The following is a 72089-nucleotide window of genomic DNA, read 5'->3' on the forward strand; positions in this document are numbered from 1 at the left end:
GAAATCCACCGCGTTCCAAATAATTTTGTTTCCCGATTACTAAGTTGAAATTAATGGTAGGCACTTTGAACACTTGTGTAAGGGGTATTATGCAGCTCTTACAAGGTTAGTAAGGGCAAGGGCTAGCTAGTAACAATAAAATATTGCGAATAATAAGTTAAGCTATATTTCACCTTCCATTCAGTACAGTGTCTAAAATCTGACATTGAACTTTAATCGTGCCCATGATGAGCTAATATTCATGTAGACTATATTGAGTACCTGCTAGGTAACCAGACTGAGCTCCTGTATAGCCTAGGTGTCTCCGATGTCGAAGTGATGCAAGGAGACACCTGTTTGAACGTATTCGTCACCGACCTTTTTGAGGATTTCTTCAGGCAGACGTGTATTCCAGTTTCCAGGAGTCAATCTGTGCCAATGGTGAAAAGGAACTTAAATAATTGTTCTAGTTGATTCAACTCTTCCTGACATAGTTACATTATTAATAAAACTAAGTATAAATAACTTTAACGTGTTGGTACAGAATGTACGAATTAACCCTAATGTAAAACATGTTGTGCTAAAATCCACCAAGCTATCATTATACTAAAATTGTCATTTTGGACCATACAACGGAGTTTATCCCAATCGCAATCTGGAAAATTTAAGTTGCACGTGATTATACTTCATAAAGTTTATTTTCCACAATAGCTCAACATTTCGAGATGAGTCTGAGACATTAGCACAAACTGAAGGAGAGCATGCATTGACAGATTCTTTCCTTCTAGTAAACGTGCCTTATTCAAATCTTTTTAAGTTTTAAATTTTTGAATAGGTCTCACGAATGACATTAATTTTTAGTACCCATCAAAGATAAAAATACCCCGTCGGATGTGGTTCACAAACAGTAGATATTCAAGTATTAAGTATCCCTAAAACTGTTTACTCTCGTTCGTAACTTAATCCATGACTTAAAACTTCCTATTTGGGAGTGCCGATGGCCGAGCGGTCTAAGACGTCGGACTTTGAGTCTGAGTTAGAGATAGCGCAGGTTCGAATCCTGTCTGTGACCCTTGCACTTTTTATCAGTACCATTGACCTTGTACTGTATCGACTCTCCCCCTTATTCTGTTTGATAAGATCCTCGCACAGGCCAGTGGCCCATGAGGACGGGCAGAATAAGGCTTAAAAGAGGATCGGCTTCTCCTTTAAAAAAAAAAAAAGAAAAAAAAAAAAAAAAAGAAAAAAAATTATTTATCGAGAAAATTTGCGAAGGAACACATTAAAAGACAACTTGATCGAATTTCTGGGCTATTAAAACTTTGAAAATCAAGATTTAGCTTTCAAATTTGTTAGCACAATATGTGAAATATACTTGTCACATTAGATATAATTATTAATAACAACAATAAAAATAGGGTTTATTTAACATTAAAAGTTAGGTATAAGCTAAAAGAATACAACAAACTCGGTATTCAGAGCTAATTTACATTGTCGTTATCTCGGCACCAGTAAATAATTTCTGCACTTACTAATTAGTCCTAGTTCGAGTTCATCGCCATGTTAAAGAGTTAAACTAATTATGTCTCTGTCATGGCCTTAAGGGGAGCACTTCGTAAAAAATCTCAAAAATTACAAATTTTTTTTTTTTTTTATTAAAGTTTGGAATTTCCCGATAACAATGGTGGTATTAAAATTTTTTTTATGATGACTAGAAGTGTCCGAAATATTTTTTTTTAAATAGGCCTGCAGGCAGTTTCGGGCCTGTAGCAGTCACACTTTGAATGGTGCTGTTATAGTACTACTTCGTTGCAGTCATGTTCATGATTTGGTTGGCAGTGACAGTTTGTTATGTCAACAACTTACACTAACCAACAAAACATCTGTTTTATAACCATTGCTTATAACCTAGGTAGCATACATGTTTTGGTTACTGACATTTCTGTTTTAGAGAGTGAAAATTACGTAAATGATTATGGTTTTTTGTGAGTTTAGTGGAGAGTTCTGAGTATTTTTTGTTATTAGTGTAGTGAATTTTATAATGCCACGTTCAAAGCCTGCTTTCAAGAAACGCGTTTTCAAAGGAAATCAACATAACCCTCCAACTAGTCCTAGGCCTAGTTTCTCAGGATCAAGTAACAATCGAAGGTACCAATACTCCAAATGTGGATAGGCCAAGACCTCAAAGTGCATCTTCTAAGAAGGTCAGTCCTTTTTTGAAACAGTACCAATTGAATGAAAATGATGAGTCTGAAAACTGTATAGTTAATATAGGATTGTTGAATGAGGCTCTTAGTAACGTTTCAGTGTGTAAAAATTGCCATGGCCCAACTTGTTTTACAAAGTAAAACACATTGTAGGCCTAGCATCAAAAAATTATAGTCAGCTGTTCTGATTGTGAAAACACTATTACTGTGACAAACTCTGAATTAGTCAGGCCTAACACTAATCAGAATGAAGCAAAGTCTGATAGGCCTAACACATTTTATAACCTAAATCTTCGTTTGGTTTATGCTATGCGTAAACATAGGCAAAGGTAGAGTGGCTGCGGAGAAAATTTGCGCTTTTATGAATCTTACACCTCCGCCTTTGAGATATCATGAACATGAGCATTACTTGGGTTCAATTGCTGAGTTTAGTGTGTAAGAAGTCAATGCAAAGTGCTGTGCAAGAAGCTGTATCGGATAATGATGGTTGCAGAGACCTCGCTATAGCTGCTGATTGGCTCATGGCAGAAGCGGGGTCACCTTTCACTAAATGGAGTGGTATCAGTGACATCTTTATCAACCGGTAAGGTCTAGGACATCGAGATTTTATCTAAATATTGCAGATGCACTAATAGACTAAACAAACACGCATGGTGATGGCTGTATCGCAAACTTTGAAGGTTCTAGTGGAGCCATGGAAGTTGCTGGAGCAGTCGCAATTTTTCAGCGCTCGCAGGCATTGTATGAGGCTCGTTACCTTGAATACCTTGGTGATGGAGACAGCAAGGCCGTACTCCAGTGTATGCGAAGCCAAGCCCTATGGTGATACTGCCATAACAAAGATAGAATGCATTAGGCCATGTCCAGCAGAAAACGGAATGGGGATCGAGATTAAAAAATCTAAAAAGCTAAGACTAAAACACTCCCTGACGGCTCACGACTTGGCGGCAAGAACAAGCTAACAGATTCTGCCATTATTCAGCTCCAAAAATACTACGGATTGGCAATTAGACGCAACACAAACTCTGTTGAAGACATGAAAAAAAGCCATTTGGGCAGAGTTTTTCCATGTGATGTCTTCTAATGAAAGGCCTCAACATGGACTATGTCCAGATGATGAAGAAACCTGGTGTAAGTACCGCAAAGCCGTAAAAAATCCAATGAAAACTATGATCATGGCAGCCATTTTCACTTGCCTGAAAACCTAATGACATTTATTAAACCTATTTTTCAAGATCTAGCCAATCCAACTCTACTGGGCAAATGTACTAAGGGAAAAACTCAAAATCCCAATGAGTCCCTCAACAATGTCATTTGGACCTACATACCTAAAAGAACATTTGTGGAGATTAAAACTTTGAAATTTGGCATATATGAAGCTGTTACAGCTTTTAATGATGGCTACATTGGCAAATGCAAAGTATTTCAAGAAATAGGAGTGTCACCAGGGCAGCATTTTATTACAGCAATGAAAAAGCTTGACCGGCGGCGAATTTGGAAGGCAGAGAAAGCTCAAGAAGATATAGAGAAAAAAATTAGACAGAAGAAAAACTTACTAAAAAGAAGTCTGGAGGATGAATATGAGGAGCAGGAAGGAGATCAGCCAGCCTATGCACCTGGAATGTACTGAAAAAAGGTAATAAAGCAGTATTTTTTCCGTTTTTTGTGTTTTTTTTCCGAAAGTTGCGGTTTTCAATACAAAAGTACATGTTTCTCAAAAACTACAAATTGGTAGGAATATGAAATTTTTTTTTGTATGTTTGTAGCACTGTTTTACATATGTGGAACCACTAAAAACATCACATTTCACTGAGTTCAATATTTATTATACATACATATACACATATTTATATAGGTTTTTGACAAGCGTTAAAACAAAAATATATAACTTTTAGGGTATATGCCAAAAAAAATTTTTTTTTTTGGTTCCACGTGTTCCCCTAGAAGCCCTCTTTAAATGAAAAAAAGAATTATGAAGATACCTCAAGTAGTTCTTGAGATAAGTGTACCTATGTTAACATTACGAAGATAGGGCGAAGTGCTCCCCTTAATTATATCTCAATTTAACACTTAACACTCAAAATGTTTTACCTTGCCAGCTTTCCATTAGTGCCTATTTCGTATAAGTTAGAACATGTATGCACTATTATTAACAGGTAAGCTACTACCTTTTACAGAATAAGAATAACTCTAAGAAATAACAGTTTATAATGTGTTTGTTTTTGAATAAACGCATATATAGATACTAATGTATAAAAATATAACGGTACTGTCTGCGTGTTCGTGTGTGTTACTCAATCATATAAAAACTACTGGACCCATTGGACTGAAATTTAACATGGAGATTATTAGGGTCCTTTGCTAACATACAGAATTATTCCTATTACGAAACTCCCTCTGGACTACGCCCCATTGGTCTCTACATTTGCTTTACAGCAAACAAACCTTATGAATTTAAAGAGCCTGTTAAATGTAATAAACCGTTCTGTGTAAAAATCTTTTATGACAGCACAACATATATTTAATTAATGTAAACACTATTTTTAATTTGTTTAAATTTATAGTCTTGAAATTATAGAATAAGCTTTAATAGTAACACCACTTTTTATTTCAACCTTTTCTACAACCGCAGTTGAAGACAGAAATAAAATATTCGTATTTACAAGTTAAATGATTTAGTAAACGAAGTGTGTACACTTTAGCAAACATTAAGTATGCAGTACTTGGTCAGTATTTTAATGCAGATATAAAAGATTAGGTTACAACTCAGATTTAAAAATACCAGTCAGCAAAGATTGTATCTTTGTCTCTTTTGATGTACTTGTATTATAAAAATAAATCTTAAACATTGTTTGCCGAAACAGGAAGAGAAAAAAGAACATTTACACCACACAATAGATCGTCAATCTTAAATAAATTTAAAAAAAACGCAAAACAAAACATTGTTTAATTTCTTTGATAATTGCGTGATCCGGTCTCATGGCCTAGTACTACCATTAACATGACTTGGTACGATAATAGCGAGCTCCATTCACTTATCCTAATTAATAGCTCAGTGAGACGTCTAGGTATGGCTTGTCTCTGACCGTCACTGTTAAATACAAACAGGCTCTTATGCCTAACGAAATTGAGGTATATTTTAATGAACTATTTTAACGTATATTTAGTATTATACGTAATGTAAGCATTCCCACATAAAAATATATTTTTAAATTTTGAAGAGAAATTTGAGAAATCTTACAAATATACACAACTGCAACACATTTACTTACCATACACATTCAGAATTGTATAACAATGTATCAGTATTCGTTCCTGCCGCGCTTAATAAGAGTGACTGGACTGATTGCCAACGAAGGAACGTTAGTAAAGTTTTATTATCACTAGATAAGTGTTGTTATATTAAACATTCGATACCATAGATACATGAATAATATAACGGTGTTAATAAGAGTGACTACCGTTCAATTAGCAATGAATGAATGTGGGTATTATAACATTGTTAATTAGAGTGATTTCACTGATTGCCAACGAAAGAACTATAGTTAAACTTTAGTATCATTAGCAAAGTGTTGTCATATTAAAAATTCACTATCATACATACAGGGATATAGTAACAGTGGTAATAAGAGTGACTGCACTTATTGCCAACTAAGATACGATAGTTAAAGTGTTGTATCACTAGTAAAGTGTCGTCATATTACACATTCACTACCATACAAACAGGGATATTGTAACAGTGGTAATAAGAGTGACTGCACTGATTGCCAACTAAGGAACGATATGTTATAGTGTAGTATCAGTATAAATGTGTCGTCATATTACACATTCCACTACCATACAAACAGGATATTGTAACAGTGGGCAATAAGAGTGACAGCACTGATTGCCAACTTCGATCGGATAGTTTATTTAGTGTAGTATCAGTAGTAAAGTGTCGTCATATTACACATTCACCTACCATACAAACAGGGATATTGAGCAGTGGTAAATAATGAGTGACTAGCACTGAAATGCCAAACTACGGAACATAGCAATAGTGTAACGTATCACTAGTAAAGTGTCGTCATATTACTCATATCACTACCATACAATATCAGGGATATTGGTACCAGTGGTAATTAGAGTATTTTCACTGATTGGCCTAACTACGGAACGATACTTATAGTGTAGTAACAGCTAGTAAAGTGTCGCATATAACATATTCACTTACCATACAAACAGGGATAAATTGTAACATGGATAATAAAGTGACTGCACTGATTGCCAAACTCGGAACGATAGTTTATAATAATACACTTGTAGATACGACACTTTATATTGTAGTATCACTAGTAAAGTGTCGTCAATTACACATTCACTACCATACAAAACAGGATAATGTTAAACAATGGCAATAAGAGTGACTGCCCTGATTGCCAACTTAGATCGATAGTTTTATAGTGTAGAATCAGTAAGTAAAGTGTCGTCATATACACATTTCACTACCATACAAACAGGGATATTGTAGCAGTGGTAATAAGAGTGACTGCACTGATTGCCAACTACGGAACGGATAGCAATATGTAGTATCACTAGTAAAGTGTCGTCATATACTCATTCACTACCATACAAACGGGATATTGTAACATGTGCAATAAGAAAGTGACCTGCACTGATTTGCCAACTTCCGGATCGATAGTTTATAGTGTAGAATCAGTATAATAGTGTCGTCTATTACACACTCACATACCATTACAAACAGGGATACCTGAGTAGCAGTGGTGACTAAGAGTGACTTGCACTGATTGCCAACTACGAACGATAGCAATAGTGTAGTTATCACTAGTAAAGTGTCGTCATATTACTCCATGTCAATAACATACAAACAGGATATTGTAAAAGTGGTAATTAAGTAATTTCAACTGATTGCCAACTACGGAAACGATACTTATAGTGTAGTATCACTATAAAGTAGTCGTCATAGTACATATTCACTACCATACAAACAGGGAATAATGTAACAGTGGTAATTAAGAGTGACTGCACTTGATTGTCCAACTTCGGAACAGATAGTTATAATACGACACTTGTGATACGACACTGTTAATAGTGTAGTATCACTAGTAAAGTGTCTCATATTACACATTACACTACCATACAAACAGGGATATTGTAAACAATGGCAATAAGAGTGACTGCCACTGAATGCCAACTTCGGATCGATAGTTATAAGTGTAGTACAGTAGTAAAGTGTCCGCCATATTACACATTCACATACCTTAACAAACGGGATATTGTAGCCAGTGGTAATAAAGTGTGACTGAACTGATTGCCTAACAACGGATCGATAGCAATAGTGTAGTATCACTAGTAAAGTGTCGTCATATTACTCATTCACTACCATACAAACAGGGATATTGTAACAGTGGTTAATTAGAGTGACCAGCACTGAATTGCCCAACTAGGAACGAAATCTTATAGTGTAGTATCACTAGTAAAGTGTCGTCATATTACTACAATTCCTACCATACAAACAGGATATGTGTAACAGATGGCAATAAGAGTGACCGCACTGATTGCCAACTTCGAATCGATAGTTATAGTGTAGTGTCACTAGTAAAAAGTGTCGTCATATTACACATTCAACTACCATGCAAACAGGGATATTGTAACAATGTAATAAGGATTGACGCAGCTGATTGCCAACTTCGGAATCGAATAGTTCATAGCGTAGTATTCAGTAGTAAAGTGTCGTCATATTAACACATTCACTACCATACAAAACAGGGATATGTAACAGTGGCAATAAAGTGACTGCACTGATTGCCAACATCGATCGATAGTTATAGTGTAAGTATCAGTAGTAAAAGGAGTCGTCATATAAACACATTCACTACCCATACAAACATGGGATATTGTAGCCAGTGGTAATAAGTATGACTGCACTGATTGCCAACATACGGAACGAAAGCAATATTGTAGTATCACTATAAATGTGGGGGGGGGGTCCACCCCCCCCCCGGTCATATTACTCATACACTACCATACAAACAGGGATATTGTAACAGTGGATAATTAGAAGCTAATTTCACTGATTGCCAACTACGGAACGATACTTATAGTGTAGTATCCACTATAAAAGATGTCGTCATATTAACATATTCACTACCATACCAAACAGGGATAGAGAAGATGTAACATGGGTAATTAAGAGTGACTGCACTGAATGCCAACTTTCGGACGATAGTTATAATACGACCACTTGTGATACGACACTTTAAGTGTAGTATCACTAGTAAAGTGTCCGTCATATTACACATACACTAACCATACAAACAGGGAATATTGTAACAATGGCAATAAGATTGACTGCACTGAATGCCAACTTCGGATCGATAGTTATAGTGTAAGTATCAGTAGTAAACGTGTCGTTATATTACACATTCACTAACCATACAAACAGGGATATTGTAGCAGTGTAATAAGAGTGACTGCACCTGATAGCCAACACGGAACGATAAGCAATAGTGTAGAATCACTAGTAAAGTGTCGTCATATACATCATTCACTACCATACAAACAGGGGAAGTTTGTAACAGTGGTAATTTAGAGTGGACTGCACTGATTTCCACAACGGAACGATAACTTATAGTGTAGTATCACTAGTAAAGTGTCGTCATATTACACCTTCACTACCATACAAACAGGGAGATATTGTAACAGTGGCAATAAGAGTGACTGCACTGAGTTGCCACTTCGATCGATAGTTATAGTGTAGTATCACTAGTAAGTGTCGTCATATTACACTTTCACTACCATGCAAACAGTGATACTTGTAACAATGGTAAATAAGGAGTACTGCACTGAATGCCACAACGGATCGATAGTTATAATACGACACGCCTTTGTGATACGACACATTATAGTGAAGTATCACTAGTAAAAGTGTCGTCCATATACACATTCACTACTATACAAACTGGGAATATTGTAACAGTGGTAATAAGAGTGACTGCACTGATTGCCAACTAAGGAACGATAGTTAAAGTGTTGTATCACTAGTAAAGTGTCGTCATATTACACATTCACTACCATACAAACAGGGATATTGTAACAGAGGTAATAAGAGTGACTGCACTGATTGCCAACTACGGAACGATAGTGTTATAGTGTAGTATCACTAGTAAATTGTCGTCATATTACTCATTCATTATCATACATACAAATCAATTATTAAAGTGTTAGTAAGAGTAACTGCACTTTTGACAATGAAGGAACGTTATTAAAATATTAGTGGTACTAGAAATGTGTCGTCATAGTACACGTTCACTACTATTACTACATGGGTATTATAACAGTTTTAGTAAGAGTGACTATTTCTGTGAGGAAATTTTAGTTTCTTTAATCACATAGCTAACTTGTTTATTGTATGCTGTAAAAAGCCAATATATAACAAGTATATTTGTAGGTAAAAGCATTATATTTAAAAGCAGCTTCCTTCCAGCACAAAAAAAAACAGATGGCCATATCTAGCGTTGGTTTTTTCTTAGTAGGCAAAACTTGAGTTTAAAATATATCAATGTTTTGTATGGAAAGGAACAAGACTCATGCGTATGCATTTTACGTTAGAATTAATGATTATTATGTTTTTAGTATTTATTGGGCTGGTAACTCCGACTGTAACAGTGGGTCATACAGGCAAACTATCTTATCTCTTGAATTCAGCGCTTCCTCCGACAAAAAGTCTTCAGTATGTATATGCGGTAAGAAAATCTTTATTTCTCCACACATAACTTAATACATGTTTACGGTTATAATTGATCAGTTAATTAAGTTCACACATTAAAGTTAATTAGTACATTAACTTCACTCAACTATGATTTATAGCGGTTCTAATGGTTAACATACTTACCTAGCAATCGAGTGTGCGATCTAGGCTTAAACCATAATAGATCCAATTAAGTTATTTTTGGTAAATAATTAAAAGTGTATATATATATATCTCAAAGTAAATAAGTATTAGCTGTAGAGTTTTTAGTCAGGGGTTGTAATACGAGTATGTATGTAAAGTTCTTGTGTCGTTCATGTATAATGCCACTTTCTTCTACTTAGTACCAATACTTTAATAAATCAGTAATATTAACAGGAGATTGGAATTATCTCTATAATACATTATTGCTGTAAATATGATGCAGTTATGTTTTCATGACTGATAATAGAAAAGAATAGTGTCAATGTTATTTACTGTTTCATAACAGTTACTTCTATTTCTCTGGCATTTACACATTTGTATTGATGTAGTTTTGGCCAAAAGACTCTAAGTAATGGTTGAATCATATGTATGTTCGGTTAAGCCTACATGGACCCTATAACTAAAGTGTTCAAACGTCGCTTCACTGTGACATATGCGGGGAAATATGAAATATATACAATGAAACGCAATTAAATACGAATTATAAATATATATTATGTATACAATCTATAAAAAATTTCATTAGTTATAATTCCAGTGCATTTATGTACTGCAAAGGTAGTAAACAAAATATTCCTAAAAAAACCTAAAACTAAGGCCTTCCAAATACGTGTCATTATTATTGTCCTAATTTTTTAAGCAGCTAAATAATAGTATATTACTATGAGAGTAATAAAGAATTTTAATTTTACACACGTTTGCACTCATTATGCGCGATACCGTTCACCCACATAAGAAATAACCACGAAAGTTATAGGACGTAAACTTAAAAATTACTACTGTACCAACGAGTCGGATTATGTGGGCTTGGGTATGGTAACGTAAAATATTGAATTAATTATATATATATATATATATATATATATATATATATATATATATATGTTTATAAATTAACAATTATTTGTAGTAAAATTGTGTCATTCAATACCTATGTATTAAATTGTTGACTCAAAAAGACATGCACTATACTGTGAACCCCACTTTGATATGATACGAGTTGATAATAATAATATAAGGGGTTTCTAGCTCACTTTCGGAGACAACAGACAATCAATATGATCAATATCTGCCTATAGTACCATAAATGAATCTATTCAAATAAACAGAAATTCTCATACTTCTCATAAGTTTGAACTTATAATGAAAAAATATTTAAAAGGTTAAATCAACATCATGAAAAAAAATACAAAAATCTGTATCAAATTAATAAACAGTACGTGTGGAATACCGAAAATCTGTCGAAAATTAATAAAATTATATTTAAATATAAATGTTATCTATAAAATTGAAACAAAGTCAAAATGAAATCTATATTTTTATATTTTCAATCATCTATAATCTTAGCTCATTTTTACTTCAAATTCCACTATATTCAATCGATTTGTGATTTATACGAAGTTTCTTACAATTCACTGATAAATTTTCTACTAATAATATTGTTACATACAAGTTTTTTTTAATAAGTGGCAAACGAAAAACAATCATTTTCCATTTGGTAATAAAGAAATATTAATGAAAAATTGCAAAAGACATTAAAACTTTAAAAAACTGTAGGGAAAAAGATAGTAATAGATAACTTTAAACAATGCGCAAATAAAAATCAAATTTATAATTATTAAAATGTATGCCTTAATAATTGAAATAACTGATGAAATGTTAAAAAAAATGATTTGATCTATTTAATATAGAAAAACATACATACATAAAAGGTCAATCTAAATTCCAAAGCCATTTGAAAGGTTTTGAGTGAAGTGACTGGTTAAGGTAATATATTAAAGTCTTTTAGACAGTATTTATATTAAATGGCTTCGAACATGAGCTAAAAACCCCATAGTATTATGTAATGATACACAACTATAACATTTGTTTTGAGGTACACTATTGAGTTATAATCTCATGTTTTTAACAAAAAATGCATTCGATTGTTCACAGCTTTTACTTAAATAAATAGTAATTATAAACTGTTACATAAAAATCTTGTTTTCTTATGCCTTAGCCATTCCTCAGATATATAAATAGATTGCCTCTGCTGTGCTTCACCGTTAATGTGGCAGTATCAAAGATGAAGAAAGGCGCGAGGACAGTAAACTAACTTTGGTTGACACGAGAAGTAGGCAGGTGTGTCGCTTACTTTTAGAATTTAGAAGGCTAATTGCTAAACTTATTTTTTACTCTAAATAGGTATGGGATACTAATGATATTCTTTTTATTCCAGATTTTTAGGCATGGGATACGATCTCCTTTGCGTCCGCCATATCCAAATGACCCCAACAAGCCAAAGTATCCAATAGTTTTCCCTGGAACCCCTGGAAAACTTACAGTGGTATGAAGATACTTATTTTATCCCGGATTCAAGAAGATCATTTAAAACGTTATTTCATTCTATTACTATGATACATTACTATTAGAATAATGTAGCTAACAATGATTTATGTGTAATATATACAAAGTGTATAAGTAGGGAATGTTTTCATGACATTGCAACATGCAATGAGTGATATCTTTGTATACGTTCTTATAATAATGTGTCCTAGAATACTAGGGTTTCCATTAGTCCGGAACTGTAACAGCTTTTTACTTAAAATCCATAACTCATAAGAAATATGGAGTTAGAGCATTGTTACCTCGTATATTTGCCTTGATATGACCTAACTTAGTAAAAGCTTAAAAAAGTAATACGTTCGTACAAATTTGAAAATTTTAGCGTTTTAAAAATTTTTATACAAAACCGGACACAAAAAGTAGTAGAAAGAAACTTGTGGTAGAACAAAAAAAGTGGCATTTAAAACAAAAAAAGGTTTGGTATCTTGTTTAACAGCTGAGTAATACTCAATAATACATAACATTCAATTCAAGGATATAAAAGGTCAGCCGTATGGTCTTAAGGATGTAGATGCCAATGTCCTGCTAGATATATCTGGTAAGTAAGATTGTCCATAATAAACAATGCGATAGCATGCAATTACATTAAAACAGAGAATACATCTTTGGGCACATAAAAATCGTTAGTATCTGTCGCTTTATAATACAGCTTTATTTATTTACATCGCTTTGCAGACGCAAGTGTATTCGCTTTGTAGATACAGAAATGTGTACAGAAGATGAACAAAGGAAATGTTATTGTAAAATTATGAAATATAAAATCTAGGGTTGTGTCCTTATAAATTCATTCGTATTATATTTAAAATTACCACGAGATGTAATTGCTGAGAGTTTGTTTCAATCTCGTTTACCAGTTAATTACGTAAAGAGATACCTGAGTTTGTGTATGCACATATGTAAAAAGAGAACTGTTGATAATTTTCGAATGGTTAAAGGGCTGAAATTAGGTTTGAGCTCCACCTCTACTACCTATCGAAATCAGAAATGGAAAACATCGGTGTATTGAGAGACGGTCCTGGGTGGGATGTTGACCACTGTGTGGCGAAAGCGAAGCCGCCCACGCTAACGTTGTTCCGGAGTCAGATTGCAATTAATCTTGTATAAAATACATTATGTATATATAATGTATAATGTATGTATATGTAATGTATAGATACATTTTGTTGTTTCGGTGCTGAATTAGGAGACGTATCAAAAGATTAAATAACAATCAAAACAACCAACGTTTACTAAAAAATTCAAAAACATTGCCAACATAAAAAATTAAAACAATTATGGGTTTAAACATATATTTGCTTTAAACCTCCTTTTTGTTTTGATAAGTAATATTCTGTTTGAATTATTAACTCAACAGGTCGGACAGCAACAAATGTTTAAAGTCGGACAAAACTTAAAGAAAAGATATGGAGACTTTGTTGGAGGTTACACTCAGGAGAAGGTGCACGTGTCTGCAACTAATATTAGCACCAGAACAACAGTGTCATCTCTGTGTGTTATGGCCGGCCAGTTTCCTCCTTACAAGCCAATATTCAAGGATTTACCGAACTGGCAGCCCATTCCTGTCTGGCAAAATACATCAGATTTTGACAAGGCTTATGTGAGTTGCTATCAATGATTTAGATTTTATTATATTAGTACATAAATAATAAATAATTCAAGATCTCATGATCTATTTTTTTTTTTTTTTTTTTTTTTTTTTTTTTTTTTTTTAATTTTGCAGATGTTTTTCTATGCTTAGTAATAATTATAACGTACAAAGTACATTTTCTTTGTTCGAAATTTGTTTTTGACGTTGGAAGGATTGTGAAGGAAACAGGATTGTACCGGACATTTAATATCGTTCAGTGATAGAATAAAATCAGTAATACTACGTTTCAAGATCTGCAATCTGATCTCTTTTTCAGGTAAATAACTAACCTAACACATAATTACAAACCATAGCGTTGTGACACGCGTAATTCAGGAATCACAACCACAAATTTGATTTGTAATAAACTAATGCGGAGTCACAGTATGGTTTTAAGAAGTTCATGTAGCATGAACCAATGATAAGAAAGGCCCACTCCTGTTCCCTCCTTTTTTGCCACCATCTTGTTTCTGGCGTGACGGTTGCCATTGACTATTGGCCTCTGGTCAGTTGTAGGTGGTTGGTCGGTGAATGCAGGCCTATTGTGACCTGTATTCTGTAGTTCAGTTTTAATAATTAGTTTTTTGTTTTGTTTTTTATTAGGTGCATGTTTTAGAGTTAGTGAATTGGCACGCAACATGGTGGTTGTGATTCCTGACACGCGTGTTTCCCACAGAGCTGTGGTATGATTTGTTCATTTTAACCTAGTTTGTAATTATGAGTTGGTTAATTATTTACCTGAAGATGAAATCAGATTACAGATTTCGAAACGTAGTGCTACTGATTTTTTGTATCACTGAAGTATATTTTATTCTCCAACTATCCTACTTTATGGGGTGCCCCCTTTTATAACATTTGTCCGCTTTTCACAAAACTTTTCCTAAAACATAGGATAAATGTATATTTTCCAAAAAACCAAACAAGCAATGTTTGGTTATAATCCGAAAAACAAAATGACAAGGGGTGTAGGCATTAAAGTACGTCTTGTACTAGTTTTACAAAAATAAAACCGTACAAATAAGTAAACACGGAAGAAGTCATTAAAAATCCTATTTGACTATTTCAAAAAAGGCTTTGGAGAGTACCACGGCCTTACCCTTCTATAGTCAACTCTTCTATAAAAGAGTTGACAATTTTTTTTATAAAACATGTATTTCAATGTATATTTTTTGGAAATTTACTATTGGACACACTTACATTTAAAAAAACTGGATGGTAGGAAATCCAGACACGTACTCTGGATCAATATATATATATATATATATATATATATATATATATATATATATATATATATATATATATATATATACAGGGTGTCCAAAAAGTCCCGGGTCAGTTAAATATTTTTCAAAATATTTAAAATAGAGCTACAAAACCTTACACAAAGTTACTGGACGTAAACATCTATTTTATCACATATTCAGTGATCCGCTACTTCTTCAGGGGGGCGGCCCGCCAGGAGTCAGGAGAAAATCTTAAATGTAAGTATAGGTTGATATGCGGATTTAACTCTACTAAGTGAGCTCTTTAAAATGAGGTATCACTCGACCCATGCTTTAATTTAAGATTTCCATGTTTTCCTCTGTTTGCCGTCCCCCCATGGTTGGCATGTCATGGTAACAGCAAGGAAAAATAGTTTACAAGGCCATATGACACTGTGCAAAGTTTATAGACGTTATCTGCTATGGTTTGCAAAATATTATGCCGTACCCAGACTTTTCAAACACCTTGTATATAATATATAATATATATATAAATTAGTGTGTATATATACGTGTGTGTGTGTGTGTGTGTGTGTGTGCGTGCGTGCGTGTGCGTGTGTGCGTGCGTGTGTGTGTGTGTGTGTGTGTGTGTGTGTGTGTGTGTGTGTGTGTGTGTGTGTGTGTGTGTGTGTGTGTGTGTGTGTGTGTGTGTTGTGTTTTAGTAAGAACTATAGAAATAAAAATAGATTATTGTTCTTTAGTTTTTAAGGAACAGTTAAACAATCCATTGAAAAGATAACGAAAAAACATACTACCGTATGACTAACCCGCCTTGTTAAAATTCTGTCCACACTTCGCATAATATCGAAAGAAATAGGCTACTTGAGCTGGAACTGTCAATTTATTAGTTTTTTTTTTAATATTAAATGTTAAACTATTTTTTTTTAAGAGTCCCCTTTAACCCTTATTTTGCCCGTCCTCTAGGGCTACTGACCTGTGCGAGGATCTTATCAGACAGAATAAGAAGCACCTGAGCTGGAACTTGAATTCATTAGGTTATTTATATTTTTCCTTTTTTAAACCAGCAAAAAGAAACCAAACTTATAGTGCCTCACACCACGTGTCGCGTAACAGGCTTCATTGAGGTTGCATTACAAATTTCAGTATTGTCAGACATACAGTTGGATAATAATATAAAAAAAATTACGACCCCCAAAAGAGCAGACAAAAGAGCAAATGTGTACTAAAGTGTCAGGTTTCAATAAAACGCATAATCAAATCCCATGGCTGGACATGCACCAAAATAGAACTTTCTTGTCTGCGGAAAAGTGAACTTTGATGCAATATTTAAAGTCTTCAGAACAAATATATTTTTAGATATGCTAATGATACAGTTGGGTTTCATGTGTTTGGAGTAGATAGGCTACATCAGTCCCAGTTAACTTACATACGGTAACCGCGCCGTGGTATATTAATATAAAGGAGATTCACTCAATAATATATAGCCAGAAGTATTTAAAAATAATTTTACAAAGCAGTATACCAAACCGTGTTGAAGAACATTCTCTGTAGCAATATGTATCATCATCGAATTCGATGTTATCTATGTAGAAAAAAAGTTTCGTGGACAATTTCAACTTTAATTAGTTATCAGGATATCCTACCGGGGATATAAGATAGACAGAAAAAAATAAAAAGAGTTTTCCAGCAAGTTAAGCGATAGCAAAATATGTAGCTCAAGTCGTTCTCGGGATGTGGATCTGTTGATTGATAGACAGGCGGATAAAGGAGAAATTTGGGTAGACAACTAGTCAGGCTGATTATCAAATATACATTAGATTATATAAATGGAAATGTATTAAGTTGGGTGTCAAAGTAAAACTAATACTATAAAAGTATGTAATGATATGATGCAGTTGCAATAGTAATAAAACCAACAATCTATGTACATATGCATAACACAGGTTAAGAAAATATATACAACAATTTTGTTGTACTTACACCTTCCTATTAATAGATTAAGACGTTTTTCCATTACTTGAATAAATGACTTCCCTTGGCATCTTTTCAAAATATGTTTTGTTTCATTGAATAATGAGAAATAATTTAACTGTTCCTTGTAGTCGTTCCAAAGGCTTTGAAATCATCTACAATTAATTAATTATCTATGGTTGTTGACGAACATAGGCCTTCAAATAGAAGCGCTACTGCTGTTATACATATATTATTATCACTGTGATGAGTATTTTCACTTGGTGGAGTTCATACCTCCCACTTTTATTATAACACACTAAGGAGATGTTAACTCAAATAAATGAAAAGTATATTTAATGTTACTTATTAATAAGGAATTAAGGAGGTGGGTTGTAATTTTAGACAATCCTAACAAAAACGATACCATTCACAATTTTTCAAAGTTCGAATGGTCTAAGCCAATTTAGACTAATTTTATTATGATGCTGTATAAAACTATCAACAATTTGTCTTATTGTCTACAGTTTTCACACTCATTTGCACACAAATGATTGTAAAAAGTTTACAGTAGTAAGTGCTAAACTGAACATAATTGTTATTTTAAAATTTTAGCTTATTTCAAATGCTGCAACGTGTCCAAGATATGCAACAATATTAAGAAAATCATTTGAGAGGATAAATAAACCTGATCCAACAAGAGAACGTCAAGTGATCTATAAAGTTCTTCAAAACTTTACTGGAGATCCAAATGTAGACAATGTAGGATCTGTCGCTGGGATTTTTGATAACATACGATTTGAAGTAAGTTATAGAAAAGAGGTATTTATTTTAACTGGATATATCAATAGAAGAATAAGGCAATGCTTATAACCGTGATATATGTAAACTCAAACATGCGCATTAACATAAATGTATAACTACCAATGTATTCTGGATATAGAAAAACATCTTCGCTTTTTTGTTACAAAATTGTTACAAAATATGTTGAATTAAACACAAGATATTTTTTACTTATGACCAAATTAAAAACAGTTTACCAATTTTACTATGTTAAGTAGCTTAAAATAACAACATTTAAAAATGAAATTGCTATTTTATTGAAATTATAACAGTTTTTGTGCTTGATCTCTTGTTATAATTATTTTAATTGCAATTATGTTTAATGCAACCAATATTTTATGAAACACAAGCAACATTTAAACCACATACATTTTATTTAGAGAAACCCCCAAAATTGTTCTCAGAGTTTATTAGAACTATAATAAACATTGACTAAATCCTACATTATAACACATAAATAAAATTAAAACTAAAATTTCAAGCACATATGATTCTGAAGGAAACATTGAAAAATTAAAATTTGTAATTACAGTTTATTTTTTGATTGAAGTGATTAAACAAAACTCATATTATTATGAAATTTCGTGTATACTAATTTTTATGATAAGTTAAATAATTAATAATTCTTCTACATTTATAATTAAATTTACTATACAGATTTTCATGACAGCATTTTCTTGTAGAGCCTTTCTAAAATGCTTACTTTGTATCTTTACTATACAATGTTTTCTTGAAACCTAGACATATCCTGAATTATTTAAATATATAGTGTAAGTCTGAAAAGTATTTTTAAACATAAATAAAAGTTTAAGTTTAAACATGACACATGGCATATTGTTTTAACGGTCTAACCTTTTAGTCAAATGTTTTAAAAATATTTTCAGGCGTCCTGGAATGGAGGCACAACATTTAGCAAAATTGGAGTTAATATTAATATTTTGTATTTTCTACGATTTTGCAAAATTCTGCAACAAATTTCCGGTAAAATGTCATGGCACATAAGAATACTTACAAAAATGTCCTTATACTTGAATTAAAGATGTTGAAAAAGTTATAAAAGTCGGAACACAAATAGTAATTATAAAGTGGTACTTTCTGTGGCACTTTACTGTAAACATTACTAAACAGTTAGAGCGATTGCTTCAAGCACGAACAGGCATAAATATAAGTACACAACATAATACACAACACTGCACATGAATGATGAATAGAAACATTATTAGCTTAAAGTTATATTCCTTTTTGTAAACTTGTATTCCAATTTTGTAGTCAGAGAGTCATTCTTTTTGGTTTGATTCTTACTTGAGTGATCGTTATCAGTGTGTAAAAACAACAAACGGTTCCTTATCTGAATGGGATATTAACCCAATAGGTGTGCCTCAAGGCTCGATTCTCTTTACATTATTGTTCTCACTTTAGCCTATATAAATAGGATTAGTGATGATATTATATTTTGTGACACAATGATCTAAGCAGACAACTTGCAAGTGTACATAAAATGTGATGTTGGGAGTATAAACAATGCAATAAATTCTTTGAATGCAGACCTCTCAAATATTTTCGACTGATGTAAAGACTATAAAGTAGCCTAAACACCTCAAAATGTAAAACTATTATTTTTGGAACACCACGTATACTGAACAAACTAGATTATAATGCAGTTTTACCTATCATAATAAATGGTGCAATAGTAGAATATGTAAACAAAGTAACAAATCTTGGCCTTAGAATGATTTCCTCCCGCACTTGGTCTGATCAGATTATTTATATACATATGAAAATATATAAATGCTTGTATCAATTTAGAAATCTCTGTTTTAAACCTCCGTTTCATATCAGAAAGATGCTGGTAACAGCCTTGGTATTTCCCCTGTTGGACTATGTAATTGCTGTTTACTGTGATATAAATGTAAAAATGACAAATAAATTACAAAGAGCTCAGAACGCTTGCATTAGATATATTTTTAACCTTAGATTAGATGATCATGTTACTAGATATTATAGGGAACTGGGCTGGCTAAAAATGAGAGAGCGCAAGGAATATAGCATATTGTCAGTGATGTACAAAGTGTTAGATAATAAAAAACCTACATACCTGTATGATAGATACACACGAATGTACTGTACAATGTGCATCTAAGAAGAACTAGATTTAGTAATGTAATGATTCAGTTCCTAATTCATCGTACTGTTATTAATTATACAAAATCTTTCCTCGTACAATCAATTAGGCTGATGAACATGTTAGATAATTCAATAAAGGAAAACAATCAATTACAATTGAAGAAGCAGTTGAAAGAATTATTAATGGAAAGATATGATATTATAAACTCGTAATGTTAGATAGTATGTACACATTTGTATTAGTTGATAATCATTTAGAAAGTGAAAGTTATTTTATTTAATTGTTTTGCCTAAAGAACAATGCAGGTTCTTTTGTGTAGACTAAAAATGGTTTTAGAATAATTATATTTTATAGTTAGCGTAGTTACATGTAATCAAACCAATGCTAAACAATTATTGGTAGAACCAAACAAGTTGTTGGTTCCATTTGTTGGTTTTAAATTTATGAAATAAACCTTCGCGTTAGTTTAATTTGAAGTCTACATTTGCGGTGAAGAAATTGAATTGTACAGTCTACACATAATTTGTAGCATGCCTTAAGTATTTTCACTTTTAAACCTAAAACTAATTAACACTAATTTATAGAAAACATTGGAGCAAAGTTAATACGATTTTGTAGCTCATCAGATGATGATTGGATGATATTTATATAATCGTTATAAGATTTTTACAAACAAGGTAAAAAACAGCTTAAAAAATCAAACGCTAAACAGTATAACATTCTTTTACACGTTTTTTTGCGTATGGAGGTAAGTTCAATCCCTATTGAGCATAAGTAAGTCAGTGAACAAAACTACGTCAACTTTAATAACCATTTGCAATAACATACAACATGCAATAAAGTCTTAACGCATGTCTATACCTTTTGGGATGGAAAAAGGACGTATTAAGGAAAAATTGTTATCATACACCCGCTGTGAACATTCCCGCCATAAATGCCGTATATTGTAGCTTGTCTTATGTTTCGTTACAGATAATTGTTAATGTTTGACTGTTGTTTAATATGTTATTAGGGTAACTGATACAGTTTAAAATGAATTATTGTTTAAAAATAATTAGTTGATTGTGTTCCAGGATTTAAATGGATTACCAGTACCAACATGGGCAACTCAACCTCAGCCACAATTTAAAAATAGACCTCTCTATCCAGACCTGCTAGGAGCTATTAATTTAGAGTTTTTCTATGAGGCGTTCTATCCAAACCGTGACAAAAATAGTCTCCAATTTTATGCAGGTAGAGCAATTAATAATTAAATAAATATATGTGTGTGTGTGTGTGTGTTTATATACGTTAATTAAATTTGTACTAATGGCAATAGCCGAATTTAATTTCAATAAAGATTGAATTACAAAAAGTACTCGAACCCGCGGATCTCTCACTTGCCGGGTGATGTGCCACCGGTGATGTAGCACATCACCTATGAGATCTATAGTATAACATTGTCACTCAGAACATCTTGCTTCTCTGAACTCTTTCCAAATGATAACGGTCTTAAATGTTTATTTAACTATACATCACCTAAAAGACTAGATGAGTAATTACATATTAAGCTCACATATACTAAGCTTGACAAAATTAAGCTATGGATAAAAATTAAGAAATAATAAAATCCTGTAATAATGTATTGATAAATAGTTTCATAAGTTAAATCGCTACGATCTATCAGGCAGTTGATTTCCAACGAGGAGGACACGGGTTCGATTTCGGGGAAGGTTAGAAAATTCTAAAATTCTAGGTTGCAAAATTTTGCAAATGGGTTTGGACCGTATTCCCTGACCACTGTAATTTATTAAAATACCATTCGTGCACAAAAACCTCCCTTAAAGTAAAATCTTATTTTTGTAGTAATAAGAAATTAATTCATTACATATATTAACGATAGACTTTGTGTGATTGAAACAGGCCAGTAAGAGATATTTATGTAGATGAACTGTACTAACTTTCTTTTAGTAGTGTATAATTAAATAATTTACAAAAATGGTATGGTGACATAAACGTATGTAGACTTGTTCGTTTTAAAACTTGTGTTTTTGTTATTTTTGTATACCTCATTAAAATACTCATGTTTATCACAACTGAAGGACTGAGAACAAAGTTATTGAATACCTTGATAAGGTTCTGAAAAGTGTAATTTATATGTAGCAGTATAAATCCTATAGTTTTTCTTTATGTTGTGCGTCTTGCACAAGTACAGTACTTATTATTATTATTAAAACGATAGGCTAGTTAGAATATCCCATGACCGGCAGCTGTATAAGATACGCTACCTACAAATGCTATGTTTCATTGTTACATTCGTTCCTGTGTATTAGAATCGAACTGTATACCTTATAAACTAATATTAAATCGCGTATATAAGGACATATTACACTTAATATAAAGATGATGTGCCGAACCGTCAGGAATCTAATGTTGGTAAATTGCATGTAAGTTTTTGGCAGACGAGTGTAATACTTTATATTAATACAACTGTAATACATTACAGTTTGTAAGGCATTATGTATTCATTACAGCCTTTATATTTACAGTCGTTTTACTATTCACGTATAACACGAACAAAACAACCCTTTTCTTCGCAAGTTCTGCTTGAAACGTTTTTTCAAATCTTCCAAAGTTGTTATCGTATTTATCAAATTAAACAAATTTTAGTAACTTGTTGACAATTTTTTGGAGAACCTTTTTGCAGGTTAGCTCTAGATATGGACAATACTGTACTATGAAAGACCTTACTTCTATGTTTGATAACGTCACCTTTTTATGAATAAACTTGTAACTTTTGGATGTTGTTCTGGCCATATGCAGAGCATTAAATTTTTGTTTTCTATAAAGGAAATTAATATGACTTGAAATGATTCTTAGGGCCAATTGTGAACAGTGTACAAGAACAGCTGAAAATAAACTCAAATCAAGGAGATGAGAGATACAGGTTCCATGGAACATCTGACTCTTCAGTGTTTGCTCTGTTGAACGGTATAGGTGTTGAGGTGAAGTCTTTAATTGAACCTGGAGATGGCGTCTTGTTTGAAATTCATCGAGAGGACACCGGTCCAATAGTTCAGGTAACCCTTTATTTACAGATTTAAGTTAAAAACCTAAATTTAATAATGTATTAAATAATGGCAAATTGTTGTAGTGTGTCACTGACAACAAGTGTAAATGTATTCCATAAACCTCCAGGAATTTACATCAGTCCACAAAATGCCTTGTGACCCACTATCCTTCTAAGATACTTGAAAAGTAAAACTCAGTCAAACAAAGTTAGCTATGCAAACTGCTCGAAGTCGAGACCCCTCTAATTGGGATTCCTTTACAAAGCGTCTTTCTTCCTACACATTTCTGACAGATTGATCTGCTGTTATTCTGTTGTATCCAAGTCCTAGTACTAAGGAAAGTATATTATTGCAAAGCTGGAGAACTTTCTATAGCGCTTTTTGTAGTATTTCTCTAAAACAACAGTTTTCTTATTTAAAATAAAACAACAATGCAAAACATGCAAAAATTGATAATACTTTATATTGTTACTGAACTATAGGAAAGATAGAGAAATGTTACTGGATCTGACAGAAATTATTTGATTGTTCATTATTCATTGTTGTATGTAAGAAAAATAGAAAACACTACGTTTCCAAGGTTGAAATATACCCTCTTTCAGCTGTTAAAGCTCCTTACCAGGGTTAATGTTAATACATGAACATGATAAAAACTTTAAAACTAAAAAAATTATCAATGATAAATCCTCTGTTTTTTATGTTTATAAATGATATATAACATATATCCTGATCTGAGACGTTCAAAAGTAGAGATGTACGATAAATAGTGTTTGTGAGCTCTACTTTTATTTTTTTGTCGGGGACATTATAAATATGTATAATTTTGTATAATCTTGCATGGAAGAGTACAAGTCCAGTTTTCATAAGTGATATTTCTTTGTCAACTTTGAATTAATACACAAAGTATACGATTACAACTAATATAGTCGTATGTTTGGGCTTTAACAATAATATTGAGTTCATATGGGTGTATTGAACACCCTTAATAAATGGTGTATACCGTTAATAAATGGTGTGAAATCGCTCCTACCTCGGAAGGATCGAAATTGTTAGTTTTTTGTGAACGGTAGGGTCGGGGAAGGGAGTCATGAAGCACTGCCGCACTGCCGCGTCGCGCCTTGTCCTGGGCCAAATAAAACAACCCTACATAGTCTGCCAAATAATCGAACAATTGGAGAGAAACTAAAGGTGGGAGTTAACTCTGGATAAATTTTAAAACTACTCAACATTTGTTTAACATTTTTTTATTGTACCCAGTGTTTGGCTACAGAGCCAGACATGATTCCATATAGAAAACTCTGGAGTTTATAATACTTCTGGTTTACGTGGTAATGAACTCTTGGAATTATAAGGATAAAACCAACAGTAAACAAAGTGTGGTGTGGTCAAGTCACGTCTGCTCTGAAACTGCTTGTACTCCGTATTAAAAATACTGTAACAGGTATGGCAATTGACAAAACAATAGTTATCAATGAGGAAAATTTAGGTGGAATCCTATAAACGAAATATCACAATAAAATACAGTGACGAATTCATATAAACAGTATTTTGTGTCCTGAGATGTGAATGAGGAAATCATATAATTTTTATACCTATTGAAAACAAACCAGCAGACATACAAAATGCGTATCAATAGTGACATTTCTTAGGTTCAAAACTATTCTGGGACTAAAAGTTGATCATAAACTGAGCTTCAAAACACGGTTGACCAAAATCCAACTAATGACTTTTAGTACCGAGTTTCCCATGGACCCTTGTAGTGTATTGTATATCGCCATGGTGGAGATTTGGAGATTTCCTGCTCCACTTAATTGTAAAGTGATGACGCTATGTATCTGGTAACTGTATATAATTTAAAACAATAGGTCTCTAGGGCTGATGTATTTCATTCCACTAGAAAAGCTTACGAGAAAGGAATTATCACTTTAGACCAGTACACAACTACTACCTCCCCTCTTAATGTTGCATACTGAAATCCATATTAAACTGCAAGTCTCATAGTAGCTATGCTTGCTTGACTATCTACTAGCGACGTTATAAAAACAGATAAATACTACAAAGTTTAGTAATATCAATTTATGTACCATTAAAACAAAATAATAAAAAAAATATGTTGAACAAAGAATTTCTTAACAAATATAAGGTATTTATGGCTCGATTGTAAAAGATATATTTTCCTAATGTAGTTGCATATCGCTTAAGAACTGAATTGAAGATTCAAAATTTGACAATTTTGAAAATTGTATATATATACTAATTATATATACAATATATAATTTATATACATTTGTATAATTTGTATATAATTGTACAATTATATATATATATATATATATATATATATATATATATATATAAAGATTGGGTATGTAAGACCAGAAGGTAGACAATGATTAACTTTCTTGTTTATGAATTGTAGGGAAACTGTTCTATAAAAAAAGTAATTAGAAAAAGAATAAAATAGTTTTAATTTTCTTGAAACACTTTTAAATAAAATAAATTACTTTTTAATAGTTTAATGATGAGAAAACCATTAGTCCGTAGCTAAATAAACAACATAAGTCACAATAGATGAACTTTTATTGCTTTCTTTGACGAAGATTTCTTACAACATCGTCAAAAGTTCATGCCAAATAGCATTTATGCATTTGCATAGAAATTAGTAAGAAACACTAATATGCTTGATTTTATAATTTATAATTTGCGGCCCGTGGGCCTGTTGTACCATCCGCCACTGCGTTAATAAATTAGATAGTTTTAGTTATATCATGAATTTTTATAATTTAATATGAATTACAATTAAATAAATTCTTTATTATTGTTTGATATTACATATAAAACACCCTGTCGGTTGACAAAATAACCGGTTAGGCTACGGCTGGGCGCCCAACAGGTCATCTTTGTAACGTGCTCCCTGCTCCTGCCGTGCCACTGCCGCCAACCGGTCACCTACCGCGGATCGCCCTCGCGAGCGATCGGATGAAAACGGAAGAGGCACGCAGGGGCATGACAGGGGCATGGCAGGGGCATGGCAGGCTATGTGTAAATCCACCTTAATTAAAGTAGTATTCTGTGGTATAGCCTTAACTATTCAGACCTCAATAAATGTTTTAAGTTAGGTTCCTTCCTCTCAAAAGTCATTCTGTTCTGGTGTACAGGTATTCCTCAAAATATAAAATTCACTAATTCCATATTCAAAATATGCCATAAGAGTTTTAACTCTCCTTCGATTACTTAAACACAGTAGTTCACTGCATCCTTTTTATATGTGCAAACAAAGCCGTATTATCTCCTCGAAGATGCCTTAGGTATACTTTGTTTCTCTTTGATTATTTATCAACGTAGCTCAACCAATTTGAAAACAGCATTTTCTTTTATGACAATTTACAGGCCTCCAAAGTCTAATTAATAAACTATAACCATCTCCAATGTCCGTTGAACGAAAGAAAACACGTCTAAACAGTTGTAAGAGGTAAAAACCAAAAGACGGTTTCAAGAAGGTTCTTCCTCAGTATATCAGCTCCTTACTTCATTCTGATTGTACATGTCGATCCCAGAATCTAAGATAGATTAGGAACGTCAATTTCCCATTCCTCTGATCTTGCTGCAGTATAGTATCACATCGGTGGTATTTAATCCTTAGATTTTGTCTTGTCAATAATATCGGTTCAAAATGTGCTGTCGTTGGATTATGAAACCGGTGACTGTCCCACCGTATCAATAAAGGGTAAATTCCATTCTCCATATGACTGTAGAAGTCAAGTCTGGCGATAGAGAATGTTCAACAATTTTCAAGAACAACTTGCAGAACCTGTGGTATTAGTAAAAGGAATACGTTATTTAATCATATCAGTATTTTCATCATTGCTTTAGTTTTGTTTACGTTCTACTTTTAAACATATTTAAAATTGTTGTATGTGATGTTTTCACTAAAACATGCACGGTGTTTATAATTTATTCCAGCTACTATTTTTATCTGGCACTCAGAATACGTTGTTATAAGCTAATTTCTAAATTGTTTCAGGTTCTTTATTACCGCGGATTACAACACACCTTTGAAAAACTAACGCTGCCATCATGTCCTGACCCGTGCACTGTCGATAACTTCATCAAGACAACCCTTGGGCTCACGCCACAGCAGTGGCAACAAAGATGTTTCATGTGATTTGCCAGGAAATGAATAAACAATGTCGAGAAATAATGAAGAATATTACATAATTTCATACAATATAACAAGATACAAACTCGTTTATTTTCCATTCATCTGATACTAAGTGTAAAATGAACTTAAGCTTTCTAAATTGCTGCTCAGCCCAGGCAAATTAATCTTTAAATGTGCTCCGGCTCCCGTATGATATTGATAAGGCATATCAGAGAATATTTCATTACTGTTGTTACGAATGTTACGAATTAAGAGGTTTTGAATGCACAATTGGCGGGTATTCATGACTGGAAATTCTGAAAGGATTAAAGGTGTGGGGTAGCTTCTGTCCTTTTTTAATATGGTTTTAATTATTTTTATTTGCTCAACAAATAGCGGCTGAGGCCCCACTCCTAGCAAGGATCCCATCCTGCAGCAAGGACTGTAAGCAAAGTACTCCGTCCTAAAACGATCCAGTCAGCACCCGACTGAGCTGCGAAAAAGCATAGATAAGTTTTCGTGTTTTTTAATATACTTAACTTGTGGAACCTACTAAATTTGTTATCCATAAGGGCGCCTAAATATTTATATTGGTCCACACGCAACAATGCTACAGCCGCAAGCCTCCGACTATGGATCGCTGCAGGAAAGAATCTTCGGGTCAGGACTCGTAAAGAACTTATAGTCTCTACGAGGAAAAATGAGAAAACATTTAGTTTTACCAAAGTTTATCGAAAGGATTTTATTGTCAAGCCATGTTTTCATTTTAATTGGGCCCTTAAGGCCGGTCCACACGCTCCGTGTTGCACAACGTTTTTGTCTGCGCAGTCTTAAGACGGAATGAAAACGTTGCAATTTGCAGAGCGTCCACACGGCACAGACATATCCGTATATTTTGCTCAGTTTTGTGTGAGATCGCCGTTGGAGGAGGTACTACTCTGGTCGATTTTCGCGATGTGTATTGTTAAAAAAAAGATTGGAACATCTCAGAAGTACCCGGCGTTCAAAGTGGTCGCGGAAGTGGCTTCTAAAAAGGCAGCACTTTTCCCATATCAAATTATTGCGTGAATTACGTGATGAACCTAATGATTGGCAGAAACTACTTGCGAATGGACATTGACACATATACTTATTTATTGGAATTGGTGACACCGCATATCAACAAAGAAAATACTTGTATGAGAACAGCAATATCAGCACATGAAAGGCTAACAGCAACTTTTTTTTTTGGCAACTGGTAGAAGTTACAAAGACCTGGAATTCACAGCAATTATATCGAAACAAGCGTTAAGAGAATTCATTCCCGAAACATGTGAAGCTATCTACAAGGTGCTGAAGAATGAATACTTGAAGGTAAGTAAAAATGTATTTAATTATTTATTTTATTATTAAGCATTGCTAATTACAATCATATAACAATAGTGATAATATCATAGTGCTATTGCCTATAAAAGATTTATATGAACCTTAAAAGTAACATTAGTGTTTCACAAAAGTTAGGCTAAGCTGAACGAAAATGCACGCTAGTACTTCAGTTTGGTTGAAATGTTGACATGTAGTTTGCAGCGGAAGAGTGGGGCCAAGGCCTTGACTGGCGTGTGTCTGTTGATCTTGTTCACCTTCCTGTGGGATGCGTGAAACTGTCGGAGTTTGCCCAATTGTTTCATACTCCTGAGGGTGTGTAAGTTGTTCTGGGACGTAGTTACGTGGCATAGGCTGCGAGAAGGAGTGGTATTGTCCAACATGTGAAGAATGAGTATTTGGCATTCTCAAATGTTGGGTCATATTCTGTTGATGCCAATTCGTTAAATTAAAATCATCTTGTCGCTGGCTAGCCATATTAACAATTTGAAAATTTCTCGTAAGCGTACCCAACTCCGCTTCGAATAAAACGTCGGAAATTAGTTTCTGAGCGATATTGTTTTGTGAAGTAGAGACGTCTCTGAGTTTATTAGCCACATGTTTTCCAAATACCTGAAAAGCATCCTCTGCCTGTAGCGACTCGAGCTTCTTTCCTACCAACTTTCATAACGTCAGTTGTGCTATCATCATTTGTAGCTGCCTTTCTCTTACGAGTTGAAGAGTGCGATCTCAAGACTACTTCAAAGTAGTTGAAGTTGATGCTCCGGAAAGAGGAGTAGCAACCGCTTCACTGCGTCCACCGTCAGCAGCAGTTTCATGCCCATCTTCTTCCACCTGGAAATAATAAACAATTATCGATCTCTGTAATTTTAATTACTAGTATTATTATTATTTTTTTAAGTTTACAATGAATTTAATTATTTTATTTGCTTTCAAGATATTTTTATTCCTTTTTCAGTTTCCCAAGACTGAAGAGGAGTGGCTGGAAGTTGCAGCTGAGTTCGAAAGAATGTGGCAGTTTCCCTCATTGTTTGGGGTCAATTGTTGGGTCAATTCAAAACATATTAGGATTGTGCCACCTAAAGGAAGTGGGTCCTATTATTTCAATTATAAAAAAACCCACAGTGTTGTTCTTATGGCAATAGCCAATGCCAATTGCGAATTTTTTGTATTGTAATGTAGGCACAAACGGTAGGATCTCCGATGGAGGAGTATTGAATAACACTAAATTCTATGAAAAAGCTCGCTAACAACGATTTGAGAATTCCAAAGCCCTGGTGCATTGGAAGTTCAGACAGAGTGTTAGGAAATATGTTTTTGTTGGTGATGAAGCATTTGCTATGCTTCATCACCAGAAACTTATTAAACCATATCGACGAGAAACATTGACAAGGGAGCGATGAATTTTCAATTACCGCCTATCTAGGGCGAGGCGTAATGTTGAAAACACGTTTGGAATTTTGGCTTCAAGATTTCGAATTTTCCACACAAATATTAATTTGAATATGGACAACGTTGATATTGTAGTTCTTGCGTGCTCCGTTTTACACAACTTTTTGCGCAGAAGGTCCCCCCAAAACTATACTCCTCCTGAAAGTATGGATCGGGAAAATATTTCTGAATGTACTCTTGAATTAGGTGAAAGATGTGACCCAGAATTATTAACACGACCTGCAGCGTGGAACAAGAGGCCAGTTTTTGAACAATGCTATCGTGGTCAGAGATCAATTTAAAGAGTATTTTAACAATGAGGGGTCTGTCCCTTGGCAAGATAATTTATAACTCAAATAATTAATGGTTTATTTAAGTAAATTTAAAAAAGTGTTCATAAAGGAAATTTTTTGTAACTTTAAACAATTAATGGTGTATTTAAATAAATTAATAAAGTGATTACATGAAGGACTTTTTTTCTTACCTGTTCTGGTGGATCGTCAATTTGCGAGTCTTCATTTTCCTCCATGGTATTCCTAGACTGCCTTGGTGTCTCCTGATCATTCAGGAAATGTAACATATCAAAAATACCAGATAGATGGTTTGTATATTTCGTCTTCTCCAGCCCCAGATCGAATCGATTTATTTATTTTAGCCAATTCTTTTCGGTACACGCTTCTCAATGAATTTATTTTTTTCACAACTGTCTCCCGGTTTGCCGTTACATCAATTTCTCTAAATTTATTAGCTAAAATTTCATACGCCTCCGCCTTCTTATCCCTGTCACTGTATTCTTTTGATTTTACACGCCAAATGCACGGGAAACTTTCATACAGAGCAATAAAATCAGTTAAAAAACTCCCTAGAACATTGCCGAAGGTCAGCCATTGTCGCCCGACGAATTGAAAACTGAGTAGCAAAACGGATCGGAAAACGGTGCTACCGTCCACATGCGCCGACTTGCCTGCGCAGTTCAAGGAAATCTGAGCTCTCTGGCTCAGTTTTACTAAGACTTGTACCGTCTTCCAAATGGATTCAAAACTGCACGGTTTTCCAGTCCACAAGCAACGTTTTATCTGCAACGTTTTGAATTGCGCAGACAAAACGTTGTGCAAAACGGAGCGTGTGGACCGGCCTTTAGATGCACGAAGGTTAACCTCGTCCAACGCGCAGCTCTTAGAAACCAATCAGTGTTATCTACAAATAAAAATAGCCTATCACTAATGTATAATTTTGAAATATTGTTCATATAAACTAAGCAGGGAATCGACCCAACACAACTGCCTGGCACAACTCCATAATTTAATTTAATATAATCACTTTTTACCCCTTTTATTACGACTTTTTGTAACCTTTCTCCAAAACAACTACGAAACAAATTTAATGCTTTTAGAGCAATTTACTCCTTTATGCATCAAAGCTTTTCCTATATCAAGGAAGGTAAATAATACCCGTTTTTTCTTGCCAATGCTGACATGAATTTGGTAATATCTAAGAATGCATCTGTCGTACTTATATTATTCATAAAGCCATATTGTATTCTCATTTAGCAAATGAAGATAGTCTGAAAGATGTATTTAATAAATTTTCTAGACATTTATTCATGACTAAATACATACATATATTTATAATTTTGACATATTATTTATTATCACCAAAATAAATGTATTTTTATGGATTTATAATTATGTAAATCTTCAGTATTTTAGTCTCACGATAATTTTTAAGAGAAACGTGGATGTAAAGACGAATAGTCTTTTAGTCAACAAGCATATCCCTGTCTCATATATACGATGACACTTTAACATGTTTATCCACCGTTATTGTTATTATCCAACTTGCAATTAGCGAGGACAAATCCAATAGGCGTTCACCTGCAATACGAGGGTATCTCCTAGTTGAATCTAAGTAGTTGTTCCTAGCTATTAATCTTATCACTGAATATAATTAAGATAGCCTATATACTGTATATAGATATAGTCAATGGCTTGTTGAATCGTGCAAGTATTGCTGGCATTGTTTACAGACTGTTCAGGATTGTGTTCTCTTAGCCCTTTTAGAACCAAGAAAACATAGTTACATAAAAAATTGTCATTTAAAAAAAGCTTACATCATATTTGGAATAATTTACGTCATAAACAATAAATCGACAAAGAACACAAGTCCAAGTAATTTATTACCAATAATGGTCAGGTATGATTAGCAAAGGTGTGATATGCAAACATTGCAAACGTCTTGGAGATTAAAACAGATAATCAGTCTGTGACCACTGCTAACTAGACCTATTAAAAGTGCTTTCAAGAGGAAAAATACAAAATTTAAAAACCTCTTTTTAAATATTTTTCATGGCTGGGAAAATTTGGTTAAATATGTTACTATGCGATTTTAAAGTAACAAAATCACAAAGCAAATTGTGAAATTGCAAATGTAATAATAATTTCATCTGTACAACTATATATAATTCAAATATTGATAGCAGCTATAGTACTAATATTACTAATAATTATTAATAAGTTATAGAACTGAAGTAATAAGGTAGTAAATCTTTTAATCTTTCTTGTAAGAGTTGAATTTGCTTGGTAATACCTTTCGGTTTACATGTGCTCTTTATGTAATTAAATAAAGAATCCTGACTATTTGGTATTACAAATAGTCAGTAAACAGTAAACAGTATACATTGTAGTAGTAAACCTGTAAACCTGCAAGTACCAGAGTTACAGGTTTGCATTGAATTGAAAGTTTTAAAATTCTAACTAGAGCCTCAAGAATTAGTGCAGGCTGCCTATAAAATCTGATGAAACTATTTTATATCTATTCTACGTAAGAGATTTAGAGGGTTCACATTTTGTGTTTTTTTTACAATCTAATCTTGCTTCCGTTCTAAGTTTATAGGACATTGTATCTGCCACACTATGTGGGTGTATTCCTAATAATAAAATTATAAAATATAAATAATTTATATTTGTAAGTTAAATTCATTGATAATTAAAACGCCTTAACACTTCTTTTGAAACATCCGGCACATGAAGAGATAGTCAAATTGTACTTTTTCAAGTACAACTTGATAACTGGGCAAGTTTAGTAGATAAGTTTATTCTCGTACAGTAGCTGGGAGTTGCTCATAGAAAGCCAAATCGTACACTTCTCACGTGCTTCCAAAAACATAATAAGGATACTTGCCCACCGATAAGGAGAAACCCACAGGCTTCTCGCGCTTTCACAAAAGGATATCATATCAGAGCTTGTCAAACGATTTTCGGAAGCAAAGGCCTCGATCACAGGACCAGGCACAGCTAAAAACGATAAATGCGGCCCAGTTGGACCCAGTCATACAATATCTAATGTAAATGAAAATATGTACTGTACAGTACAATGAAGTTATTATAACTTGCCCACTTTGCTTACGGTTCTATTCAACGTAATCAAACAAATGAGCCTACAACAAGAGGAAATCCATCGCATCCTGTAACACAGTGGCAGCTGAAATCTGCTATATCTAGAAATCTGCTAGAAATCTGTGTCTGAAGAGACGAAACAACGTCGAAACAGCTTCACTAGGTGGAATATCTACTTATTTGCTCAACGCAAGGTTTTTCAAGGGCCTGAACCTCATAGCACAGTGCTGTTATCCCTTTTCCTTAGCAGCGTTAATAAATTGCGGGCGGCATAGTTTTTGAAAGGAACAATTAGTTTTGACTCTGAGGAGTACATCTCAACTCATATTATGGAGAAAACCTTATCTTGTGATCAAGAGGATCAGACAGAAGGTCATCCTCCCCAGCTAGCATAAGGTACGCGTGATAGATCTGAGACAACACGTTTTGGCAAAGTGAGGCGCTTGTGTACGCTGTAAAGTAATGACATCCCCTCAAGTCATGAATTGCTGGATGTAAAAATGTCGATATTGGATAAAAAGAGTCATCTCGTAGGTTTCTGGATTCAACTGAAGTAACGTATTTACGATTTTTTATATTTTACAGACCGCTAGTAGTGGAGGCGTACTTCATTTCAAAACAATAAAATCCGACATTATCCAATTAATCATCACGTAGATTTCTTTAAATCTGAAGCAGTCCCGCATAACTTACATATATCTTTGACTTAAAACGTGGTTCTGCGATATCTAGCGGCAAACGAAGGAAACAGCTGTTATAAACACATATAATAGTAAACTGTTAAACACATTTCATATTGAGTAAACACTGTGAATAATAACAAATAAAAGTGGCAGAAACATTTGTTTACATTTATATTTTAGAAAATATTGAATACAGTGCTCAATCAGTAAACTTGTTGTCTTCCTATTATTTGCTGTAATAAAGGAAAAGCAAAGGAATGGCACACTCTTCCCCGTATATTAGAAGCAGAATAAAAGCGATGGAGTAGATGCATTTTGACCAAAGTAGTCTTTTTCAGCTTACGTATCCACATATTTTCTTGGTAAAAATCAATATTACTTATAGAACCAGAAACATTGCAGACCGTCTATAATAAACGCTTTTAAATTTAAGTTGGATTCCAAAACCCACACATGTGTTTATTTTCTTGGTCAGCAAACAGCATAACTCAACTGAGGAACCGAAAACAAATTAGGGGGGAAGTGAATTTCATAGGTCGCATCTGAGTCTGTGGGACCTCAGTAACTTTTAATTCGTACGTAAGTTAATAATTTCTTCATCGGGACGAAAAGGCTATTTATCACTGTGGCACTTTACAAATCTTAGTCAGAAATTAAATTAAAAGAACCTAAAGTAGACAGTTTTTAATCAAAGTTGGTTTTTATTGGTATATATTTTCTTGGTCGGGACACAAATAAAACTCAACTATGGCACTTAAATACCTCTGATAGAAAATTAATCCAAACAAACTGAAATACTTTTTGACCAAAGTAGGTTTTTGAGACTTTTATCCATAAAAAACCAAAAATAGAACCAGTCAAAATTTTATTTACGTTTTAAATCTCTCAGCCATGGGTACTGAAATAGTTTGTACCTGGTATGTCTAGTTACGTTTCAAAAAATGTAGGGCTCTATCATACTACATCATAAATGCTTTCATCAACAATGCTATGATCTTCGATTTTTAAAATTGCGTACGAATCCGCGAGTAACTGCTAAGTGTGAAATAAACTTGTCACAATAAATACTATTCACAACAGTAATACTAAGGTTCATTTAACAGTAAAATTAGGTATATTCTAAACCAACACAATAAACTCAGTATTCAAAGATAACTTACATTGTCGTTATCTCAGCGACAGTAAGTAATTTATGCACGTACTAATTAGCCCTAGTTAGAGCTCATCACCATATTCAAAAGTTAATATAATTGTATCTCTGTCATGGCCAAAGATTTATAATGGCACTCAATAATGTTTTACCATGACAGCTTTCTATTAGTGACTAGTTATTGTAAGTTAGATGGAACATGTATGCGCTATTATTAACAGGTAGCTACTACTTTTTACTGAGTAAGAATCATTTTATGAAGTAACAGTTTCTAATTTGTTTGTTTTTGAGTAAACATTTATATTTATACTAATATATAAAAATTTAATGGTATCTGTCTGTGTGTTTGCGTTTGTGCGTCATACTTATATGTAAGAATTTTACATTAGATTTATTATTATTTTTTTTAGTATTTATTGGACTTGTAACTGCGACTGTAACAGTGGGTCATACAGGCAAACTATCTTATCTCTTGAATTCAGCGCTTCCTCCGACAAAAAGTCTTCAGTATGTATATGCGGTAAGAAAATCTTTATTTCTCCACACATAACTTAATACGTGTTTACGATTATAATTTTGATCAGTTAATTAAGTTCACACATTAGAGTTAATTAGTACATTAACTTCGCTCAACTATGAAATATAATGTGTGCTAATGGTTAGCATACTTAATTAGCAATCGAGTGTGCTAGGTAGGTTTAAACCACAATAGACCCAATTATTTATTTTTGGTAAAAAATTAAAAATGTATGTATCTCAAAGTAAGTAAGTATTAGCTGTAGAGTCTTACTCAGGAGTTTTAATATGTATGTACAGTTCTTGTGTTGTCGTATATACCTACAACTTTCCTTGATCAAGTAGTCTATACGATCTAGGTTTAAATCACAAAGGTATTCAATTAAATTATTTTGGTCGATAGTTAAAAATGTATGTACCTCAGAGAAAGTATTAGTTAGAGTTAGTCAAGAGTTTTTAATGTGTGTGTAAAGTTCTTGTGTTGTGGTATATAACCACTTTCTTCTACATAATACCAATACTTAATAGTATATATTAATATTAATATATTAATATATATCAGTAATACGAGAGCTATTCACAAAGTAAGGAACGTTTTCCCCTGACGTTGCCAGGCGCACGCCAGTCGCGTATGCAGCAGGTATATTGTGTTCTCGTGCTTGGCACCTCAGTCAGTGCACAGCCGAGACAGCGCAAATATTTCCTTACTGCCCGTTTTTTATATTCAAATTTGAAATGTGTGCTGCAATAAAAAATCCCGTCAGTTTTAAAGTGAGGTCTGTGATTTGTTGTTTTTGGCAAAAAAACTTAAAAACAACAGAAATTCATCGGGAACAAATGGCCAAACGAAATCCAAACAAAATATTGTAGATGTTCAACTATTATCGTCTGTAAAGGGATATTTTAAAGAATGTGTTCTTCATATTTTAGACAAAATATTGTAGATGTTCAACTATTATCGTCTGTAAAGGGATATTTTAAAGAATGTGTTCTTTATATTTCAGACAAAATATTGTAGATGTTCAACTATTATCGTCTGTAAAGGGATATTTTAAAGAATGTGTTTTTTATATTTCAGACAAAATAATTGTAGAAGTTCCTCCGTGTTCAGAATATAAAAGAGCCGAAATTAAAAGATTAATTGAATATATGCTGATAAATACAATGATTAAGCATATCATTTAGAGATTTATTAACACCATCAGGTATGTACACCAATACTGCCATTTCCTGGCCAGTTAACTAAAATAGTTAACTAAAAAATTTTCAAATATCAAAATATTTTCTTGTCCTTCCGTGATTTATATGAATCCTGTACAATCAACAGCCGCTAAAATGTAGAAGTACAATCAAGACAGTTTTACATTAAACCTACATTTCAAATGTAACAAATCATATGAATAATCTAACATATTATAGAGATAAAAGTGATGAGGATTTACTCAATGTTCCAACAAAGTTATTAAAAAAACTCAACGAATCATTAAAACACATAGCAAAAAATATAATTCTAAAATAATTAAAAAACCTAAAATTAACTAAAGAATAAAGTTTATACCAAAATTCAGACATTTTTCGAACTGGAGAATTCGATAATGAAATTAAAATTAAAAGTAAGAGATAATTAAAAAAAAATCAAATTGCTTACTTTTGCTATTTATACGAAGAGTTATGAAGAATTTATGAAAAACCTCCGACAGAATATACTAAATATTTAAGTGAAACTGAATTATATTACAATGTTATCTCAAATTCAAGGCTAAAAGTATCCTTCAATTTGCGGTCATGTATTTGCCTTAAATGAGCTTTCAAAAAATTAAGAGTTTAAATACGTTATCAGTAAATTATTACTAAATAAGATATTTGATGTATTTGGCACACAAAGCAAAACTGAAAGTTTACGAAATATAGATATAAATAGTTTTAAAAATGAATTTAATAATAAAATTAAAAGTTTGTATCAAAATATATCAGAAGATGAGAATTCAGATGTTTTTGATGTTAAAATATAAGATTTAAAAAATGAATTTTAAAGGAAAATTAAAAATGTATTACAATTAGGTGTACTTGAGCTTAAAATAAAAGATTAAATGGTGATTTTGAGAACAAATTTGAAAAATTTTAAGGAAAGTTGTTATGTTTGTTATAAAAGTAATTTAAAATTTTGACGGTCATATTTAAAAGATACAAAAAATAAATTATGCAATTAAAGCAGAAAAAATATGTAAGTTAAGAAAATGAGAACTAAATTGATGGCGTAAAACCTAGTATTGATAAACTTGGTGGTGTTGATAAAAAAAATTAAAATCTTAAAAATTATCAGAAAACATCGATATTTTTATTTTAGATTTCTAAATGTGAAAAATGCTGTTAAAGGAAGAAGAATAAGTGGTGTTATTAAAGGAATGTATCCATTACATGCAACTGTAAAAAATCAATTAGATGATCATATCTAAATATTAATGGACAAACATAGTAATAAGTCTTCATAATATATACTTCTCCAACTTCACATTGGAGAGTTTGTTGATAAAGTTAATGAAAAATTAGAAGATAGAAATAAAAGATTAATTTAAACATTTTCAGAGGTATTTTTCGAATATACAACAAATCTATCAACATATTAAGACATTTTCTTCGCAAAAATATGGAATGTGTTTGTAATAGCTAGAACAAGCTTAGATCTAGATCAATAGAATCTATTGAACTCTCAAAACAACTTATGTACTCACAGATCATAAATTTGTTGAATATAATGACTTACATCTTGAAAATTGCTAAATGAATATTGAGTGAGATGTAAAAAAATGAAACAAATGAATATTATGCAAATAGTAATGGAGTTGAAAGGATTTCTGGAATATGTTTTCAATATAATACTAGAAAGAGTGAATTTATGACAAATATTTGAAAATTTGTCTTAATACGAGGTATGGCTATTAAATAACGGGACTGATATTGCAAAAAAATTATTTTCATTTTAAACATAATTACTTATTATCACCTTCAATATACTCCCCTTCTCTATCCCTGCAACGCTCCATGCGAAATTTTTTCATTGTTGGAAACAATGCTGAAAGTCATATTCTGTCAACTCTTTCAGGAGTCTTGCCGCTTTTTCTTGAACAGCTTCTACGGATTCAGATCTCGTACCTTTTAATGTAGATTTCACCTTAGGGAAAAGATAAAAGTCGCATGGTGCTAGGTCTGGCGAGTAAGGTAGATGTTCTAACACTGGGATGCTGTACTTGGTCAGGAAACCGCTTGACATATAACGCGGAATGAGCTGGCGCATTGTCTTGGTGCAAAAATCTATGATTTGTCCTTCAACATTTCGGGTCGTTTTTTTCTTACTCTTTCACGTAGTTTATTAAGTACCTCAAGATAGTAATGTTGATTAATTGTTTGATCAATCGTAAGAATTTTTGGGTACCATTTTTGCACACTTTTCGCATGTTCAAATTGTCATGTAAAATTTGCCGTACACATTCTTTATCAATGCCTACAGATTCAGCAACTGCACGAATGCTTAATCGTCGGTCAGACCGAAATCAAATTAGCAACTTTTTCGACATTGTCTTCCGTTTTTGATGTTGAAGGACGACCTGGCCGCAAATCATCTTTTTCTTCAGGGTTTTTCCAAGTTTAACGTGAAATTTAATAACAATTCGTTGCTCTATTATTACGCTAAACCATTTTCCCGGCAAAACAAAATAACAACACTTACATAAATGAAGGTTATGACAAACATTACAGTGATTTCGATTTTCTTATGAAAATATCTCTTATAAAACATGTTCTGGAAGTGTAGTAAATTCACAGTTATAGTTTTATTTGATAAGGTTTTTAAACATAATAAACTATAGAGACTAATAAACTATTTAGCAAAGTTAATTTTTTCACGCGTTATTGACACAGAAAAATTTAAATTTAAATAATTTTTATTTCAGAATTGTTTGAAAATATTTTATTACACCTTTTAAAATTCATACGCTATTTGTAAGAATTGTGTCGAATTTAAAGGATTTTTCATGGAGTTTTTGATCATTGACATTTTAAAATTTTCGTTACATTTGTATAGTTTTTTATATATATAACTATATAATAAAATATACAGGGTGTACATAAAAGTCCTGCACAGGGATAATATTTTCTGAACGATAACAGATAAATCAACCAAAACTGCAACCAAAGAATACTGCAGCTAAATACTACATTATGCTTGTCAGTTGAACAGAAGTGAATTATGATGTTAGTTTATCCTTAAGGGTTACAAATTTGGTCCTAATATATTGATAACGGGGAAAACCTGATAACAGTAACAATTAGAAAGCTCTTTATCTTTGGGTCGCAGTTTTGGATTTTCCTATTAGCTAGTCTATTCATAGTAGGCTATTCTAGTTTTCTTGTTTTAGTAGTGCTGTCCAACCTTTCTATCAGTGCGCTTTAGTACAAAAGAGTTTATCGTATTGCTCATCAATCTTTTTTGAGTGCGGTTTTTGCTCATAAATCTTTTTGAGTATATACATATATATATATATATATATATATATATATATAATATATATATATATATATATATATTCGTATATATATACTATATATACGGAAAACAGATTTTCTGTAAAATACTTCAACAATACATTTTATATAATTTTAAAGTGGCTTCAAACTTTTTCTGTTTGAATTTTATAATTCATTTTAAATATTTTAAGGTGGTTTGAAACGTTTTCTGTTTGAATTTTATCATTAATTTTTGATAACATATATATAGGATTTTTAGTTCATTTTTGGTGGTCCCAAAAAATGGAAAGGACATTTTTACATGATATACGTTTAGACAGTATTTAAATTTAAATGGCTCCGAAAGTGAGACAGAAACCCCATTTTCATCTACTGATACACAACTATAACATTTGTGTTGAGGTACACTATTGAATTATAATCTTTGGTTATAGCAAAATATGCATTCAATTATTCACCGCCTTTTCTTAATAAATTATAATTATAAATAGACAATTTTAAGATTATATATATACAATCTTAAAATTATATACATATAGAATTATATGTTATTATTATGCATGTTTAAAGATAATTATATATATTTTCAAACAACTACCGTTACATAAGAACCTTTTTTTTGTGGCTTATTTATTCCTCAGATATAGGAATAGATTGTGTCTGCTGTTGCTTCACTGTTTATGTGGCAATACCAAAGTTTAAGAAAGGCGCGAGAACAGTAAACTAACTTTGGTTGACTCGAGAAGTAGGCAGGTGTGTTGCTTACTTTTAGTTAATTTAGAAGGTAATTAAATCAAGAACTAAAAAGTAATATTATTTTTTTACTCTAACTAGGTATGGAAGACTAATCTAATTCTCTTTACTATTACACAGATTTTTAGGCATGGAATACGATCTCCTGAGGGTCCGCCATATCCAAATGACCCCAACAAGCCAAAGTATCCAATAGTTTTCCCGGGAACACCTGGAAAACTTACAGAGGTATGAGAATGCTTACTTTATCTCATCTTCAACAACATCGTTTAAAACTTACTTTCATTCCATCTACTACGTACAAGTTCAGCCACTGGTGTCTTCTTGGTTTCTTTGGATATAACTTCCTGAGTATCTTTGAGTGTACCTGTATAATCCAAAAGCTCAAGTATTAAATCACTTGCGTTGTTGTGTATCTGTAGATGATCAGTTGCATGTCTGCCAGATAACGTCGTTTATATCTAATACAGTACATATGAACAAATACCTATGTTATTTCATATCGATGTTACCAAGTACCTATGTTATTTCTACGTAAACGTATATAGGACATTACCATTAGAATAGTGTAGCTTATAATGATCAAAGTGCAATATACAAGAGTGCAATATTCACCCACTGTATATACACAGAGTGAATCAATGCATATTTTCGTGACAATGCACCAAGCATCATGCGATATATTTCACAGAAATACGCAAAGGTTCATATAAAAACGTGTCCTTAAAAAATAGGATTTCCATTTTTCTGGCAGTAACAGTGTTGTTTTACTTAAAATTCACATCTCATAAACATTTGGTTGGAGTTACAGCACTGTTACGTCGTATACTTATTTGTCTTAATAGGACCTACTTTAAATTAATAATTGATTTATTGTGGCTTTAGTATATTTGTAGTATTTTAAACACCTTTGCATAAACACAAAAGTAAAACAAAGAAACTTGTGGTAGAAGACAAAAAGTGGTCCATAAAACCAAATGGTTTGGTATCTTGTTTAACAGCTCAGTAAAATTCAATAATGGATACAGTTCAATTCCATGAGGGTAGCTCAGCTCAGCCGTATGAACTTAAGGATGTAGATACCAATGTCCTGCTAGATATATCTGGTAAGTAAGATTATCCACAATAAACAGTGCGATAGTATGCAATTACATTTTAAAATATCTTCTGCTACTTAAAAAATCGTTAGCGTGTCACTTGATAATACGGTTTTATTTATTTGCATCGTTTTGCAGAGAAAAGTGTACTCGGTTTGTATCCAATTATGCACAGAATATGTACAAGGAAATTTTATAGTTAATAATAGAAAAATCCAGGATTCTGTTCTTTGACCATGAGGTCTACTTGGCTGAGAGTTTTAGTTAAACCTCTTATACCACCTGATGACGTAAGCAGATTTCAGAGTTCGTGTATGTAAATCTGAAAAACGATAATGCCGATAATTTATTAGCATGATTTAAGGATTTGAATTTAGTTTGAGCTACTACCTATCGAAATCAGAAATGGAAAACATCGGTCTATTGAGCGTCGGTCCCGGGTAGGACGTTGACCACTGTGTGGCGAAAGCGAAGCCGCCCACGCTAACGTTGCTCCGGAGTCAGATTGCATTTAACTGGTTGTATTAAAATAAATAATGTACTGCAATTAGGAAACGGATCAATAGATTAAATAAAGTTCTAAACAAGCAAAAACATATACTCAATTTTTTCAAATGCCAACATATAAAACTATTATGGGTTTTTACATCTACATGCTTTAACATTGTGCACTTTAGCTAGTTCAGTATTGCTTTCAGCCTCAGGCGTACATGTTACTCTAAAACAAGTTTAATTATGATTAATTAAAACCCTGTTTAAAGTAGTATATAGTTTAACATAATCGGATATCATTCACAGGGTATATTCTTTGGCTTCGACCCTGATTGATTTAAATAATGAATCATCTAAAAATATTATAGAGTAATAAATTCAGATAAATAAATGTTATGTTCTAATTATTAACTTTACAGGTCGGTCAGCGACAAATGTTTAAAGTCGGACAAAACTTAAAGAAAAGATATGGAGACTTTGTTGGAGGTTACACTCAGGAGAAGGTGCACGTGTCTGCAACTAACATTAGCACCAGAACAACAGTGTCATCTCTGTGTGTTATGGCTGGCCAGTTTCCTCCTTACAAGCCAATATTCAAGGATTTACCGAACTGGCAGCCCATTCCTGTCTGGCAAAATACATCAGATTTTGACAAAGCTTATGTAAGTTGTTGTTTTAATTCATAATAAATAACCTTGACATTGCCAAAATCCTGTGAGTGGCAGAATGTAGGAGTTAATTAATATGTGTAAATTAATACTTAAATAATGATAGACAATCTTTCCCCAAAAGCTTTTTAAGAAATTTGATTGATACAAGATGCTGAGGGTTTGTGTTTTATTCTCTTCCTCTACGGAAAATCTTTAGTCTTACAATGTTAACTAAGGTCCCTATCAGAAATAGGTATTTACGGAATCTAAAGTTCATTAAAGAAGGTACAAAGGCATTCAATTTTATGAGTCCATCTGAAAGTAAGTTTCAGATTGAGTATTGAAATTACTAATATGTTAATGTTTAATGAAAATAACATTTCATGTTTATCAGTACTAAATAAAGTAAGAGTCGAGAGAGGAAAAAAACAGAAGTTTAGAAGAAGAGAAATTAAATATGTACTTGCAATGTTTGTAAGAGTGTTATACCAAAATGCTTGAGGTACGGTCATAATTGCAATAATCTTATTCAATCAGAATCTGCGTAACACCAATCCTTAGATATACGGCCAGATGTCGTGTCCTCGAGTCGGCAAAATACCAATTAGCCATAGTTGCGAAAACCGTGTCAAAGAATCGATCAGAATCTGCGTTACATTAATCCTTAGATTTACGGCCAGAACCAAAAGTGTCGTGTCCACGAGCCGGCAGAATACCAGTTAGCCATAGTTGCCAAATCCGTATCCTAGGATCGATCAGAATCTGCGTCACTTAATGTTTAGATATATACCAGACTTGGATAATCATCTAAAAGTCGTGACTTGCTATTAAAAAATGAGATGTTATTATGTTAATGCATTATAATAAATTAGCCCAATCCTCATTATATATTCTTTGTATATGCACATGGTTCTAATGCTCATTACTAAATATAACCTACAATGTACATTTTACTCTCCAAATCTCTTTCCAAATATAAATAGAGTTGTCCGATTTGACGAATTTTTTTCAACATTTTCTAAAGCTTTAGAAAAAGTTGAAAAAAATTCTAGCCAGAAGCAACTTCTCAGAGCTTTGAAGATCAATGACCAAGTTCCAGAGTAGGCCCACTCTGAAACAATATGTTCAACTGTAACCCATAAAGAGTTGCGTGAAGATGTTGGACAGTCAGCGGTTACTGCTATAATATGAATATTTATGCTAGCGAAAATTTGGAAAACAGTGACGGTTGTTTGGGTCAAAGAGTTGTAGGTAAACTTTCATCAATTGTTCGAGGTGTCAAAAAGAAAGTCGTGTGTTTTGATAGTTTATTTACCGCTGTAAAATTACTGTATGAAATAGACCATCCAAGTGTTATTACTTGCATTGGAAACAGAGTAAATGTTCTCTTGTTTTCCTTGTAAATGTTGGTACCACACCATCAGGCAATCTACGGTCAAGAGAATGCAACAAAACGGTAAAAAACGGAAGTAAAATATCCATCTGCCATCATTTTGTTTAATGAAATTATGGGAGGTGTAGACATTTTGGACAAAATGTAAGTGTTTATAACTTTGATACAAACTCCACAAAATGGTGGAAGTAAGTATTTTATCAGCCTTTTCCTATCTGCCGTAGTCAGTACCTGGAATTTACACCAGGATGTCCAAGATAGGAAACAATGACATCATTTTTTGGTACCACTCACTGAACAACTATTTGCCGTAGTCAGTACCTGGAGTTTACACCAGGATGTCCAAGATAGGAAACAATGACATCATTCTTGGTACCACTCACTGAACAACTATTTGCCGTAGTCAGTACCTGGAGTTTACACCAGGATGTCCAAGATAGGAAACAATGACATCATTCTTGGTACCACTCACTGAACAACTATTTGCCGTAGTCAGTGCCTCGATTTTACACCAGGATGTCCAAGATAGGAAACAATGACATCATTCTTAGTACCACTCACTGAACAACTATTTGCCGTAGTCAGTACCTGGAGTTTACACCAGGATGTCCAAGATAGGAAACAATGACATCAATTCTTGGTACCACTCACTGAACAATTACTTGCCGTAGTCAGTACCTGGAGTTTACACCAGGATGTCCAAGATAGGAAACAATAACATCATTCTTGGTACCACTCACTGAACAACTATTTGCCGTAGTCAGTGCCTCGATTTTACACCAGGATGTCCAAGATAGGAAACAATGACATCATTCTTAGTACCACTCACTGAACAACTATTTGCCGTAGTCAGTACCTGGAGTTTACACCAGGATGTCCAAGATAGGAAACAATAACATCATTCTTGGTACCACTCACTGAACAACTATTTGCCGTAGTCAGTGCCTCGATTTTACACCAGGATGTCCAAGATAGGAAACAATGACATCATTCTTAGTACCACTCACTGAACAACTATTTGCCGTAGTCAGTACCTGGAGTTTACACCAGGATGTCCAAGATAGGAAACAATGACATCATTCTTGGTACCACTCACTGAACAATTACTTGCCGTAGTCAGTACCTGGAGTTTACACCAGGATGTCCAAGATAGGAAACAATGACATCATTCTTGGTACCACTCACTGAACAACTATTTGCCGTAGTCAGTACCTGGAGTTTACACCAGGATGTCCAAGATAGGAAACAATGACATCATTCTTGGTACCACTCACTGAACAATTACTTGCCGTAGTCAGTACCTGGAGTTTACACCAGGGTGTCCAAGATAGGAAACAATGACATCATTCTTGGTACCACTCACTGAACAACTACTTGCCGTAGTCAGTACCTGGAGTTTACACCAGGATGTCCAAGATAGGAAACAATGACATCGTTCTTGGTACCACTCACTGAACAACTACTTGCCGTAGTCAGTACCTGGAGTTTACACCAGGATGTCCAAGATAGGAAACAATGACATCATTCTTGGTACCACTCACTGAACAACTACTTGCCGAGGGTTTCAAAAATCCGCCTGTAAAAAGCAAATCAAGAATTGGAGGAATATAAGAAAAGTCTAAACCATGTTCTACGTGGGCACTCATCTGTATGTTGAAAGGCAGAGCTAGAACAAGATGCAAACGCTGTGCTGATGAACAAAAGGAAACAAGAACCAAAACAATACAACACAAGAGTGTAATTTTCTCCTCTGTAAAGTGTTTGCCATCTTACCACGTTTAAGAAGAAGAGTTTGTATCTTATTTTAAGCAATTTGATTTTATATTATAATAAACAACAGTTAAAATCAGATTAGTTTTTTTTACGTATCTTATTGCTACCCAGTAGGCCAGTTGTATGTTAACTACTACTGGGACATACACTCTAATTCTCGAATTCATGAGTACCTAAAAATGCTGAAAACAAATTATGAATAGCAACATGTTTTAATATTCGACAGTTTAGATATTTCTAATCAATGGTTGATTCGATGTGTTGATGGCCGCTTATTATACTGCAGCCTATTTTGAAGTAATTATTTAAATAAATGTTTTAAGCATGGTAAAAAGTGTATTTATACACCTGATCGAAGCATTGACCGGCTCTATTGGTTAATAGAAAATACAGATAAGGTGACCGTAGGTTTACGGTGACCAGTTTTTTCCTTCTCTTTCGGCTATGGGTGCGAGTTGGATGCTACATCACACAAGCGCTAGTTGGAATACCTCGTTTCCGATTGGCTGAAGGTTTATAATGCAGTCAGAATAAATTTGCGTGGTTGGTTCTTCATTGTTTACGTTCTTACAAGTAATTGTTGTTGAGATTTAAATATTGGCATAATATCCACATTGCTATATTTGTTCATGTTTAATATGATTTATATAATATTTTTTTACTGTGTTTATGGTACAGACTCAGTTTTATTAGTTCCTAAATATTACACCTTTTTATGTTGTATGGCAATTAATTATTGTTGCTTGTTTATAATGTTTGCAATCTAAAATTATAGAAAAATTGAAGCGAAATGTTTGCAAAACAAAGTTAACAAAAGAATTATTATTTAGGTATCAAATATTATATATTTAGGTATGGTATCGATATGGTATTTAAACATTTTTAAATGACGTCAGTGTAAGGTACCTGTACTACGAAATCGATTTTAAGTATACAGTTTTGTAAGTGATTCTACTTAAAACTCGATCACTAGTTGGAACAAAATTGTTATTTTTAAATTTCAGTTTACGACCGTTCCTTCGGACATAGTTCGTCAGATATGTCCAAGATATGCAACAATATTAGAAAAATCATTTGAGAGGATAAATAAACCTGATCCAACAAAAGAACGTCAAGTGATCTATAAAGTACTTCAAAACTTTACTGGAGATCCAAATGTAGACAATGTAGGATCTGTCGCTGGGATTTTTGACACTATACAGTTTGAAGTAAGTAATAGGAAATAGCTAGTTATTATAACTGGATATATCAAACTATTAAATAGAGGAATAAGGCAATGTGTATAGCAGTTATATATATGTAACACTCAAACATACGCCTATATTCTGTTATGCCAATATATTCTGGATATAAAAAAAAACAGCTTTGATTTTTTGTCTATGCTTTTTAGATTGTTTCAGTGCCCAACAAATTCTCTAGAAACACTAGAAACACTAATTTATAGAAAACATTGCAGTAGAATTAAGACGACTTTACAGCTCGTAAGGTATGGAATGTATGATAATATTTACATAATCGTTGTAGCATCTTTACAGATAAGGTAAAATAATAATTTAAATAATAAAGTTTCCAGTAGTATAACATTCTCTTACACATTACTTTGCGCAATGAAGATAAGTAATTCAGTGAAAAAACAAAACAAAATACCGTTAATAACGTCAACTTTAGTAATCCTATCCGACTGATAGCAACATACATGAAATCAAGTCTTAATTCACGGCATAAGGGCAAATTGTTATCAACACCCGCTGTGAACATTCCCGCCATAAAAGCAGTATATTGTAGCTTGTCTTATGTTTCGTTACGGATAATAATGTTTGACTGTTGTTTAATATGTTATTATGGTAACTGATGCAGTTTAAAATGAATTATTGATTGAAAATAATTAGTTGATTGTGTTCCAGGATTTAAATGGATTACCAGTACCAACATGGGCAACTCAACCTCAGCCACAATATAAAAATAGACCTCTCTATCCAGACCTGCTAGGAGCTATTAATTTAGAGTTTTTTCTATGACGCAATCTATCCAAACCGTGACAAAAATAGTCTCCAATTTTATGCAGGTAGAATTGTTAAAAAGTATATAAGAGATGTTGTTATACCAACTATCCATTTGCGAAGGAAACAGGATTTTTCCGGACATTTGCCATCGTTAAGTGAAACAAGAAAACAGTAACACTACGTTTCGAGATCTGCAATCTGATCTCTTCTTCAGGTAAAGAACTTCCTTGAGTAACTGTTTTCTTGTTACTGTTTTCTTGTTTCACTTAACGATGGCAAATGTCCGGAAAAACCTGTTTCCTTCACAATCCTTCCATCGTCAAAAATAACCTTCAAACAAAGAATTGATTCTCGGTACGGACCCGGAACCAGTAAACAAATCAAAGACCTTGAGAGCTTGCATCTTAAATTAACTAAAACACATTAATCATTTAACTTTCTTGCATAAATGTAAGGTTGAAGACCTTATGCCTATAGGGTTAACTCTAAAAACTCCTTTTCATAGTAGGAAAGCCAGTAAAATTTTGTCTTCTGCTTCTAAATCTTTACTTAAAGAAAGAATTGCATATCATCATCGTGAAAAAATACCTCCTCCAAAATAGTATTTGAGTGTAAAAAAACTGAATTAAAAACACTGATCGGTACAGAATTCAACAACATTCTCGAAAGCAATTCCAAAATAGATGTATAAAAGTTTCTGAAACAGATAAGAAAAAGAAAATCTCCAAACTGGAAAAAATTAGGCCTAAAAAATGTGATTTGCCTAAGGATGGCAACGTGAATACGGATGCAAATAATAAAAAACGTAATCAATCTCTCTTCGAAAATCCTGAATGAAGCGGAAATATCAGTATTATCCAAGGGTTTAAAACTTTTCTGTGGCACAAAAATCGGTAAAGGCACTGGATTTCGTAACTGGAATTGAGTCGGGCTGTTTCACAGTTACCTGAGGAACAGGGTGACCGCTTCCGCTTGCGAGGCCAGTCTTTTACTCAGAAAAATTCCTCCCACAAAACCCAATTTAACAATAGAGGAGAAAAAGGCCAGGTCGATCCTTGGGAAAGATGACACGGTCAAAATCTTACCTGCCGACAAAGGCAACGCTACTGTGGTACTTGACTCAGTAGCGTATAAAGGAAAAGATTGCGGAAACTTTAAATACTGGCAAATATACAGTTTTAAATAAAGACCCCGACTGATTCATTTGAACGCAAAGTAGCAAACACCTTAAGAAAACATAAAGAATTTTTTTCAGATAAATTTAGATCTAAATTAACTCCTCACCACTCCAAAATCCCCCATATGTATGGCCTTCCCAAAATCCCACAAACCTACCATCCCTCTCCGGCCCATCATTAGTTCTCGTGATTCACCTTGCAGGGAATTGTCTAAAGTCCTCTTGGACATCTTAACACCATTGGTAGGAAAAACTGACTCTTTCATCAAAAATTCCAGGGATTTCGTAGAGAAGTCAAAATCCCTAAAGTTGACTGAAACTGACAAACTGGTAAGTTTTTGATGTCGAAAAGTCTATTTACAAATGTACCAGTTCCAGAAACTCTCGGAATTATTAAATCACGTCCCTCAAAGAAGACCAAACATTAAAGGATAGAACTAAAACTTCCCGTGCCAGTAATTATGGAAACTGTTAGAACTATGCACTCAATGCAATTATTTTGAGTTAGAGGGTAAAATTTACCGTCAAGATGAGGGGATGGCAATGGGTTCTCCACTGTCTCCTATTTTCGCCAATATCTTTATGGAGGAATTCGAGCGAAAAGCTTTGGCTTCAGCTCAGTTCAAACCGAAGATTTGGTGGAGGTATGTGGATGATACCTTTGTTATTTTTTTCTCATGGAGACATTGAATTAAATAATTTTTTGAATCACATTAACAGTATTTCTCCTTCCATCCGCCTCACAATGGAAAGTGGAAGTCCAAAACAAGCTTCCCTTTTTTGGATGTGTGTGTATTAAGAGATAGGGATGTCCTTAAGACAACTGTTTTTTCGAAAGATAACACACACAGGAAAAATATTTAAATTATCAATCCAACCATCAAAAATCTGTCAAAGAAGGAGTAGCCTACTCGTTGTTTGATAGAGCAAAGAGCTTGTGCTCAGATAAAGATGGACTAAAAGAAGAATTTAAGAAAATTGAATCGGATCTCAGAAGCAATGGATACCCTCAATTAGTAATTAATAAGTGCAAACGAACCAGAAGAATCATTCCTGAGTCAGAAAAACAGAATTGTGATAAATTTGCGTTTATGTCAATCCCCTATGTGCCGGGATTATCGGAGGAAAATTAGAAGAGTAGGTAGAAAGTACAACATTAGAACCGCGTTTTAAACACACACAACACTCTTAGACAAAGTCTCGTAAAAACAAAACCAAAAAATTGCACACAGGATTCCAAAAACTGTGTTTACAGTATAAAATGTAGCTGCAATAGGGAATACATAGGCGAGACAAAAAGACCACTAAACATAAGGATAAAAGAACACAAAGAAAACACGAGAAAGGGTTTCACAGAAAAGTCAAAAATTGCACACCATTGTTGGTCCGAAGACCATCATATGAATTGGGATGAAGCCCACATAATACATCGGAACCACATTTCTTCAAAAGGAAATTAATTGAGGCAACATACATTAAATTGGCAGACCAACCAATCAGTCAACCATCAGTCGAGATTAGGCCGCTTTGGTTGCCAATTCTAAAAAATGAACCTAAAGAGAATACCAAAAGTAATCAAACGGATCGGATATTTGCAATAAACCAATGCGAGTCACAATATGGTTTTAAGAAGTTCATCTCGCATGAACCAATAATAACGAAAGGGCCCATTCCTGTTCCCCTTCCCTTGTATTTCCGCCATCTTGTTTTAGCCGGCCGTCACGATTACCATTGGCTACCCCCTCTGGTCAGTCGTAAATGGTTAGTAGACGAGTGAAGACATAATTGTGACCTGTATTCCGTAGTTTAGTTTAATGATTGGTGTTTTTTATAGTTTTTTTATTAAGTGCATGTCTTTAGTGTTAGTGAAGTTGACATACAACATGTAGGTTGTGATTCCTGACTCAGGCGTGCCACAACGCTTTAGTAAGATTTGTTTTATTTTAACCTAGTTTGTAATTATGTATTAGGTTAGTTCTTTACCTGAAGAAGAGATCAGATTGCAGATCTCGAAACGTAGTGTTACTGTTTTTCTTGTTTCACACTTAACGAATGGGCAAATGTCCGGAAAAATCCTGTTTCCTTCACAATCCTTCCATCGTCAAAAATAACCTTCAAACAAAGTATCCATTTGCCTCGTATTAAGTATTCTTTTGATACCACAACAGTTATTCAGTGCCAAAACTATATAATTACTATTTATGTAAGGCTATTCCATAATACACGGAATCGAATACTAAACCGAGTATAATGGTTTTAGTCTAGTAAGTTATCACGAAATAAGCATTACCTAACAATTTTTAGTTACGTAAAGAACTTTACAATGTATAGAAACGAGGAAGCTCATTGACTGGGGTAAGTTTTCAATTATTTTCTATTGTAAAGTTTTCTATTATTAGTCATCGGTATTATCAGGCAGGGATACGCCTACTTCATGAGGTGAACAGTGTAATCCTGAAACTATTATTTATCAACTACACAGTCAAATTCATTACAGTAAATATTTATTCTTGTTCTGCTGTCAACATAATATTATTCATTGAGCAAATAGCAAATACCCGACGGTTTTACAAGTACACGTTGGTAGTTTAATAATAAACTGTTCTAAACAATTCAATGTATTTCAATTCATATGTTATATAGTAATTTATAATATTGTCCATTGTAAATTATATTCTATTAAAAAACAAAATGATGTACCTAACTCCTAGTAAACTAATATTGGTAATTGTAAATGGTCATAAGTCTGTAAGTGTTTGGTAGACTAAGTGACATTTTATTTTTTGTAAATTATTATATATTTTTGACAGTATTTATATTTACATTTCTTTTACAATTTTCACGTGAACACGAATAAAAGAAACCTATAAATCGGATATTGCGGCAAACCATCAGAACAGCGGCTTAGTCAATTACCACACCTTAAACCTCCTTTTCCTCTACCAGTTTGTCATGAACTAATCTTCGAGACTAATCGTAAAACGCGTATATAAGGACATATTATACTTCATACAACGATCATGAACCGAACTGCCAGAAATCTAATGTTGGTAATTGTAAGTTCATGCCAGACAAGTGGCATTTATAGTTTGTAAGGTATTATGTATTCATTACAGTATTTATATTTAGTATTTATATTCACGTGTAACACGAGCAAAACAACCCTTTTCTTTACCAGTTCTGCATGAAACGTTTTTCAAGTCTTCCAAAGTTGTTACCATATTTATAAAGTTAAAAGATTTTTTGTAATATTTCGACAATTTTTTGGAAAACGTTTTTGGCAGGTTGGCTTTAGGTATGGACAATACTATGAAAGATCTTCACTACCATGTTTGATAACGTCACCTTTTTATGAATAAACTCGTAACTCTTGGTCTGGCCATATGCAATAGCTTAAATCTCGTTTTCTATAAAAGAAATTAATATAATTTGAAATGATTCTTAGGGCCAATTGTGAACAGTGTACAAGAACAGCTGAAAATAAACTCAAATCAAGGAGAAGAGAGATACAGGTTCCATGGAACATCTGACTCTTCAGTGTTTGCTCTGTTGAACGGTATAGGTGTGGAGGTGAAGTCTTTAATTGAACCTGGAGATGGTGTCTTGTTTGAGGTTCATCGAGAGGGTACCAGTCGAATAGTTCAGGTAACCATTATTTACAGAATAAATTTATAACATGAACTTAATGTACTATACAATATCAAATTGTTGTTGTAATGTATCCCTGACAACAGGGTAAAAGTGTAATCAACAAGTCCTGCCTCCAGGAATGTACATCAGTCCATGGAACGTATCGTGACTCATTACACGTGATACTTGAGAACATAAACCCACAGTCTAACAAAGTTAACAATGCCAAATGCTCAAAAAGTCGAGTTTGATACCTATAATTTGGGTTCTTTTACAAATCGTCTTTCTCAGCAGCACAGTTCCCTACTTTTTCCTATGGTATAATAAAATCAGAATGAAGCTTTATGGGAAATTTTTGATAATCCTTTCTACTGTTACTGAAATATAGGAAATATAGCAAAGTGTTACTGAACCTGAAAGAAATTAGGGGGTTCGGACAATGTTCACTGTTACATGTTAGTAAAATAGACAACACTAAAGTTTCGAAGATTGAAATATACTCTATTTAAGTTGTTGAATCCGATAAAAAACTTAAAAACTAAAAAGTGCGGTAATGGACTACAAGTCAAAAAAACTTAAGTAATATTCAGAGTACGATATACCAACAGCATCGAGTCGAGACACGAAGTCAGAGAATAAACTCAAGCGATGTCACAGCACAGAACCGTGAAATTTACTTGACCTTTTTATCAGACTATAAACATTCGAGATGTTAAATAATATCAAACAAAGGACGTCGTCCATATGGCTCACACCGTACGTCCACTGCATCCACTGGACGGATGGGTTGAAAGCTCGGTAAAGATCACTCGCCTGCTTATTAAATGGTACCCCGCATACCGATGTCCGTCCAACCGCTTGAAGAATATTATGTTTAGCGGATGAATGTTTCGGAATCGCTCGCCGAGAGGTTTTTACAGGTGTCCGCGAGGACGTCTTCAGCTGCGCATGCGCACGGCATCACTTTAACAGACACCACCCCGCTAGGTGTAGTTACTAGCCACGTGGTCTCTTAATCGGTAGCTGAACACAATGTTATTTGTTCCATACAGAGTGTCACGAAGATGTTTATACATTTGATTTGATATTACTTGCCCATTTATGAACCGAACATTTTCAAACTCTACACAATTAATGAAGTAGGATTTAAAAATATTCTTAGAAAATTGTAGCTTCCTAACAATTGCAGAAACACAATGGTGACTTATTAAAATTTTACCATTTTTCTTCTTATAAAAAGTTATTTCTTGAATTACCTGATTTGATTTCGACGTTGCAGTTTTAAAGGACAGCTGATTATAACGCTCATTGTTCAAAACAGCTGTTTGAATAATATTGCTTGTGCTATATAAACAACCTAACCTCCTCCATTACAGTTCTAATGATATTGAAGTTTGAGAAATGATTTTTAATGTTGAACAAAAAGTGAAGTGTTGTGCGTGGGCTAATGCTTTTGGCAACATTACAGAAACAATTTTATTGCCTACCCAGGAGTTGAACCACCTAGCAATCCAACAATAACTAAGTAGAAAAATCTTTTATTAGAAACTGGGTGTCGTAAAAAAGTACTCTAGAGGATCAAACAAGGAAAGTGAAGTAATAGTATGCGCATCAATGCTCCACTCTCAAGGTAAACCGAAACTACTAAGGAAGGTTGAACTTGAAACTGGTGTTCTAAAGTCTTCAGTACAATAATAATAATAATTCTTTATTGCAGTAAAATAATTAACAAAATTGCATTGCAAGCGTCATTTCAACATATTGATTTAAACATCTATAAACTAAAACCTATCTTATCATAGGCACAGTCAATCCACATACTAATGTGTGAACCTAACAATATCTTGTATTTTGCATGTTTTTTAATATCAGAAAAAGATAAATAGAATAATAATAATAAGATTCTAATTTTCTTCCCAGCGGCTCATCGTAAACTCATCAACGGAGTAAAATGCCTTTGACAACAAAGTGTCTTAATCGAGATTTGAATTGTTTGGGTTCATTAATTCGTTTGAGATCTCCAGGGAGCTTATCGATTAACTTGACACCCATTTGAGATGGCAAGTGTTCGAACATAGCCGTTCTATGCTGTTCAGTTCTGAAGTTGTTCCTGCCTCTGGTCTCGTACTGATGGACGTCCCTGCCTTGAACCAGTTCACATTTTGATCGGCAGTACAGGGTAACTGATGAATTTAATCTGTTGATGTAAATGAGAAAAAGTATGGGTCCCAAAATTGAACCCTGGGGAACACCGTACTGCATTTTTACTTTGCCTGACATCGGGTGTTCGCGATCTGCACACACTGCTCTCTGCCACTGAGGTATGACGAAAGCCTTTTATGCGGCTGACCTCGGACACCACATGTCCATAACTGATGCAGCAGTGTCCCATGATGCACAAAGTCGAAGACCTTTGAATGGTCGAGAAATATGCCGAGCACTTGTTCTCGCCTCTCCAAGCCATCACCAACACAGTCAATGAGTTTTGTTACAGCATCAATCGTCGATTTGTTTTTCCTGAATCCGTACTGCTCAGGGTTAAGCATTTCAAACTGTTCAAGTAAACCTTCAAGCCTTCTAATGAAAACCTTTTCGACAATTTTGCTCATGACTGGAAGTATGGACACAGGACAGTAAGTACTTGCGATGCGAGGATAATCCTTTTTAAAGATCGGAACCACTTTTGCTGTCTTCAAAGCTAAAGGGAAAACGCCTTGGGCGAAGGACACATTTATCAATTGAATAAGTGGTGTCAAAATGTGCTTGCAGAGAATAATTAAGAAAAACAAAAGTCACCTAGTCCATAATCTTCTTGAAGATGATCTGGACAGGAGAGTGGAATTTTGTTCTCATATCATTGGGTTTCAAGAGATAAATCCTAAATGGCATACTCATTTTTTTTTTCAGATAGGTCCACTTTCTACCTTTTTACAATGGTGCTGTAAATATGCATAATTGTAATTATTACATCACTGCTAATCCACACATTTTTAAACAGACTCTACCTAAATCGAAAGGAATTACTGTTTTTGCAGCTGTCAGTTGTAATGGGGTGCTATCTTGCGATATTTCGGACAGTACAATGATTGGGAATAAGTATGAACAGGTTTTAAATGAACAAGTCTTGCCTCATTTTACGGTTCCAGAAATGGATCAAGCAATTTTCCAACAAGATCCTGCTCTTCCTCATTTTACAAATCCTGTCAAACGATTACTAAATGACAACCTTCATGGCCGTTGGATTGTTCGTGGAAGTGATTTTTAGAAGATTGGCCACATCGATTCTCAGATTTAACTGTATGTGATTTTTCTGTGGGGTTACTCAAAGAAACAAGTTTATACTCGTAGCTTCAATAAATATGAGGAATTAAAACAATCAATTGAAGAGAAAATTCTCCAGATACCACAGAATTTCTTTGTAAGAGCTTGAAATTCATTTGTTAAACGCCGTTATCTGTGTGTCGCTGTGGATGGATTACAGTTTGAATAATTGTGGACTGTAATTGAAGGTTTTTTTAATAGGATATGTTCTAATTTTCAGATTGAAATGCTTTATTTCTCTGGAATATGACAATAAATAATATTTCAAAACCAAAAATACTGTTTTTTACTGTTTTTAAAGTATAGTTTTTCAAAATGCCACCACTTTGTTTCAAAAATTGCTACAGAGCTAAAATATTTACATACTATTTTTAAAACCTATTTAATGAATTGTGTAGATTATGAAAATGTTCGGTGCATAAATGGGCAAGTAATATAAAATCAAACTTATAAACCTCTTCGTGGGACACCCGCTACAAGGATGAATCGGTAAGTGAGTTACCTCGAGGCTGGGCCATTTTAGATAGTTCTTTTTAAATATACCCGTTGAAGTCCGACAAAGGTTCTACCGAAGAGAAATATTGGAAAGTTTCCCGGGATATTGAATAATTTGAGAAAATAATGATCATATTTACGATACCTAATCTAAAGTTAACTGATACTAAACAGTTTTTAACACTTTCAGTTGAAGTTCTCTAAAGAGTCATAAAAATTGTTTACATTTTAGAAATTATTATATATACAGAGTGTAATGCACATTGAAAAAAACAGAGTTACTATCTAATTTTTACTTTATATTGCACCAGTGACGAATAAACCATTGGAAATATCTTTTCAACACTGTTATAAAAGCAACCTTAATGAACAAAGCTGTGAAAGTTTGCAATTAAGATACTAGAAACTGGTTGGCTTTCTTAACATTGCGTATGGAGTTTTACTGTAGCTTAATAAAAATACATAGGGGCTGCAAACTCTTTTCCTGGTACCGGAAAGTACCTTTTTATGGTCTTTTATTCTAATTAGATCCCAAATGGTTATTTATTTTTTTGGTTAGTGTACCAACATTGACTCAACTGTCCCTGAAACCTTAAATAAATTAGACAGGGAGTGAATTTAACGGCTGGAACAGACACGTTTTGACCATACACGGGCACGCGCGTGTTTGAGTAAAATTACACATAAAATAAAACTAAGGGGAATAAGCATAACTGCTGGAGGCAAGTACAACGCAGTTTAATTTTTTTTAAATTTAATTTAGATTTGTGCAATATACAAAATACAATTCAAGGTAAACTAAGTACAATTCAACAATAAAAGCTGAAGAATGAGAGAGGAGAATGTTGAATTAAATCACAAGTTATATTTCTTATAAACTATTAAAACTATTAACTATAAATTATATATAACTATTAAATTACAATTTTTACGTTTATTGAAAATAATGCATACACTTTTTATTTTGAATCTAGATGTTCATTTTATACACAGGCAGATTATTATTAAATTTACTTAATTAATTTATATACAAAGCATATTTCTTTATTATATTATCCAAACAAAGCATATTGTTATGTTTCCAGCAAACATACAATGGACCATGTGACTCACCCTTCCTCTTTCAGCGGCAGTAACAGTAAATAATTGTACAAGAGCACGAGTTTCAACAAATTCCACAAATATTCCATTTTCCCAGCTCAGAGTAAGGTTTTGTAAAATAATGTGTAAACCTTAAAAGTAAAGTTATAAAACTTGGTTATTTGTTTTAGGTTCTTTATTACCACGCAAAAAGTGTTACATTTGAAAAACTAACGCTGCCATCATGTCCTGACCCATGCACTGTCGATAACTTCATCAAGACAACTCTAGGGCTCACGCCACAGCAGTGGCAACAAAGATGTCTCATGTGATCTGTTAAGAAATTGAATAAACCATGTGAAGCGAAAGGCTTATGTATTGTCAAGGAGTCTCCGTCTATCCATGGTTAAAGTTGATAACGTTATGAAGACAAATTCTAGGGCTCACGCCACAGCAGTGGCAACAAAGATGTTTCATGTGATCTGTTAAGAAATTGAATAAACCATGTGATACGAAAGGCTTATGTATTGTGAAGGAGTCTCCGTCTATCCATGGTTAAAGTTGATAACGTTAGGGTGAATGTGCTACCACTACACCACAGAGCGCTTACTTTTTCCGATTCAATTATGTTGTATTTGGCCGTATCTGTCACATATGCGTTTAAATAAGCAAACTAACATATGATCGGAAGGCCAAATACCTGTCAAACGACTTTTATTTACATTAAATTGTATAATTATATATATATATATATATATATATATATATATATATATATATATATATATACGTATAAGCTTTTTATTTAAAGCCTCCTTTACATGACGAGTTTTATGGTTTCATATGATATGTAATCAAATAATTTCTATATTTATTTTAATCTTGAAATGAATACAATTTATTCATTATTAAATTTTAATTTAAATGAGAATAAATTCAAATAAATTCTTTCGTTCAAAATAGAAATATTTAAACCTTTAAAAGAAAATTTGAGTTTGAATTTTGTAGGACCCCTAGTGAACAGCTGAAAATAAACTGTAATCAAGCAGAAGAAAGACGCCGGTTCCAAGGAACATCTGACACTTGCAGTGTTCGCTCTGCTAAGCGGTAGAAGCGTGAAAGTGAAGTTTATAGTTGAACCATGTTTCATAAGTGAATTGTAGTGTGATTGTGTCCTGTTTAACGTTCATCGGGAGGACAACAGTCCAAACGTTGAACTGTTAAATATTTTTATTTAAAGATAGAAATAGAACTTAATTTAATATAGAATGTTTTTCTTGAACTATTTTGTACTTGTTACCACATAATTTACTAAACAAGCGCTTTTTGTTCACAAGAGCTGCTGTAGATTCATAATTTACGTGAACTTAACTATTCAGATCTCAATATATAAATTACATTCCTTCCTCTCAAAGCTCATTCTTCTCTGGTGTTTCCCTAAATATATAAGATTTCCAAACTCTGCATTCAGAATATGCCATAAGCATTTTAATTCACTCCATTACTTTAAACACAGTAACTTACGGAATCCTTTTTCTATGTACAAAGAAAGCCGTACTATTTGTTCGAAGTTTAACGTGTTACATATACTTTTTTAATCACCTTTCCTTTATCCTTGCTTCTTAGAATAGTACAACTAATTTGAAAAGACTATTTTCTTGTTTAAATTATTTATAGCACTAATTAATCGTCTCAAAAATCCATTTCATGACAACATGACCAGACATTAGAAGAAGTAAGAAAGAAAACAATATTCCAAAAAGGTTCTTCAGCACTACAGGTTCCTCGTCCTGCAGACGCCTTTACTATGATTCACATGTCGATTCCAACGTTTTAATGTACCTTGGAACGTCTACTACTCATAATTTCATTCCTCTGCCCTTGCCATAGTATCTTGTCTACTTGCAACCGTACATCTTGTCTTGCCAATAATATCGGTTGACATGTAGGTACTTCTGTGGATTATGAAACCAGTGAAATACTCGCCTCAGCAAAAAGAGATTTCATTCTTCATATGACTGTAGAAGTCAAGTCTGCTGATGATTGCAGTTCTTATCATTGAAATAATTAAGATCATCTATATATATATATTTATTTATTTATTTATGCTAAAACATAACAATTATATTTTTATTTTACAATTAAATTGTATTTTTAAAACAGATTGTACCTGATTAAAGAGTTGAAATATAGAGTATTTCATCATATTTTATAATTATCATATATATTTATATCATAATTAATATAAATATTAAATTACATTCTATATTTAATTAGTGTTGCATTAAATACAATTGTTATTAAAACATTAAGCTACAAAAGCTAAACAGATTAGGTATTTACGTAAACGTGCACAAATTAGTCATTAAAAACTATTTTTGTTTAATCTTTAGTAAACAAATTTGTGTACTTCTGTCCATCTGGTGAATTTAGATACATTTACATACTTTCAGTTAGTTATCATTGAAAATTTTAAATTTTGCTCGATTTTTACTTTTTGTTTGATTTAAAAAATTGTAAATGTGTCTTGCAGGTTAAAGTTTTATTGGTGAAAATTTAGTTTTATATATAACGTGAACATTTTGGCTATGTAAATTTAATTAATTAAAAATTATTACTGCAGCATCTTTGTTTATTTTAATTTATAATATAATACCCTTTCAATTCTTTTATAGGTGAAAATACTTTATTAAAATGGCAGTGGCACAACTTAATAATATAAAACTTGTGAAGTTAAAGATCACTCAGTGTTATGTTGAAGGCGAATCTTGAATCCCTAATCTCTAATCCACCACATCTTCATTGAAAATTCGTATTCGAGATTCGTTCTATTGGAATCGACAATCAATTCGCCGCGGCACTGCTATCGGCAGTAAACAGACGATCAGTAATTTTAGTGTGTAAACCTTTTATTTTCAGAAAATATATTTTAATTTGTTTATGTTTTTTTAGTAGGGTTCGCGGTAGTTTCAAAGTTTGTCAGGATTCGGTCCCTTGACAGGAAAGTTAAAATCCGTTTACTACGTAATACAAATATATGCGTTTTTGCAAATTAAAGGCGTATCTCTGAAATCCATTCTATCAAATGAAAGTAGAAGGTAGAGAACATGACTTAGTTCCTAAAATAGCCATTTTCCTGGGACTCATCAAATCCCTTATTAAATAAGGACTACTTGAATTACTTTTTGTGCTATCGGTCAGACTCCTAAAGGTATAACAATAGAAGTAATTAATTGGATTGGTGATGAATTTACTTAAATCAAACTAAGTGTAAAAGAGCTATTAGTTTCGATATTTAAAAATTGGTAATCGATATTTTAAGTTTGGGATTGAATTTGAGATTCGAATATTATGGATTCTACATTATTATCTGCCATTTTATGGTATTACAGATTAAGAATTGGGTTTTCATTTTAATTAAATATCTAAAATATGTTTTTTTCTGGCAGCACCTAATGACAAATCTAGAGAATTAATAAAAGTTTACATATTCCGAATGAAATGTTAATTTAGAATATAAGAGATTTCTTAAGCGTAAATAATGAGATGAAAAGTAAATTAAAAATTCAAACTTTTACATTATTTAAACATTCAAGAACTTTCTTACTTTTCATTTAAGAAAATTGTGGTATATGAATTCGAATCGCCATTTTACGAAAGATTAAAAAATTTTTATTAGTTTTTTTGGAAATCTTCAATTGTAATAATAATCTTAATTTTAATTGGTTGAATTCATTTTTTCTTTTATACTTTCTAGAAATTAAAAAGCATATATTGTCTTTTACAACTGAAAAATCTTCTTGCGTTGCGCAATGGTCCTTGTAACTGTAAACGTAATGTGGTAAATAGTTGAATAGTAAAATCATTTCTATTTATCTCAGTTGCAAATAAACACAAACATTTGTGCTGAAAAATTCTTTCTATATAAATGGTAGAGTTGAACGATATTGGTGAATTCAAGTTTAAAAAAATACAAGAAATTAATTGATTTAGAAGAAAACAATAAATATATAAGACTCAAACTCTAGAGAAAATAAAGGATAAATTTTGAAGGACAAATATTGCAGGATTAGAAGATTTTAAAATGCATTTGCCTAACAGATTTTTGAATGTCTTAGACGTTAAAAAGAATAATAAGGAAATGAGTAAAAGAGATAACATGCACTTAGTTGTTGCTGGTAAAAATTCACTTAAATAAAAAGAATGTATTATAATCGAATTTTTTAATATAATTACATGAAAATTCAGATTCGCAACAAGTTGTATATAGTGTTGCGTACACCTAGTTGTTGCTGGTAACAAAACAGTTAAATAAAATGAATGTATTATAACCGTATGTTTTTAATTACATGAAAATTCAGATTCGCAACAAGTTGTATATAGTGTTGCGTACACCTAGTTGTTGCTGGTAACAAAACAGTTAAATAAAATGAATGTATTATAACCGTATGTTTTTAATTACATGAAAATTCAGATTCGCAACAAGTTGTATATAGTGTTGCGTACACCTAGTTGTTGCTGGTAACAAAACAGTTAAATAAAATGAATGTATTATAACCGTATGTTTTTAATTACATGAAAATTCAGATTCGCAACAAGTTGTATATAGTGTTGCGTACACCTAGTTGTTGCTGGTAACAAAACAGTTAAATAAAATGAATGTATTATAACCGTATGTTTTTAATTACATGAAACTTCAGATTCGCAACAAGTTGTATATAGTGTTGCGTACACCTAGTTGTTGCTGGTAACAAAACAGTTAAATAAAATGAATGTATTATAACCGTATGTTTTCAATTACATGAAAATTCAGATTCGCAACAAGTTGTATATAGTGTTGCGTACACCTAGTTGTTGCTGGTAACAAAACAGTTAAATAAAATGAATGTATTATAACCGTATGTTTTTAATTACATGAAAATTCAGATTCGCAACAAGTTGTATATAGTGTTGCGTACACCTAGTTGTTGCTGGTAACAAAACAGTTAAATAAAATGAATGTATTATAACCGTATGTTTTTAATTACATGAAAATTCAGATTCGCAACAAGTTGTATATAGTGTTGCGTACACCTAGTTGTTGCTGGTAACAAAACAGTTAAATAAAATGAATGTATTATAACCGTATGTTTTTAATTACATGAAAATTCAGATTCGCAACAAGTTGTATATAGTGTTGCGTACACCTAGTTGTTGCTGGTAACAAAACAGTTAAATAAAATGAATGTATTATAACCGTATGTTTTTAATTACATGAAAATTCAGATTCGCAACAAGTTGTATATAGTGTTGCGTACACCTAGTTGTTGCTGGTAACAAAACAGTTAAATAAAATGAATGTATTATAACCGTATGTTTTTAATTACATGAAAATTCAGATTCGCAACAAGTTGTATATAGTGTTGCGTACACCTAGTTGTTGCTGGTAACAAAACAGTTAAATAAAATGAATGTATTATAACCGTATGTTTTTAATTACATGAAAATTCAGATTCGCAACAAGTTGTATATAGTGTTGCGTACACCTAGTTGTTGCTGGTAACAAAACAGTTAAATAAAATGAATGTATTATAACCGTATGTTTTTAATTACATGAAAATTCAGATTCGCAACAAGTTGTATATAGTGTTGCGTACACCTAGTTGTTGCTGGTAACAAAACAGTTAAATAAAATGAATGTATTATAACCGTATGTTTTTAATTACATGAAACTTCAGATTCGTAACAATCTTTACATGTCTTTGTAATTATCAAAATTCATTGTTGAATTAAGTACTTTTGCATTTTCTTCATCAGAATCACATACACAAAAAACATTTCATTCATAAAACCTTTACTATTTAATTTATCTCCATCAACCTCAAAAGCGCGATCTCTAATTAATTCGATAAATCTTGAGATTCACAAAGAATTGATAAAAAATTAAAAATTTTTAATCTGTGTTTAAATATTTCAACTAAAAAACAATAACAGTTTTTTTGTTTTCGGCTTCGATGTATTGTTGATTTTTTTATTCACTTCGTAAGATATGTTACTTTGTTGTTTGTTTTATTAAACTCTACATCACTTAAATAAAAATTTGTAAATACTTTCAGTAACCGAATGTACCAAACGTGTACCATTTCCAGAAATAGATTTGAAATGCGATCAATGCTTTGTAACCTGATCCATGATTCAAAACGTCCCATATATTTATAGAGCAACTCTGTGGGAAGACACATATGAGGACAACTTGACCAAATTTCTGGACTATTAACCTACGAAAGTTCGATGACGTTATTTTTAGCTTTATAAATTTGTCACAATAGTTATAATTATTAACACGTTAAATGCGACAGACCTATTACTGCGCGGAAAAGTAGGGAGAGTCGTCGGCTTTTACTTAGTTAGTGTACAGCAACGAACTATACTACTGGAACGCGCACTGCCCATAAGCCACATGTTGCGTTTTCCGGTCGCATACAGCTGTGCGTTACTGATGTATCCATGGACTTGTAGGCGCTTAAAGTGGGCAAGAACTCACCGAGCGGCGATCAACGGGACGATACGTGATCACGCCTTTTCATGCCGAAACACAAATAAATTTAGTTATTTGTGTTGTTGGCAACTTTTCCTGTTTATTACGTCAAGACGTCTGATCTGAGCAACACAACTAGTTTGTTTTCTTTTTATTTGTCAATGTTAGTAGTGTTTGTTAGTGAAGAGTTGCTCTGCGTACAACTGCACGTCCAGATGGACATTTCTTTTTACAAGTAAGTTCTTACTATATCAACCATGTCAATATTTATTTGCAACTTCCAAAATAGTAGAATTCTCACCAATATTATTTTCTGTATTGTCAAATTATTAACTGGGTTACCCAAATAATTAAAAGTACGGTAAGACTGTTAATGAGTAAATGAATAAGCTATCGTTTTTAATCATGAACAATAATTATATAGTTGAGTAAAACATGCTTATCACTCAATTATTTCATCCGCATTAATCCAAAATATCAATGCTGTTCGTTATACCACTTATAAATGCATAAACTTATAAATCATTGCTAAAAACAATATCTACTGACCTACTCTACTTTATAATTATTGGATCTTTGTGATTTTCAGGTACCTGTATTTTATTATTTGTTAATTTGTTTGTTTTAGCTTTCCGTTGAATGATGACAATGTATTGAAAAAGTGGATTACTGTGACAAAGAGAAAAATTCTGAAGTCAACAAAACGTACTGTTTTATGCAGTAAACATTTTACCGAACATGATTACCATTTAATTTTGCCTGACACACTAAGAAAATGACTAAAATATGAAGCAGTTCCAACAATTTTTTATTTTCCATCTCATATGAAACAGCAGTAGAACGGGCGCCACTTTGGCCGTAACATGGGCTCTTATGGAGTTATTCTGGACCAATGAGAAAGCAGCAATGGCGGCTAGGCCACGCCCCCTGCCCCCCTCCCCTCCCCCCTCCCACACCCCCCGCCCCCTCCTAGACCCCCTGCGACGACCCCCCAGCCAATGGGAGAGCAGCAAGCCCCCCACCTTACGAGAGCGATGGCGGACGAGCGATGGCGGACGGTGTCATGGCGGATGAACAAAAATTTGTGTCTCCGGCGGCCGGTATCCGAACCCGGACCCCTACGAATGCGAGACTGTCGCGCTGACCACTGGACCACGGAGACGAGTTGTGCGTGGCGGCGCGATATTGCTGTACGTGCGGCGCGGGGCGCCCGGCGTTATCGGCGATCAGCTGTAGTTTCTTAGCTTTGCGACTGCGGTGCTGCTATCTGGTAGAGACGGCACACAACACACGGCTTACAACATTCTGGTAGCGACAAGTGAGGACGCAAAAAGTATACCAAGCCGCCCAGGATTTGAACCCTGGTCCCGCGGAACGTAAGACGAGCGCTTAGACCACTCGGTTGGCATACCTTTAAGAGCGATGACTGCTCTCTCTCGTGTAGGCGAGCATAATCTCATTACAGCACATGGTGACAGAGCGGATACAGCTGTGCATTCCAATGACTACAACTGCACATGTGTGTACCAGACCATCTCTACGCCTTACTCTGTCAATTACTGACCCAAAACGCAAGCGTGAAGGTGAATATGGTACTTTACCGTACGGTTATTGTAAAAAAAAAATCTAAAACCAGCTAGAGTCGGAATCTTCAGCTATTGGTATTTGGTGAACTAGAGACGGAAACATTATCACAGTGAAATGTAGTGATCTGTTAATGATAACCGGAGACAACAATAAAAATAACTCACCCTTTTTGGAAGTCTAGTAGCCTAGTACTCTCTCCAGCCGTTCCAGCCACCACCACCACCACCACGCAAATCGAATTCGTCGTCTTCTTCTTCTTCTTCTAGTGTTGAATATCCACTCTCGGATTCTTCTGATTCTGAGTCCCAAAAAAAACTCCCAACCGCTACTAACACTACCCCAGGAGACTGTTGAAGAGATGAATGAGGACGATCTCGAAAGGGGACACGGTGGTGGTGATGGAGTCGACAACAGGTCAATAACACGTAAATACAAAGAATAAGCAGCAATAATTACTGATATCATCTTAACCGAGTCGGCGCGAACACAGTACTGAGTGAGAAGACCCACAATTATGAACACCAGCAACTGCATGTGGTCACCACATGTGACGGTACATCTCCTGCATAGATGCACTATCTAAAAATAGCCGGGAGGCGGGGTCGTTGCAGAAATAACACACGTGTTTACGTCCGTACTACGTTTATTAAAAGCGTTCTGATTACATACATTTCCAAATCTTAACATCTACCAAAAGTCCGTTAACACCCGTACATCTAACTTTATACCTTTTAGACGACGTCATTTCTTGTAGATCACTGTCATCTAAAGTCTTTTCAAATCTCACCGGTAGAAATGTGACGGCTGTTTTGGTGCTGTCCACTTCTACGAGTAACATCACTGCCTTCCGGTCAAATTTAGTGTCCACCTTCTTTGCCTCCAGGATCCTGTAGCCAGCTTTCCGTGTCAACTCTTTTATCGCCATCTTTGGTGTGGGTTCACCATGCTTCTCCAGGGACGAAAGCTTTGTAGAAAGTTCCATTTTTCAATCTGTAAAGGAAAACCGACAATCTGTATAGCGAATAATCTTAACAACGAGTTCATCGTAAAACTGTTAACTTGGCTAGCGGATTGAGAATAACTATGCGTGAGCAACACACCGCAAATAGAGAGCGCAGTCGAATATCTTAAAGAAAACAGTTAAATGTGTAGTGTAGTCACTTACCTGTAATGAGAGCGTCGACACGTAGACGAAGAGTGACTGTGACGATCAGCTCGCCACAGGTAGTATATATACCTTGGAATGAAAGTGGAGGTAGTCGCGGCTGTGGTCGTGGCAAACTGCCAAGCTGAATATAGACAGGAATGCAGCGTAGTTGACCCACGTTTCCATCACCACGGTAGGCTTTGAGCCAGGCCGTAGGGGTCTCGGCGCGTTTTTTATTATAGTGAGTTTCCCCAGGAGGCCTAATCTCACTTAACAAAGAACACTGAACACGTTCAAGTTCTCAACTCAATGCCGAACCTCTCCGTGTCACCTCTCTTTGCGAGTGGGCCCCAACCATCGCCCACTCTGTCGTGATGGCCACTCCATAACAAATTTGCCACCTCCGAAAAAGTAAACTTTTTTTTTGTGTCCTTGCGAGACCGTTTAGCGAGTCCGTTAAAGTTCTCAACTAAATGCCGAACCTTTCCGTCTCACTGTCAAGTACTCGCAAAAACTTTTATATTTTGCAAGTGTTTTTTCTGCCCCACGTGAGCTTTGAAGTTTTCAACTTAATGCCAAACTCCTTAGCTCTCGCAAAGCCATTTTTTCCAGGAGTAGTTCTCAACTCAATGCCGAACTCCTCCTCCTTCCGAGAAGGACATTTTTGTACTAATCTACATTATACTACTAGGCGGACGCGACAAGTCACTTTACTTGGTGAAGCCTTTCAATATGACTTGTCTCATCCAGGTGAAGCTGAAGCATCTCTCAGTCGGTTTCATACAAGCCACTTTACTTGGAGAAGCCTTTCAATGTGACTCGTTGTAACTTACAGAGGATGAGCGAGATCCGATTCTCAGTAAGATTCCTACAAGTCACTTTACTCAGAGAGGCCTTTCAATGTGACTCGTGAAACACAAGCAGAGAATCGGTTGTTGACCACTTTACTCGGTGAAGCCTTTCAATGTGGCCTATCGTAAAACTGGAGTTTTTCTACGGGACACATTACGCTTCATCACTATAATAATTACAATGGTCCTGAAGAAACTTTCCACTAAGGTTTTGGTACAATAGTATGTAATCCCAGTCCAGATGTTCAGCAAAATCGTGTATAAACTGCTCCGATAGAACCTGGTGACGACTTATTACTATCCAACAGTAAGTGTCAAAGTTCGGCATCATTTCACGTAAAATGAATTCAGGAAGGCGAGCATTTTCCAAAATCGTGGTCCAAATTACTTTATGCTGAAATATTCTCAACATGTCAAACGAAAAAGTATAATTTGCCGATAAAAGCTTCCAATTCAGAAAGCGACTAAATTTCAAAATGAACGCATCAGTGAGCACACCGACAGGCACTTTGGGCTCTCGAGAAATGAGGTCCAATACAGCAGCGGTAGCAGCAGCAGCTGTACTCGCCATGCTGACACGATGTAATCTCAACAGTGACCGTGAACAGAATGACTACTAAGCGGACTGGTGAGTCTGTTTATTCAGGATTTCAAAACGACATCTAGCAGCGTGCATTGCACACCGTACATCTTCATCACGGCCGCTGTGTTGCGGTAGGGAGCAGGAAAACCGATGCGTTCCTTTACAACTGCATAATGTACTACTGTCATAACATGCCAGGTTGTCCAGCTCACAAACGTTAGAGTGAAACCGTCTTAAAAAATTCGCTTTCTCATGACCACGTGTATAAATTATGGTAAACGGCTTGCACAGGTTGCGAATGACACTTCCACTGTAAGGGAAATCGCCTTCTTCCCACAAGATCTTGTGATAGTTCTTCTCTAACCACAGAGCTGTTGTACGCATTTTCTTGTTTAATCTCTCCCTAGGAAACGGAGGTTTGAAAACAATTTGACATTGAAATGAATTAGCCACAATGGCAAACTCTTTGATTATAAACGGTTTTTTGTTACCTTGAAAAGCTTGAAATTCAACTACTGCCACATTCATCGCCGCTGGAATGTGGCCAACGTTTGTAGCACTGGACGTCATCAAAAAGTCTGTCGCAAAGGTGACGTGGTAAAGCCTCAGGCGGATCAACGTAACCCTCGTCCGGACTTCCGTTGTTAGGCAATGCTAACACATCACCGACGTAAGATCTCAATAGATCCTCCGTTAAAAACAACTCGTTGATTTGACGTGTTACGCAGGGCAGACAGTTGGTGAACTGAGTCCACTCGTCTACGGACAGAGTTAATGTATTCTTTCCGTCGTACAGTACAACGTACTGCTGACCAAATACTCTACGTACCACCATATTCTCTCCACTTTCGCTTTTAGAACTACTGAATCTATGCACGCCTGTCGATTCCAAGAGTCCGGTGATTTGGTTCGCGCACCCTAATAGAATGTTGAACATTTCAGGTTTCCAAAACGCAAACGTTCCCCTTTTACCTTTCATCAAGATACCGACACCATTGTCGTGATCAACAAACAATCCTACAATCAAGTATTTGGAACAATCAGGATTCAAAAAGTAAAGAGACTTTAGAAACACACCGGTAACTAGATTCGGGAGATTTCGTTTTGAGCTTTTACGGACTGATTTAACCTTGTCTATTTCCATTGGTTGACTCACCAGCTGGTCCTCCTCCTCCTCCTTGAACACAGCATCAGCGACTGTAGCCAGTATGTCTTCACTCTTTCGCTCCATGATCACGAATGACTCTGTACACCTTGAGCAAACCATTAAGTACCTGACGTATTAGTCACTGGCTTATACAATTACATACCTCCTCCTCCTCCTCCTCCTCCCCTTCTTCCATAGAGGATATCGTATAGTCACTATCATCTTCTATGACATCGTCGTCGTCGTTTTGCACAGTGTTATCGTAAATTTCATTTAACAGTCTGAATATTTCATCTTTCCGCCTGTCAATCATTACACATACACAAGTGTCTGGTACATCTTGACAATCCGGTGCGGTATACGCACATTCGCAATAATGCATGTAGCCATCACTCGTCCGTTTCATTGTTGTTAACTGGTGATTGCGGATTAATCTACGGATTTCACCGACCAAATCAAGGACAATATTTATCTTCCGTGAACCTTCCATCGTGGCGTCCAATTTGAAACTGAAAGATTCTGTCATTTGCATCGTGTTTTATTCACGTTACATCATCTTCTTTACCGTGCCCTTGAGCATTGTGTAAACGAAATACGAGTCATGAAGCAGTAGACAGTAGGCTGTGGTGTTGGCCTTGAACGCTTCCGTAGCCTCAAATTCTAGCCGCACATCGACAGGTCCAGACTTGACCGAATCATTTTGGCGTGAACAATCAATCACATACAGAGGTGTTTTATTTTTAAACGTGTCCAGACTGACGTCAGGCCACCGACGACCGCCTAAATCGCCATAATAGGAGTTTTGAAATCTTACAAACATTTCATAGAATATAGCGGTGTCTCCGTGAATGTTGTCATAAGGGAAATATTGTGTATTTAAATACAGGCGGATGTTCGATAACTTACAACTGTCAAAACATGACATGTCTTTCTTTAAGTTGTTTTTCCTTTCTGTCTGGAAAGCTACAATCACGTATCGTGGTTTCTCCAATTGAGAAGAAGTTTTTATAGTCCATGATTGACGTTCAGTTTGCGGCAGTACAGGGTATTCGTGCAACTCCCACGATCTAAACGGTATATGTATTGGAGTATCTTTTTCAACTAGACGTAGGATTTTAGCACGAAACAAGTCGGATACAGAGATGTGAGGCACCCGCCAGTACAGATTGGTGATCTTCAACGTGTGGGTCGCTGCGTCATCGCTAATAATAGCGTTGGCATCTGTCGCCGACCGCAGCAGTATCAACTCTTGTTTTACATTCACAATTATTCGCTTGTAATCCTCTGCGAATCCCAACAACAACCTTAAAGGCACAGAAAATGAGAATTTGTTCATTTCTTTCTTTCCACCGGGGCCGAACCAGCATGCATTTTCCAGATTATTTTCGTCTTCCGCACGAGCTGATAATATATTTTTTAACGAACTGGCTATACCTACATTCTTTGTGCGATCAATTTCCACACCGCCAATCTCGTATCGGATATCATCAAAGAGAAAAGCAATCGCGTTGTTAACCAGAGACACTTTAGCATCTGTTGTACCGTCAGCTTTCTTACCGCTTACTGTACCCACAACGTGTAGTGTGCTTTCAAAAGGAGCTGTTATTAAATCCTGATAACTGATTGGTATCCGTATTTCATCGTTATTATTAAACGTGGTTGAAGCATACGGATTATGTGTGTGATATTCCAGTCCGGTAATGATTTCATTGTACTCAGCGGGACTCTCTATATCGAGCATTTTCACGAATTGCGCCGGTGTTAACTTTAAAGCCAAGAGAGCGCAAGAAATTTGCGTTAGCAGAAGTTACCACTATCAGGCGCGACGGTCTAATGACCTGAATT

At 34.0% G+C, this 72089-nt stretch overlaps 1 protein-coding gene across 1 annotated transcript; it reads left to right on the top strand.

Annotated features, from left to right (window-relative positions):
• Positions 1 to 13509: 13509 nt before the first annotated feature.
• On the top strand, positions 13510 to 27526 carry LOC124361305 (lysosomal acid phosphatase-like). Its single transcript, XM_046815350.1, has 6 exons — positions 13510 to 13623; positions 13880 to 14122; positions 17944 to 18132; positions 21370 to 21529; positions 23156 to 23355; positions 27371 to 27526. The coding sequence occupies exons 1-6, from the start codon at positions 13510 to 13512 to the stop codon at positions 27509 to 27511; spliced, it is 1047 nt and encodes a 348-aa protein (XP_046671306.1). The 3' UTR covers positions 27512 to 27526.
• The last annotated feature ends 44563 nt before the right edge of the window (positions 27527 to 72089 follow it).

Source organism: Homalodisca vitripennis, chromosome 4, assembly GCF_021130785.1.
Source record: "Homalodisca vitripennis isolate AUS2020 chromosome 4, UT_GWSS_2.1, whole genome shotgun sequence".
In the NCBI taxonomy this organism is placed as follows: domain Eukaryota; kingdom Metazoa; phylum Arthropoda; class Insecta; order Hemiptera; family Cicadellidae; genus Homalodisca; species Homalodisca vitripennis.

Bases quoted from the DNA above. Each gene is read 5' to 3' on its own strand.
- LOC124361305 (XM_046815350.1), top strand. From the start codon at position 13,510: ATGGAAAACATCGGTGTATTGAGAGACGGTCCTGGGTGGGATGTTGAC. The intron at 13,624-13,879 runs GTATAAAATACA...TTAACTCAACAG, and splicing joins GTCAGATTGCAATTAATCTT to GTCGGACAGCAACAAATGTT. The intron at 14,123-17,943 runs GTGAGTTGCTAT...TTAAAATTTTAG, and splicing joins CAGATTTTGACAAGGCTTAT to CTTATTTCAAATGCTGCAAC.